Raw genomic sequence first — 72,089 nt, 5'->3', positions numbered from 1 at the left:
AAGAAAGGAGCAATGACCAGATTGGATTGAAAGCTTCTAACAGCACTGTCAATTGTAAACACCACTACCCCCTAACCATATCGAAGAATCGGAATGGTGAATGGTTCGATGCAGTAACAGAAAATCAATGTATTAGTGCGTGAATGCCTCCGCATAGACATGATCAACAGTCAAAGTGTATTAGTTAACAAATATGGGAGTTGGAGTGTTCCAATGAAAAATATATAAGTTTATGTACCAGATTAACAAATTTGTGCAAATTTAAGTGGCCAGGAGGCGATTTTAACAACAAAAAAAATTGAGCTTCTTAAGGAATAATTCAAGGATTAGTTACCTCCTATAGCAAAGGTTGATACCTTATTCATTTTAATAAATATCCTTTTAAAAAATTATATTCCATAGCAACATTTTAATTTTTATAGCCAAATATCTATTTATGGTCACATCCTACTCTTAAGCCATAAAATACGCCTTGTATTATTTTTCTCTTTCCACTCAAATTTCTCCCATCCCCTCAAATTTCTCCCATCCCCTCAAATTTCTCGTATCCCCTACCCCATATCTATTCTCTCTCTCTCTCTCATCTTCCACCTTCATCTTACTACCAGAACTCTCCGGCAAAGCATTAGAATTAGAGTTTTCCGGCAAAGACTCTGCTTCGACCTTACCACAGCCGAAGACTTTGCTTCAGAAGTAGAGTTTTCGGGCGAAGAATTACTGATGCTGCTTCAACCTCACCATCTCCGCTGAGCAACTTGAATTTTTTTGAAATCCGGCAAGCCTCTTAGGATCTCAAATTCAAGTTGCACAAACTTTGGACATCAACAGAAAATTCCGTCGCATGCTACAATTCCAAGAAAAACTACTTTATAAGCAAAGAAAGTTACAATCTTTATCTATTTAGAAGTTTCAAAACGAGTGAATTCTATTTTTTTTCAATAGAAGCTAAAAGTGCCAGAATATAATTTAATATAAATTGTAAAGAATAGGTTTTTTGAAGCGCACGTGAGGGTCCGTCCTGACCGGTAGCACGTGTCCTCACCATCTGTGACAGAATAGAATAACAAAAGTTTAGCTACTAGAATCAATAGATTCGCACGACAGGAATTCAAGAATGTGAAGTTTTTCCTAAAGGTTCTGTAGCCTCCCAAGGATAAGTACAGACGTCTCTGTACCTGCTTATGACCCGTGAGACCTATGTAACCTAGGCTCTGATACCAACTTGTCACGACCCCAAACCGACCCGATCGTGATGGCGCCTATCGTGAAATTAGGCCAGCCGACACATTTCCAATTTAATACACATTTCATTTAAAAACTTAAGTAAAACCATTTTTCAACTGAAATTCGATAAAGATATAATGTTAAAATCAACAAAGCAGAAAAAAAATACAAGCCCGACCTATGGTGTCACTAAGTCATGAGCCATGCTACAATAGTTCCGAAGTAAGACAAGACCAAATAGTCTGAAAATAGCAACAAAGTACTAATAAGAAGATAGAGAAGGAGAAAAGCGGAAATGCGAATCACCAGGCAGCTACCTCGCTATCTCCGTGAAGTCCGCGACTGGAATAGTCAACAGCCGCTACCGTGCCCTGAGATACCTGGATATTCACACAAGGTGTAGGGGGTAACGTGAGTACACCAACTCAGTAAGTAACAAGTCCAAACTATGGACTGGCAGGTAGTGACGAACAAAACCTCAACAGTAATACAATTAAATTGTATAGAAAAAGTAGACATGCTTGCAGTTCAAGTAAAAACTCAACAGTAAATAAATGCAGTCTGAACAGTACGGAGTATAAAGCTCAGAAAATCTATGTACCAATGCACAGATAGCATGATCAATGTTCCGTGTACCTCCACTCACAAGTGCTCAACCACTCGATACTATATATGGCCATCTGGCCCAGGGAAGATCAATCCCAAAATATATATACATCACTAACTGCAGTCATCCAATACCGAGGAATGCCATTCCAGCCCTATGGTCGGACAAGATCCATGTGCAGGGAAGATCCATCCCTCAATATCATCAACTAAGCTCACTGGGGGTGTAAAGACTCTGGAGTGGCTCCTTTCAGCCCAAGAGCTAACAAGCCAACGAAGGCATAATCAATATCTCGCTGCGGCGTGCAGCCCGATCCCATACTTTACTCAATATTAGGCTCTCGACCTCACTCTCCAGTCTCACACACACGGGCTGATCCAGGCCGCGATTCTCATGATGCATGCCCACACGCCCGTCACTTACCATTTGCGTCACCTCAATAATAATCATAGAACACATAGTTCGGGGTTTCGAACCCTGAGAACCAAGTTTGGAAGCGTTACTTACCTCAAATCAAGCCAAACTCTAGCCCGCGATGCCCTTGCCTATCGATTCGACCTCCAAATTCCCTGAATCTAACCAAAATCAGTTTATATCATTAATACATGCTAAAGGAACAAACCCAGGCAAAATTAATCAAATTAACTCAAAAATCCCGAAATTGGCCAAACCCGACCCTCGGTCCCATGTCTCGAAATTTGATAAAAATTACATCACAAGAATCCTTATCCTCCCACGAGTCTATACATACCAAGAGCATCAAAAGCAGACCTCAAATGGACCCTCAAATCACCACTCAAAACTCTCCAAAACCCAAGCCCTAACCTTCAATTTTAACCATTAAATTCCAGAAATTTCATGTCTAATCAGTTAGAAATCACCATAGAATCGATTATTGAGTTAAAAAAAAATTACCTCAAAGTGTTACCCCTTGAATCCCTCTTCAATTCCTCTCAAAAAGCTCCAAGTCCAAACTCAGATGGTGGGAAAATGACCAAATTTCATGAAGGCAAGAATTTTTATGTTCTGTCCAAGGGTTCCACATCTGAGGTCCAACATCGCACCTGCGACCCCCGCACCTGCGACAAGAAGTCTGCATCTGCGGAATTTCACTTAAAGTCTCCATCTGTACCTGCTATCAAACCACCACATTTGGGGGCTCGCAGGTACGACTAACCTTCCGCATCTGCGTTGTATCCCCAACCAACTGTCCTTGGCTCCTACAATCAAAATGTCGCTTCTACGGCTCGCACCTTCGGTCCCCAATCTGCAGGTGCAGTTATTATAGAAACACAATAGCTTCAGTTGCAAACTCCATTTCCAACTCTCCAATAACCCGTCGAAATCATCCTAAGGCCCTCGGAACCTCAACCAAACCTGTCAACAAGTCACATATCACAATTCAAACTCATACCAACCCTCGGAACACTCGAAGCAATGCCGAAATACCAAATCACCCTCGGATTCAAACCTAAGGATTCCAAAACTTTCGAATTTCATGATCGATCAAAAAGTCTATCAAACCTCATCCGAAAGACCTGAAATTTTGCACACACGTCCCAATTGACATAACACACCTACTCCAATTCCTAGAATTCCAATCCGACCCCGATATCAAAAATTTTACTACCAACCGGAAGACGCCAAAACTCCAATTTCGCCAATTCAAGCCTAAATCTACCACGGACCTCCAAATACATTCCGATCACGCTCCTAAGTCCCAAATCACCTCATGAAGCTATCTGAACCATAAAACCCAAGTTCTGAGATCATTTACTCACAAGTCAACTTTCGGTTGACTTTTCCAACTAAAGATTCCCAAAACGAGACTAAGTGTCTCATTCTCTACAAAACCACTCCGAACCCAAACCAACTAACGCAATACGATAAAATGTAGCTGAAGAACACATAAAGAAGAAGAAATAGGGGAAATAGAGCAGTAACTCATGAAACGATCGGCCGGATCGTTACATCTTCCCCCTCTTAAACTAATGTTCGTCCTCGAACAAGTCAAGAAACATACTTGAAGCCTCAAACAGGTGAGGATATCTGCTTTGCATCTCCCGCTCAGTCTCCCAGGTAGCCTCCTACATGGGCCAACCTCTCCACTGAACTTTCACTGAAGCTATATCCTTTGATCTCAACTTTCGAACTTGCCGCTCCAAAAATAGCCACTGGCTCCACATCATAAGTCAAATCACCGTCTAACTGAACCGTGATGAAATCTAAAATATGAGACGGATCGTCAATATACTTTTGGAGCATAGAAACATGAAATACATGACGCACACTCGACAGGCTAGGTGGCAAAGCTAGCGCATAAGCCACCTCCCCAATCTTCTGAAGCACCTCAAAAGGCCCAATGAACCGGGGACTCAATTTACCCTTCTTCCCAAATCTCATAACACCCTTCATGGGTGAAACCTTCAATAGAACCTTCTCCACAACCATGTAGGACACATCACGAACCTTCCTATTAGCATAACTCTTTTGTCTTGACTGTATTGTACGAAGCCGCTCCTGAATCACCTTAACCTTGTCCAAATCATCTTGCACCACGTCTGTACCCAAAAGCCTAGCCTTACCTGGCTCAAACCAACCAACTGGAGATCTACACCGTCTCTCATATAAAGCCTTATATGGAACCATCTGAATACTCGATTGATAACTGTTATTATAAGCAAACTCCGCGAGCAGTAGAAACTAATCCCATGAACCCCCAAAATCAATGACACAAGCGCGCAAAATGTCCTCTAATATCTGAATGGTGCGCTCGGACTGCCCATGCATTTGAGGGTGAAAAGATGTGCTCAACTCAAACTGAGTACCCTTCAACACGGCCCTCCAAAACTGCAAAGTGAACTGAGTACCTCTATCCGAAATGATGGAAACTGGTGTCACACCTCCTTTTTCTACTTACACCCCGAGGAGAGTGTATAAGTATAGGGAGTTTTTCCAATTAAAGGATAATCGAAACGGGATTTATTTATTTAAAGATTTAGAGTCGCCACTTGGGAGGTTTATGGTGTCCCAAGTCACCGGTTGAATCCCCAATCGAGGAAAGGGTTGACTCTATTTAACAGTCCGCGAACCAGAAATCCGAGTAAGGAATTCTGTTAACCCGGGAGAAGGTGTTAGGCATTCCCGAGTTCCGTGGTTCTAGCACGGTCGCTCAACTGTTATATTCGGCTTTATTATCTAATTTTAAAAACAATTATAAACCTATGTGCATTTTAACTTTTTAACCGCTTTATTTAATTATTAAGAAGATTGCAACGTTATTAAAACACGTCTCGAACCACGTCACATAAATGCACCCGTGGCTTTCGACATATTTTAACATTGTTGGATCATATAAATGCGCACCTGAGTTTAGGAAAGTAATATTATTTAACTAACGCGCCTAAAAGCCTTTCGCATTTGCAACTTTGCAAGGGCCGTGGAATTTAACTAAACGGCACGCCTCGAATTCTAAGGATCAATACAGGATTAACTAAAATGAGAGCCATGCAATTTGAGGTTTTATTCGGCACGACACACTTTGATTCCTTTCAATTCCAGGCCAGCGCAACTAAATGGATTCATGTCTACATAATCAATCCAATATCCCTTTTAATGTGATCCAACACTCACATTTCATGAATAATCCTAGCGCGAGTTAAATTGCAAGCAGTTGGTACGACCTTCACTTCTCTTTAACTTTCCAATTCATTGAGTTATAAATAAAGAAAAATCTAACAAAATGAAAATATCTTGCTGCCTTCGAGCTTGGGCCCAGAACGAGCCCACTTCTTTTAGAAGCTGAGATCAGCAGGTGCAGGACTTAAGATCGAGTCCCCACGGCACACAAGCAATGACTAAAAATTCCAGGGGTATCTACGTGAACCCAGCTGATTGCCTACGAAGGCATTACGCAACAGGCCTTAAATAAGTCTTTAAACATTCAATGGACAATCACATGAGATTGTAGTGACGACAAAAATCCAGTTTTTGGAAATTATACAACATGTGATTCTAACTGGTAAGTAAAACCTAACTAACCTAAGCAATAACATGAAGGTCTGATCCTTAACTAAAGCTCATATTAGCAGGACGTGGGGGGTCGACATTAAGAAACAATGACTTTAAGGCATCAAGTTTGATACCATATCATTCGAACGCCAACAAACAATTCAACACAGGCCAACAGGATACTGTAGAACATAACCAAGCATTTCTCTAACCTACAACCATTCTCAAACCAATCTGATAGCTAAGTAGAAGAGTCGGGTCATTTAAAGCTTCAGTCTCATATCATAATACCCCATTCATGAAAAATATACTAATCAAATATCTCTAGAGCTAAATATTACATCCATAGATGAGATTGAAAGGAGAAGAAATGAAATTCAGTAATAATAACATCAGTTTATCATATTTCCAAATTCAAACTCCATATTACACTTTAGGTGATGTCCATAGTGTCAAAGAAATACCTGGGAAAGCCAAAAGAAAACAAAGATAATGAGGAGTGTGCAACAGCAGCAAGCCAGGCAGCAATGGAACAGTAATAAGCTAATGAATCCGAGCAAAACACAGCTTCTTCACACCAGTAGTAAAGAACCAATGAAGACCATTCTTTGAAGACTCAAATGCTCAAATCAACTATGCAATTTGTGGCAGAATTGAACCAATTTTCGGCTAAGGGAAATGCAAGAAATTCAATTGTTTGTTCAAAAAATCTTTCAGACCCCGACATTTTCTGATTTCTCTATTTTTCAGTTCTTAATCCTTGCCTTCTAAGGCAAGTAAAAATGCCTTTATAGGCCAGCCAATAGGGCAGACCCAAAAGTTTTCCTTTGCACTTCTAGTCCCTCCCTGATTTTCATTTTTGCCAGTTAATCCTCTATTTTCTGACTTGTTACCCAAGCTAAAATCTGAAATTCCATAAAAGACCCCTACTAGAAGCTTCTAAGTCAGTTACCCAAAAGATTCTTTAGCTAGATTACCTACACTACCCTTTAAAAACTCTGAAACTACCTCAGCACCACCCGGGTCAACTGGTCAAGCTAATTAGGCCAAGCTAATTGGGTCGAGCTGACCCAATTCAATGGGTCTACTGAAACCTAGTTCAACTCCCTATTGAGATTTTTAATCTTGGACCCAGTCAATATGAAGAGAAAAAAACTCAGAAAACCAAATGTTCAAATTCAGAGGGCTAACGACTCGGAGCCAAATTAACCCCAAAACGAGCATGCAAAATTCAAACTACCCAGACTAGGGCACAACTGATAATCAAACACACCCTAAATCTAGCATACGGACACAGATGATAAAAATAAAATAAGAAAAGTAAAACAAAAAAAATAAAATAAAATGAAACCAAAACAGAAAACAAAAAATGAGAAGGAGTAGAAGAAGATAGGAAAAGGAACACAAAATAACAACGTAAAGAAAGAGTACCTAGGAATTTCGGATGAACAAGAAATATTAGGAATTTCGGATGAACAAGAAATATGGAAGAACGCCTTGAATTCTTCAATTTTCGAATTTTTCGGCCCAATATGATATTAATCGTGTGTTCTTTATATCGTGTGTTCTTATAAAGAACACACGACAAAAATCAAATTAGGCTTGAAATTCCCTCAGAACCCGATTTGGGGTTTCTAGGGTTCGTCTTTGGATCTACGATTCGAGGAGATTCAGGGGAATTTGAAGCAAACGGAGTGGGGATTTGAGATGAGGGGAGTGAGGTGGTTATAGGGTGTAATTTTGGGTGTGATTGGGGTAGGCGCCGCCACCACAAGGCGGTGGAAAAGAGGGGCGGCTGCTAGGGTTCTTCCGAAATGGTGAGAGACGAAGAGAAGGGGGGGTCTGAGAGATGAGTGACGAGGGGGGGTGAGGGTTCAGACATATATATATTAAGTCCACCTCGCTCCCCAACCGTTGGATTAAAGGAATCTCGACGGTTCAGATTAGAGGATAACCAAACGGTGTCGTTTTGGTTCACCGGGAGACGAATCGGGTTCTGGGCCTGGGTCGGCGGGTATTTGAGATTAAAAAACTTGGGCCTGGAAATTAAACTAAAACAAACAGCCCAAATCGAATTTCCTTCTCTTGTTTTTCTTTTTCTTTTCATTTCCTTATTCTAATTTCTTTTAAATTAAAAAAAACAAATTAATTTCTAATTAAATTATCCTATTGTATTAAATTAATTAACTCTAACTAACCATTACCACAAATAATTAAGGACCAACTTGAATAACAAATTACCAAAATTCGAAATTAAAATTAAAATTAAAATTAAAAAGTGCAAAAATAAACTATTTTTGTGATATTTTCCTATTTTTATAAAATAATTTGTTAATTAATCCTAAAAATGTAAAATTAAATCTTAAATGCAAATGCAACATATTTTTTTGTAATTTTCATTAATTAAATAAAATAAAATGCACAGACAAATGCAAACAATTACCAGAAAACGCCACGAAAATCCACAAAATTGCAAACACTGAAAGAAATTGTTTTGTTTTGGATTTATGAGAGTAATTCATGTAGGGCAAAAATCACGTGCTCACAGCTTCCCTCTTTGCTCGGAAACACAAAGAGTTTTCGTGCAAATATAAAGTGAGCGGATACGAGTGATTTTTGCCCTTCTGAATACTTCGTGGGAAGCATTTTGAAAGATTTGACCGCACCCTGCTTCCGAGGTTGCCTACATATCCTTGGCTAAAAAGGAATCAGGTCAGTGTAGTTCAGGAATGTTTGGTAGCTGGTACTACAAGGAAGCTGTGATTTCGCTGTTGTTGCTGCTGTTGCTACCGCTTACTGAACCCCCTTATTATACCATGTCAAAATAAAACAAGAATCTAGACTAAACTATGGTCTATGGATAACAAAAGTCATATCTATATCTTCAAACTTGCTCTTTGTGTTTCTTGTTGCCTTGTTGTCCTCCATTCTCCCGGAGACATCCATTTGTTGCCATCTTGAATTGTAAACTGAAATGTTTTCCCCTTCTTCAGGTGGGGCTTGACTGCTGAACTTGATATGTATTCCCATGCTATCCAGGCGGGCTCCTGACTGCTGACTTGAAATGCATTCTCTGCTTTTCAGGCGGGCTCCTGACTTCAACATAAACAAAGCAAAGAATTTGAAAGCTAAAACTTAAATGGTACTCCCTTGTTCTCCAGGCGAGATCCTGATTGATGATTTGAAAGTATTCCCTGCTCTCCAGGCGGGCTCCTGACTTCAACTTGAAAGTTCTCCCCACTCTCCAAGCGGGCTCCTGATTACTAAACTTGAATGTATTTCCTGCTCTCCAGGCGGGCTCCTGACTTCAACATTTGAAAGTATTCCCTACTCTCCAACCGGGCTCCTGATTGCTAAACTTGAAAAATATTCCCTACTTTCCAGGCGGGCTCCTAATTGCTAAACTTGAATGTATTCCCTGCTCTCTCGGCGGGCTCCTGACTTCAAGATAGACAAAACAAAGAATTTGAAAGCTAAAATTTAAATTGTACTCCCTTGTTCTCCAGGTGGGCTCCTGACTGATACGCTTGAAAGTATTCCCTGCTCTCCAGACGGGCTCCTGACTTCAACTTGAAATGTATTCCCTTGTTCTCCAGGCGGTCTCCTGACTTCAACTTGAAATGTATTCCCTTGTTCTCCAGGCGGGCTCCTGACTTCAAAACGAATAAAGCAAAGAATTTGAAAACTAAAACTTCAATTGTGCTCCCTTGTTCTCCAGGCGGGCTCCTGACTGCTGACTTGAAAGTATTCCCTGCTCTCCAGGCGGGATCCTGACTTCAACAAAACAGACAAAAACAAAGAAAGTTTTTTGCCCCAGTTTGGCGGCTGGGGACAGATATGATTGGAAAACTAAATCATGTTACCAAGTGTTACTAAGGATTTGAAAGCTAGGTCCCATTATTCAGGGTGGTCCTAGCAACTCTTAACTAAATGACAATTTAAAATCTAAGTTATATCTTCTGCAGGTGTGACTTTTGCTAAATCTTGCTATCTAAGAGGATCTTTAAACTACTCCCCATTATCCAGGAGGGTCCTGAAAATCAAAGTCCAATTTTATCTTAAGAGTGACAACTTTTATGGCTGAATTATACTACCCTACAACAGACTTTACGCTAAATGTTGTTATCTAATAGAAATCTTAAAGCTAAGTCTCATTATTCAGGAGGGTCCTGAAACTCCTAATTGAATCTTATCTCGAACATGCAAACTTCTAAGCTAACTTATATTCTTTTGCGATACATTTATGCTAGATTATGTTATTTCTGAACTTTAAACTAGGTCCCATTTTCCAGGAGGGTCCTGAAAATCAAAAATCAAACCTGTTTGGTGACTTCCTTTCTTTATGGAGGGTTCTTCCGAAACAACCAAAATTTTCTTCCCTTGTTTCAATCAAAGAAAATTTTGTCAGTTTAAAATGGTGGTTAGCTGATGGCATTCTTGTTAAAGATCTTTTCGCTGCATTGTTTTGTTCTGACTGGCTTCCCCGAACTGGTCCTGGACCGCTTTGACTTTCTGACTGACTTTCAAACCCCATGACCTTTGACAAACCGAGTGTTCTATACCCATGCTGTTTTTCTACCTTTGACCCCCTTTACTCAAACCTTTGCGTCTCCCATGACATTACCAAACCATTCCATCGATGAAACTTCCGGTGATTCCTTGTACTCCTCCTCTTACATCATGTTATCCTTAGTATGCTCTGACCACGATGTGCTTTGCAATTTTGGAAGTTGGTAGTGAGTTTTGGATTGCTTTGAACAAGACTAACATTGAAAAATCTTAGATAAATACCCACAAGAAAATGAAATGCAATGACTTTGCGGGTTGAGGATAAGAAGAATCCAAAACCAGATGACTGCTACAAAAGGAAAAAGAAACTTATCTGAGTGAAACAGCTGGTGCCAATGATCATGACATGCATTTTCGATTAATCGGCCCAATCTGTCCAACCAATCGACTTTCAGTTGCCATACTTCGTTGCCCCAGAATATCCATGACCTGATTACTTTACCCAAACCTTGACCTTGTTCATCCTGCGGCACCTTGAAAGGTTTTCACCAGCAGATCTCTTTCATTCGTTCATCTCTCAACTCACTTTCGCCTTACGGTGCCCGTGAGGGTCTTCACCAATAAGACTCTCTCATTTTAATTTCTCTCAACTCTCATCGCCTTACGGTGCCCGTGAGGGTTTTCACCAATAAGACTATCTCATTTTATTTCCCTCCTTGCTTGACCCAAAGTGTTTCCCCCGACATGAATTACCTTTACCTGCTTGACTTGGCATTTCTCAAAGACTGATCGGAAGGTCTTTCTTTGGACCGTAATGTGGGCTTTTGGACATGGTTAAAAAGAAAGGGTATAAAAGGCTCAAAACAATTCAAATGGGTTAGAATTACAACTTTCGGAATCAAGTTTCTTACAACAACCATAACTTCTGCCCCAGTTTCTTGCTTGGGGACTTTTGGATTTTTTTTTTTGATGAGACCGAACCGTGAGGCTGCCTACGTATCCTTAAAAGGAATCAGGTCGGACGTAGTTCATGTCATAGAAATTACTTTGTTGTTGTGATTTTTCTTTTCTCTCTTTCTTTTCTTTCTCACTCTTTTTTCTTCTATTATTCTTCTTTTCTTCTTTCTTTTTATCTCTTTTTCTTTTCTTGCTTTTCTCTTTTCTTTTATTTTCTTTCTCTTTCTTCTCTCTTTTCATTTTTATTCCCCTTTTCCTTTCTTGTTCATTCTTTCTTTTTCTTTTCACTTACTTATCCTCCGCACTTGCGTTTCTAAATTGTGTCGTTGATCCCGAAAGAGAGGTATGAAAGAAAATAAATAAGGCTCAAAAGGGGTGACAAGGGATAAAGTGTTTAGATAGTAGAACAAAACGCCTTCGTCATTTCAACCTTCAAAATATGCCAAATACAAGCAAGTACAATCAAAGAAAGAAATCATACATAGTATCTCTTGATTGCATCGGAATTGATAGCCATTTCTACACATTTGCCTTCTATATCTGTCAAATACAATGCGCCATTGGACAACACTCTAGTTACAACAAATGACCCCTGCCAGTTTGGGGCGAACTTTCCTTTTGCTTCAGCCTGATGAGGCAAGATACGTCTCAACACTAGTTGACCCACTTCAAACTTCCGTGGACGTACCTTCTTATTATATGCTCTCGCCATTCTCTATTGGAACAATTGGTCATGACATACTGCCGCCATTCTCTTTTCATCAATCAGAATTAATTGCTCCAAGTGGGTTTTGACCCATTCAACGTCATCAATTTCTGCCTCAGCAACAATCCGAAGGGATGGGATTTCAATTTCTGCGGGTATTACTGCCTCCGTGCCATACACCAAAAAATAAGGAGTAGCGCCTACTGAAGTGCGAACAGTAGTGCGATAACCAAGCAATGCAAACGACAGCTTTTCATGCCACTGCCTAGAACCTTCCACCATTTTTCGAAGTATCTTCTTTATATTCTTGTTGGCTGCTTCGACTGCTCCATTCGCCTTAGGGCGATATGGGGTGGAATTGCGATGTATAACCTTAAACTGCTGACATGTTTCCGTCATCAGATGACTGATGAGATTAGCACCATTGTCTGTGATGATCACATTCGGAATCCCAAACCGACAGATGATATTTGAATGCACAAAATCGACCACTGCTTTCTTGGTCACAGATTTGAAAGTTTTCGCTTCAACCCACTTGGTAAAATAATCAATGGCTACCAGAATAAACTTGTGTCCGTTTGATGCTGCTGGTTCGATTGGCCCAATGACATCCATGCCCCAAGCAACAAAAGGCCATGGTGCAGACATTGTATGTAATTCAGATGGTGGAGAATGAATCAAATCTCCGTGCACTTGGCACTGATGGCATTTATGCACAAAACTGATGCAATCCTGCTCCATAGTGAGCCAGTAGTAACCTGCTCGGAGAATCTTCTTTGCTAGAATGTACCCACTCATATGTGGTCTACAAACTCCGGAATGTACCTCAGTCATGATGACTGTGGCTTGTCTGGCATCTATGCATCTTAGCAATCCAAGATCTAGAGTTCTTTTGTATAACACCCCTCCACTGAAGAAAAATCCGCTTGCCAATTGTTGAATTGTTCTTTTCTGATCACCTGTGGCATGTACTGGATATACCCCCATCCGGAGGTATTCTTTGATATCATGGAACCATGTCCCCCCATCAAGTTCTTCTTCTACCATATTACAGTAAGTATGTTGATCACGGACCTGAATCTGCAAAGGGTCCACGTGAGCCTTATCTTGATGATGTAGCATTGACGCCAGAGTAGCCAAAGCGTCTGCAACTTCATTATGGATCCTCGGGATATGCTTGAATTCTATCGACTGAAACCGTTGGCAAAGGTCATGTAAACATTGTCTGTATGGTATGAGTTTCAAATCCCGTGTTTCTCATTCTTCCTGAATTTGGTGCACCAGGAGGTCCGAGTCGCCCAAGACCAAGACTTCCTGGACACCCATATCCACAGCTAACCTCAAACCCAAAATGCACGCCTCGTACTCATCCATGTTGTTGGTACAGTAAAAACGAAGGTGAGTCGTAACAGGGTAGTGTTGCCCTGTTTCTAAAATAAGTACCGCTCCTATTCCTACACCCTTCATGTTTGCAGCCCCATCAAAGAAAAGTTTCCATTCCAGCTTCTCAACTTGTTCCAACTCATCAACATGCATCACCTCTTCGTCAGGGAAATAAGTTTTCAAAGGTTCATAATTTTTATCAACCGGATTCTCGGCCAAATGGTCTACCAAGGCCTGTGCTTTCATTGCAGTCCGAGTCACATAGACAATGTCAAACACTGTGAGCAGGATCTACCACTTTGAAAGCCTCCCTGTGGGCATAGGTTTCTGAAAGATATACTTCAATGGATCCAAGCGAGATATGAGGTAAGTAGTATAAGATGACAAATAGTGTTTCAGCTTCTGTTCCACCCAAGTTAGGGCGCAACATGTCCTCTCAAGATGAGTGTACTTAACCTCATAGGATGTGAACTTCTTGCTGAGGTAATAGATGGCATGCTTCTTTCTGCCAGTGATATCATGTTGACCCAATACACAACCAAATGAATTGTCCAAAATCGTCAAATATAGAATCAAAGGTCGCCCTGGTTCTGGCGGGACCAACACAGGTGGGTTTGACAAATACCCCTTTATCTTATCAAACGCCTCCTGACATTTATCCGTCCACTTGACCGCAACGTCTTTCTTTAACAGTTTAAAGATAGGCTCACAAGTTGTCGTGAGCTGAGCGATGAACCTGCTAATATAATTCAATCTCCCCAACAAACCCATCACCTCGGTCTTGTTCCTTGGAGGTGGCAATTCCTGGATGGCCTTGACTTTCGATGGATCCAGTTTGATACCCCGGCGGCTGACTACGAACCCCAATAACTTTTCAGACGGAACCCCGAACGCGCATTTTGCAGGATTAAGCTTGAGATTGTACCTGCGAAGCCTTTGGAAGAACTTTCTCAGATCCCTGACATGGTTAGACTGCTTTCTAGACGTTATGATCACATCATCCACGTACACCTCGATTTCCCGGTGTATCATATCATGGAATATTGTCGTCGTTGCCCTCATGTAAGTTGCCCCCGCATTCTTCAAACCAAATGGCATGACCCGATAGTAGTACGTTCCCCATGGCGTGATGAATGCCATCTTTTCGGCATCTTCCTCGTCCATTAAGATCTAATGATAACCCGCGTAACAATCCACAAAAGAACCAATTTCATGTTTGGCACAATTATCAATCAAGATATGGATGTTAGGCAATGGGAAATTGTCTTTTGGACTTGCCTTGTTGAGATCCCGATAGTCAACACACACCCTGGTCTTGCCATCCTTCTTTGGCACAGGCACAACATTGGCTAACCAGGTGGGATACCGGGTGACCCGAATGACTTTCGCATCGAACTGCTTGGTGACCTCTTCTTTGATCATTACACTCATATCTGTTTTGAACTTTCTCAGCTTCTATTTGACAGGAGGGAATGCCGAGTCAGTGGGCAATTTGTGAACCACTAAGTCAGTGCTTAGACCCGGCATGTCGTCATAGGACCATGCAAAATATCTTTGAATTCGAACAATGCTTTAATTATCTCTTCCCTGAGTTGAGGTTCTAGATGAACGCTTATTTTAGTTTCACGGACATTATCTTGGTCCCCTAGATTAACTGATTCTGTATCGTTCAAGTTTGGTTTGGGCTTTTCCTCAAAATGACTTAGTTCCTTACTAATTTCTTCATAGGCCTCATCATCATCAAATTCTAACTCGTCATCACACTCAATTTCTTGTATTATTATTTCAGAGTTGGATTGGCTTTTAAAACTGGGTCGAAGATTCCTCATGCATATCATTTCATTGATATCAGCATAAAAAGAACTGTACAAAAGAAGAAAACAAAACAAAAATAAAATTAGAAGAAATGAAGGAAAAGTAACAATTGCATTTCATTGAATATAAAGATAACAGGGTTTTAACACATCCAACTGGACAGAATATAATATCTGAATTACAGACCCTGGAATAATCCAGATAACTAAAAGAAAATCAAAACCCACTACCAAGACTCCCTCCGGATAGGAAGAGGAGTAGTTTCCCAGTTGTTGACTTTTGCACGTGGTCCCACAAATTGCACATCTGCCTTGTTGGACCCTTCCCCAGCCTGAACCATATTAACCTCGGCGAATAACCTTTCAAACCCCTTCTCCAAGTCTCCATCGTCTCCAATCAGTGGTCCAGGGAACTTTGACAACAGTTGCTTTCTGGTACCCGGCCTGACGAAGGACCTAGACAAATGCGGGACTGGCTTTGGCAATGCCCATGCTTTCTTTTTAATTTTCCTAGCTCTTCTCACGTCTGCAACGGTACGGTTGAACCCCAAACAAAAGTATCTAGATTCCTTTGAAGGGAGACTGGCTGCACAATACCTTGCAGAGATGTACCCAGACCCTTGCCCGGTACGAAACCGTTTTTCAACATTTCGACAGCTACCATGACTGATGTCGCAGCCATCTTTGGAGTTGGCACACACTTTCCTTCTGGAATTTTCTCTATCGATACTGTATCGGAAACCTGATAAACCCATGGTCCCTTGCCATTATCAACCTCTATGAACGGAACAATGGCACCATTGGGCACACACAAATTATCTTCACCATGTACAACAATTTCCTATCGATCCCATTCAAACTTGACCATTTGATGCAGAGTAGACAAGACTGCTTTGGCAGCATGGATCCAGGGTCGTCCCAACAACAGATTGTACGAAACTGTGGAATTCCATAGTAAATTCAACTGGCCCTATTGTGAGCTCAAGCACTATGTCCCCGACTGAATCTTTCCCTCCACCGTCGAATCCCCGAATACAAATACTGTTCTTGTGAATTCTTTCATCCTCCACTTGCAGCTTGTTCAATGTGGAGAGAGGACAGATGTTCGCGCTAGACCCATTGTCAACTAGTACCCAAGTAACCATGGAATCTTTGCATTTCACCGTCAGATAGAGGGCTTTATTGTGCTCGGTACCCTCCACGGGTAACTCATCATCAGAAAAAGTGACTCGGTTTACCTCAAATATCTTGTTAGCTATCTTTTCCAAGTGGTTTACTGAGATTTTGTCAGGAACGTGGGCTTCGTTCACGATCTTCATCAAAGCTCGACGGTGCTCGTCGGAATGGATCAATAATGACAAGAGTGAGATCTGAGCTGGTGTCTTCCTTAACTGCTCCACAATGGAATAGTCTTGCACTTTCATCTTTCTCAGAAATTCTTCTGCTTCTTCCTCAGTCACCTCTTTCTTCACCGACACTGGATTATCTTTTGAGGTCTTAGCTTTTCTCAACTCTTCAGGGGCAAAGCATCTCCCCGATCGAGTCAAGCCATGGGTATCACACACTTCTTCTCTGACATCTTCCCCCTTGTAAGTTACTGTCACTCGTTCATAGTTCTACGGGACCACCTTGTTGTTGATCATTGGAAGCTGAGTTACTTGTTTTATAATAATAGGCTCTGCGCGAGCACCCTTCACGACCACAACAGGTTTACTGGTAACCCCTGGTACCACCACTTTAGCTTTCTCTGGTTTCACTGCAACAGTACTTGACGACCCTTTCTCGGCTACCACAGCTGGCTTGTTGTCTACCTCTTTCAACTGAACCACTGATTTCCCACTGGTTACCTTTTCCTTCGAACTGGTTTCACTGGAGCGGATCATTATTACTGTCTGCGAGGGCTTCTTAGCCTTCCCTCCCTTGTGTATCAACTCAATCATATGGGTCTCATGGTGAGCTGGTAGCGGATTCTGGTTGATATTTGGTGTTTCTGGGGCTTGAACCTCGATCCGATGAGTATCAATGAGCTTTTGTACAGCTGTTTTTAGTTTCCAGTATTTCTCTGTGTCATGGCCTGGGGACCCTGAACAATACTCACAATTCACCGAGCAATCAAGATTTCTAGGAAGGGGATACGACATTTTGGCCTCGATCGGATTCAGCATGCCCAACTGTCTCAGCCTGTGGAATAGACTAGTATAGGATTCTCCCAATGGAGTAAAAGTCTTCTGCTTCTGCAACCTCTCATTCTTAAAAGCTTGATTGGGCCGAAAACCTATTCTAGGAGGATTTTTGTAGGCTTTTGGGGGTGGATGGGTATTTTGTGGAGCTTGGTAGGGACTTTGTGGAGCTGGCGCACGCCATTGTGCATGAGCAGAGGGTTGGGTATAGGTTTGTGCGTGATGGACAGAAAAATGGGGATCTGGCGGTGGGTAATAGTGTTGTGGTGCGCTATATGGTGTGTGGAGGTAAGTTTGGTGATAGGGTTGAGGCTGGTTGTAGTAACGGGGAAGGTTCCTAGATCCGGCCCAGGCTGCCGACTCGATCATTGCAACATCCTCTTTCTTCTTCTTTTCGAGTACACCCCCAGTACCGTTTTGAATGTCCTGGGTGGTTGCTTTGATTGCTGAGTAACTCATGATCTTATTGGACTTGAGTCCCTCCTCAACCATGCCTCCCATTTTCACAACTTCATTAAAGGACTTGCCCACTGCTGACACCAAATGACCAAAATAAGTGGGCTCCAAAGCCTGCAAGAAATAATCAACCATCTCACTCTCTTTCATCGGGGGTCAACCCTCGCTGCTTGCTCTCTCCAATGGAACCCATATTCTCGGGAACTCTCACCGGGCTTCTTCTCAATCTTCGTCAATGACAGACGATCTGGGATGATTTCGAGATTATACTGAAAATGACAAGCGAAGGCTTGGGCCAAATCATCCCATGTGTACCACCTGCTATGATCTTGTCTGATGTACCATTCTAGTGCCGACCCACTCAAACTTTGGCTGAAATACGCCATCAGCAATTCATCTTTTCCACCTGCACCTCTCATTTTGCTACAGAATCCTCTCAAGTGTGCTACCGGGTCACCATGCCCATCGTATAGATCAAACTTGGGCATTTTGAACCCTGCTGGCAAATGAACATCTGGGAACAAACACAAGTCCTTATAGGCTACACTCACTTGACCTCCTAGCCCCCTCATATCTCGGAACGATTGCTCTAAGCTTTTAACCTTTCTGATCATTTCTTCATGCTCGGGATTTTTGGGCGGTTTCTCAGTCTCTACCAGGATATCAAGATGAGGAGTGTAAGGATATGGTTCTGGAACTTTGAAGGTGGGTTCAGGGGGATAGTACTGGTTGTCATTAGTTTGGAACAGGGGTTCACTGGAAGATCGGTGTAATGTAGCAGGTGGAGGTGCCACAAAAACAGGTGTAATCGGTGAAGGAGGGTATGAGACTTGTTTGGGTGGTGGAGCTTGAGAAGTATAAGAAGTGGCGCCATGACATTGTTAGTAGAGGGGAAAGGCTGGAGATGAGTTCACAGTGGGAGGCTCCGGAGGTTGGGCTGATGGTGGGATATAAGCAGGATTGGCGTGATAAACCGGTGGTGGATGCCCCTTCGCCCAAGCTTGGTACATTTCAGCAATCCGCTGTTTCAGCTTATACATTTCTTCCCTCATTGCATTAACGTCCATTTCTTCCACCTCTTTTGATGGGTCGACAATACTTTTTTCCGGTTCCTGGTCGACCATATTCAGCCTGTCTTTCGATCGGGTATTGTATAAGTGAGTTGCCAGAATGCCGACCAGCTAACCACCTGCCTGAACTCAATTCATCAGCAACAACATTGTTAGAGGTTAGGTTTTCAACAAGTTGGTAATCGCACATTTGAGGGATGAATGCACCTAAGCAGTTAACCGTTTCTATCATGCATTTGTTCGACCGCTTGCGTCATCCCGGCTTGATCATTTGCAACCTTCTTTCTTTTTCTTTCTTTGATTTCTTTGTTTCTCTTTCTTTCTTGTTTTTCCCCTCTTTCTTTTTCTTTCTTTTTCTTTCTTTTGGTTATAGTCGAATCCTATGGAGATTGCCTACGTATCATAACCCCGCATGAATCAGACCTAGAGTAGTTCTTGAAGATGAGTGGGAAAGTAAATAAAATGTTTTTGGGATTTTTAGTTTTTATAAAAATAGATGCTTCGATTACAGAAACTCAATACTAACAAATTCCAAAACACTAACATACTTTGATGCAAAGGAAAAACACAGACTCCGAAAATAAGCTATCATACTCCAAAGAAATAAAGACTCAAACAGAAAGAAAATACAAGCCCAACATGACTTACAGACTCCGACAGAAAAGGAAATACAGACTCAAACGAAAAATCACGAGTACATCAATGCTCCTGGTGCCCGCAGGACATCATTCGGTCTCGCCGCAGGCCTATGTGCAAGATCCCTTTGAAGTTGGTCCAAATCATTCATTATCTGTTTAACAAAGGTCATCACTACTGCAAAGAATGTAGTGCGAGTCATATCCTCACAGATGTGACACTTCATAATGATGTAGTCGGCGATGTTTCTAATTCTCTCTCTTATGACGCCCTTTTCTTATAACAAACGCCCAATCTGCTGGGCCCTGGCCTCCAAAGTTTGCTCAACAGTATAATTTTGTTCCTGAAGCTATTGCAAATCTATTTCTAACTGCGCCAGTGCCATATAACAATGTCCCCTTTCAACTTTGAAGTCTTTTGCCTGCTTGATCATTTTGTTTTCCGTGGCGATGACCTTTTTCTTTAACCCTGCGACCTTATCGTCGTACCTTTCTCTCAACTGCTTAACCAGGCATACCCGTTCGTCTGCATTTTTAGCCAATTGTTTTTGAGCCTTGGCTAGTTCACTTTCTGCTTTGTTCAAATCGAAACTATAGTCACTCACTTTCTGCCTTAGGTTAGCTATGAGTTTTTCATCCCTGTCGCTTCGGGCTGGATTTTCTGCCGCTACTTTCATCTTCTGAATTTGAGCTTGAAGGGCTTCAATTTCTTTGGCTAGACTTTTCTTTTCCCCCTTATCCACCGCAATCTGCAAGCTACCCTCGAATTGAAGCTCTCTGATTTGCTTTTCCAATTTTCCTATTGTGGCCCTGTACTCATTCTCTTTAGACACCCAAGACCATTGTTCTTGTGACGCTTCAACGAATTTCTGAACGTGAGGCTTTTTGGCTGGTCTTTCTGGTTCAGCCCTTGCAGTGTTCTTTTTTCTATACCAAGCAAGATAGGAGGGTGAGACTTCGCCTCTAGATAAATCATGTACTCGAGTGTTTACTGTCAAGTACTGGCATTCATTCCAAATTGAACGAATTGTCTCTTCATGAAATTGACCGTCAGAACTAACCTCGACTACATGCGTACTAAGATCTTCATCTGGATGCATCACCTGACACCTTCCCAACTGTCTCATCGCCCGGTAAGGAGCATAAGACTAAATACCTCGCAGACCCATCAGGAGGAAATAAAGACCAGTGGTGGGCATATATACAATTTCTTCAACAGGAAGCCAACCCAATGTCCACTCTATTTGCCCTGCAGTAATGGAGCGAAGGCAGAATACCCACTCTTCAAACCCCTCTGGAAGCTTAAACCCTACAATTCTTGTGTCAAACTCTTCAATACAACTTTTCTCTATGGATCCATAGCTCATATACTGAGGGCGATGGCACAGGTGCTCGATCATCCACATCTGTAATAGCAAATTGCACCCCTCGAAGAAATCTGCCCCACCTTTACAGGCTGTGAGAGCTCGATATATCTCAGACACTATCATAGGGGAGAGAATTCTCTTGGCATTGGTAATCAGGACCTTGACGACTCCGGTCACTCGCAAATCGATATTCCCATCTTTTCAGGGAAATACCACAAGGCCTAAAAAAGCTACCACGAAGGCGAAATACCTATGCTCATCCCATTTTGTTCGGTTTCCTTTGCTACAAACCCCGCTTGTCGGATCATTGAATCCTCCTACATGCTCGTACCTCTGGTATATAAAACGTAGAGTAGCAAAACCATCCTCCAACTCGGAATACGTTACTCCCTTGCTTATCTTTAGCAAATCCATGAACTTGTGAGAGTTAACGGCTCTTGGAGCGATCAGATACTTATGCCTCAGCCCTTCAATACTTCACATATAACCTGCTATCTCTTCCGAGGTTGGGGTGAGTTCAAAATCTGAAAAGTGAAACACGTTATGGGCCGGGTCCCAAAATGTAACCAAGGCTTTATGACATCTCCTCTGGGCCTGATTTTTAACAACCCGGTGAGACCTCCTAAATGTATATTGACCTTATCTTGCTCTAATTTTCCCAGATCTTCCCACCACATGTGCAACTCCAAAGGGATCTTGTTCATGACTGCTATCGGCAAACTTGGACTCGTGCTCATTCTGCACATTTATTAGGGTGATTAAACAAAAAGCAAGACTCATTTGACTCAAAGACAAAATTGACACACTTTTTCTTTTCCCTTTTTTTTCAAAAAAAATAAAATCCGATTTTGCAAATACGTCCTTTCAGCACCTCGAAGACGAAGATTTTAAGGCTGTGTTGGCTAAGCGGTGAAAACCTTGAAAAATGACCACATGCAACTATTCTTGCAAAAATAGCCTTTCGGTGCCCTTTTAAGGACATTCGGCTATTTCTGACAAGAATGGCATCACCCTGACTATTTTCAAATAAAAGTAAAAGTTTTGTTCTTTTGGATTATTTTTGCAAAAAGGAAGTTGGACCCGATGGGGGTTGCCTACGTATCTCACACTCTGTGAGAACCAAACTGGCGTAGTTCGGGCAAATAAAGCAAACTATATTTTATTGAAAACCAAAACTCTTTTTCATTCCATTGGCAAATAAAACAAACTAATTTCTCAAAAATTCGGCAGAGTTTCGACACTATTTGGACATTGGTTTTTTCTTTTCAAAACAGGCGATTAACTCTCTTTAGCCCTCGTACTGCCATTTCTTTCCAAATGCTCTCCTTTTTAAAAAAAAGCCGGTCAGCATGCAAATCCGAAGCAAATAAATGCACAAGTAGCAAGTAAGATGCATCAGGATGGTCTTTTGTTTCGGGTACACCTGTCCTAGACAGACCCAACCCCTGTGTTGAGTCTCCAAAGTCAAATATGCACATGATGCAAACAAACGTTCCTACTAGGGATCCGGCATGAGGTGTTGTTATACTAGGTTTAAAACCCTGGGTTTATTTGTTCTAGACCTGGCTTACCCGAGCGAACAACTCGAGCCGAGGAGGGGGCTGCGTACCGGTAACCAAAGGATCATCCAACTTTGAAACTTGTCCGAGCCTCGTTCTATTTGGGATTTGACACTAATAGAAAGAAGTCACGACCAGCGTGTACTCCTAAAGAGAGAGAAGTGAGGGGTTTCGTAGCAGTTTATATATACAGTTCAGATAATATCAAAGCGACAAAAAGCAACATTTAGCACATTAGGCCCAAACATGTGAATAAAATTAGATAAATAAAGCCAAATACGACAATTATTATAAGCTCGAATTCTTGAACCCTAAACTAGAGATTCTGGGTTCGGTCCCTAGCAGAGTTGCCAGAGCTATCACACCTCATTTTTCTACTTACACCCCCAAGAGAGTGTATAAGTATAGGGAGTTTTTCCAATTAAAGGACAATCGAAATGGGATTTATTTATTTAAAGATTCAGAGTCTCCACTTGGGAGGTTTATGGTGTCCCAAGTCACTGGTTGAATCCCGAATCGAGGAAAGGGTTGACTCTGTTTAACAGTCCGCGAACCAAAAATCCAAGTAAGGAATTCTGTTAACCCGGGAGAAGGTGTTAGGCATTCCCGAGTTCTGTGGTTCTAGCACGGTCGCTCAACTATTATATTCGGCTTTATTATCTAATTTTAAAAACAATTATAAACCTATGTGCATTTTAACTTTTTAACCGCTTTATTTAATTATTAAGAAGATTGCAACGTTATTAAAACACGTCTCGAACCACGTCACATAAATGCAACCGTGGCTTTTGACATAGTTTAACATTGTTGGGATTTGGATTTGGGTCATATAAATGTGCACCCGAGTTTAGGAAAGTAATATTATTAACTAACGCGCCTAAAAGCCTTTCACATTTGCAACTTTGCGAGGGCCGTGGAATTTAACTAAACGGCACGCCTCGAATTCAAAGGATCAATACAGGATTAACTAAAATGAGAGCCATGCAATTTGAGGTTTTATTCGGCACGACACACCTTGATTCCTTTCAATTCCAGGCCAGCGCAACTAAATGGATTCATGTCTACATAATCAATCCAATATCCCTTTTAATGTGATCCAACACTCACATTTCATGAATAATCCTAGCGCGAGTTAAATTGCAAGCAGTTGGTACGACCTTCACTTCTCTTTAACTTTCCAATTCATTGAGTTATAAATAAAGAAAAATCTAACAAAATGAAAATATCTTGCTGCCTTCGAGCTTGGGCCTAGAACGAGCCCACTTCTTTTAGAAGCTGAGATCAGCAGGTACAAGACTCAAGATCGAGTCCCCACGGCACACAAGCAATGACTGAAAATTCCAGGGGTATCTACGTGAACCCAGCTGATTGCCTACGACGGCATTACGCAACAGGCCTTAAATAAGTCTTTAAATATTCAATGGACAATCACAGGAGATTGTAGTGACGACAAAAATCTAGTTTTTGGAAATTATACAATATGTGATTCTAACTGGTAAGTAAAACCTAACTAACCTAAGCAATAACATGAAGGCCTGAGCCTTAACTAAAGCTCATATTAGCAGGACATAGGGGGTCGACATTAAGCAGCAATGACTTTAAGGCATCAAGTTTTATACCATATCATTCGAACGCCAACAAACAATTCAACACAGGGCAACATGATACTGTAGAACATAACCAAGCATTTCTCTAACCTACAACTATTCTCAAACCAATCTGATAGCTAAGCAGAAGAATCAGGTCATTTAAAGCTTCAGTCTCATATCATAATACTCCATTCATGACAAATATACTAATCAAATATCTCTAGAGCTAAATATTACATCCATAGATGAGATTAAAAGGAGAAGAAATGAAATTCAGTAATAATAACGTCAGTTTATCATATTTCCAAATTCAAACACCATATTACACTTTAGGTGATGTCCATAGTGCCAAAGAAATACCTGAGAAAGCCAAAAGAAAAAAAAGATAATGAGGAGTGTGCAACAGCAGCAAGCCAGGCAGCAATGGAACATTAATAAGCTAATGAATCCGAGCAAAACATTGCTTCTTCACAACAGTAGTAAAGAACCAATGAAGACCATTCTTTGAAGACTCAAATGCTCAAATCAACTATGCAATTTGTGGTAGAATTGAACCAATTTCCGGCTAAGAAAAATGCAAGAAATTCAATTGTTTGTTCAAAAAATCTTTCAGACCCCGCCGTTTTCTGATTTCTCTATTTTTCAGTTCTTAATCCTTGCCTTCTAAGGCAAGTAAAAATGCCTTTATAGGCCAACCAATAGGGCAGACCCAAAAGTTTTCCTTTGCACTTCTAGTCCCTCCCTGATTTTCATTTTTGCCAGTTAATCCTCCATTTTCTGACTTGTTACCCAAGCTAAAATCTGAAATTTCATAAAAGACCCTACTAGAAGCTTCTAAGGCAGTTACCCAAAAGATTCTTTAGCTAGATTACCTACAGTACCCTTTAAAAACTCTGAAACTACCTCAGCACCACCCGGGTCAACTGGTCAAGCTAATTGGGCCAAGCTAATTGGGTCGAGCTGACCCAATTCGATGGATCTACTGAAACCTATTTCAACTCCCTATTGGGCTTTTTAATCTTGGACCCAGTCAATATAAAGAAAAAAAACTCAGAAAACCAAATGTTCAAATTCAGAGGCGAGTAAGAGACCCTAATTCTGCAGTTCGCTTACCTTGCCATGAATAGTATTTTCGTCACCATTTTCCGGCCATAATTCTGGCATCCGGTGGTGGAATTAACCAAACTTGGTGTCAAAAGATACATATTGTCTTTACAATTAACATCCAATTGATTTCACCTTCAGATCTATAGTCATTCTTTATAGATCGTAATTTTTTGTTGCTAGTTACTGTAGCATATAATCGCTACTGCCCAGTTTGCAAGCTTGCATGCTTCTACTACTGGTAACGTGAAGCTGGAGTGTTGAAGACCAACTTGGATGCCTTACTTTTATTTGGATTTATAAGGTTTGAAGCCAAAATCATCAACAGATCTTAAGAATAATTTTGGGTGTACTGTAGCATCAAATTAGCATCTGCAGCTTCTTCGTACTTAGCTGCCCAGTTCCTTTTTTTTGAAAATTTTTAGCGCTACTGCCTCTTGCTAACGTGGATGTGATTTACTATATGGACTGTGGTTGAAATAATTTTTTGTATAAGGAGTGTGGAAGAACTCGATGTTCACTTTAGCGTAACAGATTCTGGAAACAAAAGTTGTTGCATTGACGTCGTCCATGGCCTTTAAGGCCGGCGACCAGTCACCTACAATGGCTGGTCTGCCCTCCCAAGCATCCCCCTTTATTATAAACAACCCCACAACAATTCACAAGCCTTTAGATTACTCAACTATTCTGAAACCAGCAACGATCAATGCACCAGTTCAAGGAAACACGTCAAAACAATGTACTGTTAAACCTATTCTGTTTCGTCGACCAGTCTTACTTCAAGGACAACCAATGGTTAAGTTCACTGAAGCAGAGGTGGATCGAATGAACAAGATCGAGGGTTTGCAATATGTTGTTGTGTGCAAATTTTTGTATGGATGGCCTGAGCTTAAGGAAATGCGTCGAATTGTCCCGTTTCAATGTGGAATTAAAGGCGAATGTACTATTGGTCACCTTCGTGATAGGCATGTGTTAATAAGATTGACGTTATGGCAATATTTTGTATATTTCTCATCGAAAAGTGTGTATTATGTGAAAGACAAGACTGGACAGGAATACCAATCGCGAACATTGATTTACGATGCTAAATTCAGGGCCGGGGAGGAAACACCCAAGGTAATGGCATGGATTTCGTTTCCAAATCTGCTACCCACATATTTTGTCAAAGAATGTATGTTTTCATTAGCATCTGCTATGGGAAAGCCACAACATCTGGACTTGGCTACTACTAACAAAACAAGTCCAAGCCGTGCACGTGTTAAGGTTTTAATTGACCTGCTCGATGATCATCCTACTAAAGTGCGCTTGGACATCGAGAATGAAGAAACATGTGGTGTTAGAACTGAATGGGTATCAATCAGGTATGATTATTTACCCAATTATTGCAAGGAGTGTAAATTACAAGGCCATGACATGATGGAATGTTGGAGAATTCATCCGGAATTGATGGCGAATATAACAGTAGACGAGCAGGTAAAACAAGGCACTAAGAAACAGGAAAATATCGAAAATGTGAAACAAGGCACTAAGAAACCTGCAAAACATGATGCTCCTTTGATGATCCTTACTAGTGGTAGGATAGTTGGTAATACAGTCCCTCAATGGTAGGAAGTTCGCGACAATAGGGGACTAAACAAAGGCAAATAAGCTGAAGGTACTACTGCACAAGGGAAAGAAATGGTTCTTGATAACAATACAGCTGTGACAAAACAAATACAAACAACCAACCAATTTGCAGTGCTACAAATTGAAAATGGTGAGAGTAATGAAGGCAACCAACTGACAGCTGTGGAGGAAACTCCAATTCAAGACAACAATGATATTCAACAAAATAATTCCATAACAGGTGTAGAGAATGAATCAGAGGAGCAGGAATTTGATTTTTCAACTAGACAAATGGTACAAAAGGTAACTTCTCCTAGCTCATCTAGGAGACAATCATCCAAGACACAACCCAACAAACTGAACCCTGCACCGCCTACTTTCAATCCTACAGCAATAAGAAATCATGCAGCAAATAGGGAATCAACAACTGACTATGTACAAAAAGATTTGGGGAATGAACAGCATTTTCACAATGAGTCAACTGCCCACTGGGTCCAAATGGCATTCAAAAATAATGTAGTTCAAGTCAATACTTCATGTCAAGATATTCCTTCACAGGACACCAAAGTTGAACAACAATTAAAATGAATTTGTTGAAGATACAGATTTTGAGAAATTCAGGACCAATGAAAAAGAAAAAGGGGCAGGAGGGAGATTATGGCTCAACCAAACAGAGGAAGACTTAGCAGATGGTCAGATTCCAGATACAATGCATAGTGATGAAGAATTTGGAGGAAATGAAGTGGAAGATGAGGATCAAAGTGTTAATGGTAATGCCAATGCAATCAATATTCAAAGCATCAGTGAATGCACAAATGCAGCAACAGAAAAGACAAAAGAGGGGAACATTAATATTATAGATCCAGGAGGGACTTCACATAAGGCTGTTAGTGATGTCCTGAAAGAAGCTGAAAATGCAGACAAGAAACAAGACAAAAATGCAGACAAGAAACAAGACAAGAATGCAGACAAGAACCAAGCTATGACAGTGCAGGTTTATGCAAGAAGTATTGTTCCATTGAGCACCGTGCAGGTTGTAGCAGGAAGTAACATTCCATTGAACAATACAATGTTTTTGACCAATGAACATGCTGAAAAAGATGCCGAACTTATCAACCAGGCAGAGGATATTGTTTCATCAAAAGAAGTAGTAGAAGCACATGATCAAGTTCACCATGCAGAACTTAAAGGTAGAGACATGGATGAGGAATCCACTGCACAAAATTTCCTTAAGGTTGCAAAGCACGGAGATCTGTCGCCAAGGCTTATTGAGCTAGTAAAATTTGCATCAAAGGGAAAAAAGAAACAGTCAAAAGAGACTTCTACTGTCCCAGTTAGTGAAGTACAAACAAGGAGAACACTGTCCAAATCCCAAAACATTTAATGGATGCTATTAAATGGAATGTCAGGTCAGTAAACACAATGCAAGCATTTGAAAGGCTGATTACAATGCATAGAAAACATCATTTTGAGTTCATAGGCATCCTTGAGCCTATGCAACAGTCTCACAAAATGGAGAGGTATAGAGCAAGAATTGGTTTGGCACAGGCTGTGGTGAATGTGTCAAACAAGATTTGGGCTTTTATTGATGAAATTTTTGAGGTTACTATTTTATATAACATGACTCAACAATTGACTTTGAGATTAATGCACTCTGAAACACATGTTGAGCTCATCTTTACACTAGTCTATGCCAAATGTGATCGCACTGAAAGAATAGAACTATGGGATACGTTGTATGCAATGGCATCAGATATGACAGTACCTTGGCTAGTTGGAGGCAACTTTAATATGATATGGGATAAGGAAGAGAAATATGGGGGCTTGCCAGTTTCTCTCATTGAAGTAGATGACTTCAGACACTGCATCAATACCTGCAATTTGACATACTTGGGTTTTAAAGGAAGCATATTTACATGGTGGAATGGAAGATCAGAGGAGGACTGCATTTTTAAAAGATTGGACAGATGTTTTGGCAATAATGAATTGCAACAGACATTTCCTGAATTGGAGATAACTCACCTATCCAAAATTGGGTCTGATCATTGCCCAATGATGCTGAAATGTGATATAGAAACTCCTCCAATTAAGAAGTCATTCAGATTTCTTAACTTCTGGACAAAACCTGAAACCTTCAAAGATGTAGTAAAGGAGAATTGGAATGCTGATTTTAGTGCTAACCCTTTCTGCATTTTTAACTACAAGTTAAAGAAGCTTAAACAAGTACTATCTACCTGGAGCAGAGCTACATATGGAGATTTTTTCCAGAAGATTGCAAGCCTTAAGGAGGTGGTCTTGGTTCATGAAAGACAATTTGAAGTCAATCCTACATAGATGAATAGACAAAGATTAAAACAGATCCAAGTTGAAATGATTAAATATCTTGCATTAGAAGAAGAATTCTGGAGACAAAAAGCAGGCATGTCATGGTTCAAATATGGCGATAGAAACACTAAATTCTTCCACGCTCAAGTTAATGGGAGAAGGAAGAGACTGAAATTATCAAGGATCCAGAATAGCCTTGGTAACTGGATCGAAGAAGATCACTTAATAGCAGAAGAAGCAATAAAGTTCTACAAGGATCAATTTACTGAGACTGCAGTTCCAAATGATTTTGACATTCTAAATCATGTACCTTCGATGGTAGATAGTGATCAACATGAAAGATTGATGGCCTTGCCTTCCAATGAAGAAGTGAAGAGAGTAGTTATGGGGTTAAATGGAGACTCAGCTGGTGAACCGGATGGATTCACTGGAGCCTTTTACCAAACATGCTGGGATATTATTGAAGAAGACGTAGTCCGCATGGTCAAGGATTTCTTTTGCGGTTAGCAGCTCCCAAAGAGTGTGACGCACACAAACCTGGTTTTATTACCAAAGAAAAAAGAAGTTACGACCTTTGCGAACATGAGACCAATCAGTCTTAGCAACTTTGTTAATAAGATTTTCTCTAGGGTTATTCATGAGAGATTGGTTGAATTGTTACCAAACATAATCTCGGAGGAACAGGCAGGTTTTGTGAAGGGAAGAAGCATAGTTGAGAACGTACTTTTAACTCAAGAAATCATTACAGATATCAGGTTGAGAAGAAAAGCAGGTCCAAACGTTGTAATTAAGCTTGATATGACAAAAGCTTACGACAGGTATCATGGCTATTCCTGACCAAAATACTAAGGAAAATAGGATTTCCTTAAGCTTTTATTGTCTTGATCTTTGATTTGATTGGGAACAATTGGTACTCTATTCTTATAAATGGTCAGCCTAATGGTTTCTTCAAATCATCGAGGGGAGTTAAACAGGGTGACCCTTTGTCACCAACTCTATTCATTCTAGCAGCAGAAGAACTTTCTCGGGGATTGAATTCATGACACACTAACCTGTATTTCTGTGGTTTTGGAATGCCAAAATGGAGCCCAAAAATAAATCATCTATCATACGCTGATGATACAATCATTTTCTGCTCATCTGATGAAACTTCGTTGAGACTTGTCATGGAGGTTTTGCAAGCTTATGAATCATCATCTGGTCAACTGGTGAACAAAGCCAAATCAGCCATATACATGCATCATTTAACGGATAATGAGGTGTTTAACAAGGTGGAAAGGATTACAGGTATATGAAGACAATGTTTCCCTATGACCTATCTTGGCTGTCCTATTTTTTATGCAAGAAGAAGGGGAGACTATTACCAGGGATTAATCACCAAGGGTATGGACAAACTTCAGTCATGGAAAGGCAAACTCCTATCTGTAGGAGGCAGAGCTGTTTTAATCGCAAATGTCCTGTAGAGTATCCCAATTCATATGTTGTCAGCAGTCAATCCTCCAAGTTATGTGATTAACAAATTACATAGCATTTTTGCCAAGTTTTTCTGGAGCAGCAATGTGGGAGGGAGCACTAGACATTGGGCATCTTGGACTAACCTTTGTATGCCTTTTGAAGAGGGAGGCATAGGCTTAAGGTCCCTACATGACGTATCAAAGGCATTGTTCTGCAAATTGTGGTGGAATTTCAGGACTAAGCCCACTATATGTGCATTTATTAGTCAAAAGTACTGCAAGAAACTAAATGCAGTAATTGTACCTTGAAAGCGTGGATCCCACGTGTGGAGAAAAATTCTAGAATGTAGGTACTTGATTGAGCATCAAATCTACTGGAAACTGAGAATGGGATCGGCTCAATTCTGGTTCGACAATTGGACAGAGATGGGAGCCTTATATTTTCAAGTGCCTGCAGAGTTTGGTATCGATGAGGATATTCATAGTGTCAATGATTTGGTTGAAAATGGTATGTGGAATGTGGATAAAATGTTTGAGATCCTACCTGAAGATTTGGCACACCACATTGTGCAGAATATTATACCACCAACTGAAAGTTCACAGTTAGATACTCCTTTCTGGATGCTTGAAACAAAGGGACATTTTACAGTAAAGTCTGCATGGGATTACCTGCGGAGAAGAGCCAACCCAAGATTAGCTTACAAGATGATATGGGTAAAAGGTTTACCTTTCAAGATATCCTTCTTCCTGTGGAAGGTGTGGAAAGCCAAACTGCCATTTGATGATTTCTTGCGTAAGTTAGGATACTTCATGCCATCTAAATGTTGGTGTTGTGCTGATCCTAAGGAGGAGTCATTACTACATTTGTTCTTCAGATCCAATGCAGCTACAAGTGTTTGGATTTACTTCCTGAGAAGAGCAGGAATTGCATTAGAAGGGTTGTCATTACATCAAGCAATTACAAAGTGTTGGACAGCAGCAGTTGTACCTGGATTGAAGCCAGTATTACAGGCTTTACCTGCATGCATCGTATGGGAACTGTGGAAGAGAAGAGACAGTTTGAAATATGGAGAAGCAGTATCAGTGAGCAGAGTTATTTTCCAGGTGTCATCTACTTTGCAATCTCTGGTCCAACTGAAAAAGCCTGGACTACATGTGCCTCACAAGTGGCTGGACTTACTGACAATGATGGAGCACTACACACCATGACTGAAATATGATAAAGTTTTATGGGAATTTCCTTCAAGAGTATGGATCAAAGTGAATACGGATGGAGCATGTAGAGGGAACCCAGAGAGGAGTTCAATTGGTTTCTACATAAGGGATGAGGCAGGTGATTTGATATATGCAGAAGGAAGGGAGATTTCTGAAGGAACCAACAATGAATCAGAAGCGGTAGCTATTGTGGAGGCATTGAAGATGTGCAAAAATCTTAATTATTACCAGATATGGCTGCAGATAGACTCTATGCTATTAAAGAACATAACAGAAGAATCATGGAAGCCTCCTTGGTATATTACTGAACATGTAGAGGATATTTTAGGGATGAAGGAACAAAGTACCATCAAGGTCACACACATATTCAGAGAAGGGAATACATTAGCATACCATCTTGCCAATTATGCTCTAGATGAAGGAAATACTGAATCCCATGGTTTCTGGGATCTGGACTCAAAAGGAAGGAGGATTATTAACAAAGATAAGATGCAATGTCCTTACATAAGAGTGAAAGTTGCAAGTAACTAGGAGGAAAAGAGGATTCAGTTTGTTATCATACTCGAATCATTATTGAGGAGAGTTTGGATAGCAATTTTTACGCTAACTTTGTTTATTTTTTTGAAGTGGAAGTGGAAGAGATAAAGGAGCTGATGCACAGGACCAATGCAATGGTGTCGCATACCATCAAAGAAAGAGTTATCTATGTACTACATTATCCTACAGTCCCTACGAAATGGCATGGCACTAATTTGAATCGAGGACCAGGCATGCTCGCAAGAAAAGGTGGACAACTACTTGTAATTTCGAAATACAACATGCTATCACAGGACACAAAGATGGTGATCGATTGGTCAAGGAACTACAATGGAGGGGTTAAAGGATTCCAAAAGCTTTCCAATGAATGAGCAAAACAAGATTGGTTAAAGGTTTTGGAATTCCAATCAGTGTGTTGTAGGAACAACGAAATCGAGGCAAAGCTGGAAATAAAAAATGGTCCATCACAGTTTTGTCTTTCTTTAATCCACGCCTGTAAAGTGGAACCTTATGAATGCATGCTACATAGTACTACAGAGAGCCTCGAAGTAACGAGAGATCTGGAGCAAAACAACATTTCAAATGCACTAATAGGGAATCGAAAAAGGCTACACAAGGACCAACATAGGACAGCACTCAAATGCTTAAACAATGAGCACATTGAGAGAACATCGAGGAGGAGCACAAGGATAGACAACACCACTTTATCTTGGGACTTTGAATCAATGGACTCTATGTCACGCATGCATAGACGAAATGGACAATATTGGAAATGCAAAGGCAGACGTGGGGGCAACTGGGTGAACTTGCTGGGCAAAATGCATACACGCATGGGGGACATAACCTTTGGGAATTTAAAAAGAGGAGCCTTTGAGATTTCAAAAGAATGGGGAAAATCATTACAATTGCATTACGCAGCTCAAGGAGGTTCTTTGGACTGGGTACGGGAGTTGCTTAATTAGGGTGCAGACCGACTTCAGAGAGATTATGCTGGGCGACTACCTTCTTTAGTCGTTGTGACGTACAAGCATGAAGCATGTCATGCTCTCTTAAAGACATGGCCAGTGCCCTGGAAGATCACAACTTTGAGGGCAGTAATTTTTGAGCTACGTCGCATATGCTTCGTGCAGTCATGCACAATGGAGATTCAAAAGTGTGGCCATCAGATGTTTGGGATTATGGTGACATGGGAATGCATACTCGTAGGCACAACATGTTGCAGCATGATATGTCTGGCGCAAGCAGGAAAAGGTACAAATGGTGGACAACATAATCATGTGGAGGTTAACACCTCATATACACATAGAGTTCGTCAACCAAATGTAGGCATTGAGGCACAGCAACAATCACAAGCAGTTGAATACAAAAGGTGCAGGTACACTTTAGATAGCAGGAAGAGTGGATACAATAAAATACTTATTCTCTTCTTACAGCCCAACCTTCAAGTGGTGGTATTAGTATTCTCTACTCATTCCACTAGAGGGCAAGCTGGGGACGGCATAGGGTTTACATCGATAGCAATGGGCAAAACTCCTGTCCAGTTTCGACCAACGTATCACGTAACAGGCTGGTTTTAGATACGATTTCTGGGTAATGTAACTGTCGTTTGGAAAAAATGCCAAATACAATTACACACTACTATAACTCAGGGATCAAATCATGCAAAAGGTTCAAGCAAATACACTGACTTCAGTCGTGAAACGGGGCTTAAATATACCATTATAGAGAAGGTTTGGGATTTGCAAGTCACAACTGGCTACACTTAGCAGAAAATCTTGAAAGAAGATGGGGCTACATACAGGCACAACAACTAAGCAGGGCATCCAAGGAAGGAACTCACAAAAGGAATTCAATGGTGATCAGGAAGAAAGCAAGCAAAAGGGAGAACAAAAATGAAGCAAGAGAGCAGTTGTTGACAAGAATGGAGCACTAGTTCATATGTTGGCATGACATGGAACAAGCTAGAGTTTTTGTGGATAGATTGATTCATATTCAGAAACTACCACATCATTGGAAGGACATTTTCCTTCATATCATGGAGACAGTACTGCTAATGCATGAAGACAAGGGATTTCGTAGGCATCTTTTGCTTAGTATAGTTAGTATTCATATTGTGATATCATTGTTGAGCTCATTACTCAATATTGATAGTAGGTCGTATTTAGATTTCAAAATTGATGCCTTTCATTTTGTTAGACCTCCGAACATAATAATTTGTTTCTTTTTTTTTAGTTTTTCATATATATAAAACCTAGCCCTAGGCGCTTGCCTAGCGGATTTCCAAAAAACAATTCAGAGGCCTAACGACTCGGAGCCAAATAAACCCCAAAACGAGCATGCAAAATTCAAACTACCCAGACTAGGGCACAACTGATAATCAAACACACCCTAAATCTAGCATGCGGACACAGATGAAAAAAATAAAATAAGAAAAGTAAAATAAAAATAAAATAAAAAAATGAAACCAAAACAGAAAAACAAAAAATGAGAAGGAGTAGAAGAAGATGGGGAAAAGGAACACAAAATAACAGGGTAAAGAAAGAGTACCTAGGAATTTCGGATGAACAAGAAATATGGAAGAACGCCTTGAATTCTTCAATTTCTGGATTTTTCGGCCCAATATGATATTAATCGTGTGTTCTTATAAAGAACACACGACAAAAATCAAACTAGGCTTGAAATTCCCTCAGAACCCGATTTGGGGTTTCTAGGGTTCGTCTTTAGATCTAAGATTCGAGGAGATTCAGGGGGATTTGAAACAAACGGAGTGGGGATTTGAGATGAGGGGAGTGAGGTGGTTATAGGTGTGAGCACGTGATTTTTGCTTCACGGAAAACTACTCCAAAAGAAATCAGAAAAGAAATAAAACAAGTTGCCTTCGGGTACAATTTTGAGGATTTATGTGACATTTTTGATAATTGGCTTGTCCGTAAATGCTCACCTTGCTATAGTTAAAAAATACAAAAAATACATGTTGCATACATTTAGGAATTAATTAACCATTATTTGGTTTTTAAAAGCGAAAATCACAAAAAATATGCATTTCTATTCTATCTATTGTCATAGTAATTTTATTAAATGTTTTAATTCGTGGATAATTATTGTTAGGTGTTAATTAATATTTGTGTAGTTTAATTTTGGGTTTTTAGGAATTTTTGGTTTAATTATAAGAAGGAAAGACCGGATTTGGGCAAAAATTTAACTAAAAATCAGGCCCAAACCAATTACCACGATCCAGTCCAAAGCCAGGCCTTCCAGGCACGCCCCCAAACGACGCTGCATAGGGCGTTCGATCTGAGCCATTCATCCATACTCATCCAACGGTCCCCGCTCACGCCCGTAACCCGACCTGCTTACCCGGGTTGACCCAACCTCTCATTAAAACCAAACGACCTCATTTCTACACCAAACGACCCCGTCTTGTCCCTCACCAGTTAATCCAAGCCGTTGAGATCATTTGATCTAACAGCTCAAGTCAATTGCCCCATCCCGTATATAAGGCCTCCCCCTTTACCCACGCCCCCAAACCAAACCCCCCCCCCTCCTTCGCCCACTGTACACCATCGTCCCAAACACAAACCTAACACCCCGTTCCAAACCCTAGCCGCCACCATACACTCTCACCATAAACCCGGTGGCAACGATGCCGGTGACCACAAAAGTAACACCCCTAATGCACCCAACCACCCTAAACACGGATCCGTTACCCCCTTGCCTCGAATCATTCCCCATCGTCTCGAATCTTCGTTTGAAGGTTCGAGCAAAACCCCGATCTACACCAACCCACCCCGGATTCATACCAGCCATTACCCTGCCCTCACTCATGACCAAACCAAGCTTGGTTTGGTCCGAATCTGCCCACAAATCCTCAAGCCCCAAATCGGACTATTCGAACCCTAGAACACAAGAACTTTGGGAATCCGGCCGGTTTAAATGGAGGGTTGGGGTCTAATAGACCTTAATCGAAGTGTTCTCGGTTGAGAACACCTCGATTAAAGTCTGTTCGACCTCAAATGGTCAAATCTAGTTCAGGCATGGGTCGTTCATTGTTGAGCTTCCACAGTAAGTTTTCCTTTTCTTTTCTAGTTTTGTTTGAATGTTGATTGAGTTTGTTAACATGTTTAGTTAGTTTGTTTGGTATTTCTGATGTGTTCTTTCAATTTCCTCCATCTTCGTAAGACCTTTTTATTTGGTCGATTATTCTTCTGTTTATTGTTAAATACGTATGGTGAGATACATATTCGATTTGATTAATATCGTCGAATAGATAATTCATATAGATTTCCTGTGTCGTGCAAAGTTGTTGAAGGCAGTTGATGCCCTGTTCGTGTTGTTTGTCTAATCGACTGATTGTTCCATGTTATAATTAGTATAGTCGATGAGATAAACATCGTCGATTAGTTTTATAGGACTGAATGTTCAAATATTCTGATTCGTATAACTTTATATGATTGATTGAACCATTGTCGTTTAGCCGATTGTTTGACATTATCTGTGAATGGTTTGTAGCTGCAGTATAATAGCAAGAATTCAGTTTAGGGCAGCTTGAATTTGAACTTTCAGAAGTTCAAAATTTCAGTTTGTTGAAGCAAGGTAAAACAATAATAACCAGGGGCTAGCAGGGGTAGTTTGGGGGTTTGAAAGGATCAGAAATGGTTAGTTTAAGTGGGCTGATAGTAGGGTACTGAAGTGTGATTAAACTAATACAATAGTGGGGAACAAAACTTGATAGCATGGGTTGTTAATTGAGTATTATAATAGGCCCATAATATTTGGTAATAATAAAATGAATTGATGGGGGATTAGTGGGGGATTGTCAGCTGCCCATACCATTTTGGGGCACGAAACACATGTTAATGGGAAATAAAGGGGTATGGGTAGAGTTGAGGGCTGGGGGAAACGAGGCAGCCTGGGGCTTGCCTGTATTTTGCCTATAAATAGGCTCATTTAGGGTAGAGTAAGTAGGAGATCAGAAAATAAGGCTGGACAGTTGAGTTTGAGGGCTAGAAAGTTAAGTTTAGAGTTTGGACATTAGAAATTAAGAGAAAGAGAGTGCTAAAGCTTGAAACTCCACATCAAGGAGTGTGGGGCTGTTTTTCTTTCTGGGGTGTTTGACAAAAGTCAGAAATTACTGCTTCCATGCACCAGTCTGCTGTGGTGGGACACTGTGGGATTTCAGTTTAGCTTTCCTGGTTTCTTCACTTGTTAAATACTGTTTCATTTGAGTGTCTTGGTTTTCTGTTTGGACTGAAAGTTCACTGGTCCTCTGTTTGGTTTTCTGAAATTTCTGTTGGGCTTTCTCTTAAGTTGCTGCTGAGTTTTGGTCTGTTATTGGGTTGTCTCTTTTGTTGTTACTGGTTTGGGGTCGTTCGACTGATTGTGTTGTTGTTTTCTGTTGCTGCTGTGTGTGTATGCTACTGCTGCACTGATCATTCCTCTTCTTCTTTTTTCTTTCTCAAATACCAGGTACACCACTGATACACTTATCAATGTAGGCTGAAATTCGAAGCATGAATACAAAGAAATGAAGAGTTGAAGTTATTTTGGATTCACTTTAGAAATATACTGAGCATTAGTTGAATGTATGATAGTTCGCTTTCTCTAATAGAACTATGTAGTCAGTTGTGATGTAACTGAACCTTTACATATATCATTTAGTTGAAAAACTCTACGAGTTGCTTATAATTAAAAGGGACTAATGTTGTAGTAGCTATGTTCTATTAGTGCATTATTATTTGTCAAGAAGCATGTTAGGTACTCAATAGTTACTTCCTTAAACAAATGGTCTGTTTTTTTTAGTTGGTAGGAATATGGCTTGATTAAGACAAGCAGCACATTATATTTCAGTTCCCCCCCCCCCCATTTTAATGTAAAACATATACCAAGTAAGTTAAACAGGCCCAATTGGAATAAGGAAGGCCCAGGTCGAGTTTTACGTTATGCACATTGGGCCTGGGCCCGTAATATCTAAGCAACGGCCCATATACGCGTTCATGTTTCGAATTTTGCAAATCATATTCGGAATCCGACTATAATAATTCGAAAGTATGTAAATCAAGTAGGACCTTTTCTTCATTTATTTTAGAAAATAAAAAATAGAAAAATGTAGTCATGCTAAGATTATCCTTTTAAAAATAATGAGACGAGCCTCGCCAAATAAAAATGTAAATTGCGGGACCCTCAATAATTGGTCATAATAAATACTTAGAATTTGGGATGGACTATTTAGTGAATTTTACTGCCCTCCCAAAAGATAATAACGCGTTAGCCTCTTTAGACGCGATTTAATTAAATTACTTTCTTAAACACGGGTGCACATTTATGTGACCTAAATCCAAATCTCAGCGGAGTCGAAAGGTGTCTCTAATCACGGGTACATTGATTGTGACGTGGTTCGAGATGCGTGTCCACGACGTTGCAAATTCCTTTTAAAAAATAAGAATGAGATGAGCCTCGCCGAATAAAAATACAAAATTGCGGGGCCCTCAGTAAATATTTGCTTTAAAATTGCTTAGACTTCGGGATGGACCGTTTAGCAAAATTTCACGGCCCTACCCAAAGTAAATGATACGCTAGTCGCTTTAGGCGCGCCTTTAATAATTTAATTTTCTTAAACTCGGGTGCACATTTATGTGACCCAAATTCAAATCTCAACGGAGTCAAAGTGTGTCGACGACCACGTGTACATTGATTGTGACGCGGTTCGAGATACATTTTCACAACGTTGCAATTCCCTGTAAAATAATAATAATAATAATGAAAGCGGTAAAGAGTTAAAATCTGCACATAAGTTCATATTTGTATAAATCAGATAAACAAGTCGAATATGACAGTTGAGCGATCGTGCTAGAACCACGGAACTCGGGAATGCCTAACACCTTCTCCCGGGTTAACAGAATTCCTTATCCGGATTTTTGGTGCGCAAACTGTTAAACAGAGTCATTCTTTTCCTCGATTCGGGATTCAACCAGTGACTTGGGACACCATAAATCTCCCAAGTGGCGACTCTGAAATAAATAAATAAATCCCGTTTCGATTGTACTTTAATTGGAAAAACTCCTTCACCCCTCGCGGGGGCGGAAAAAGGAGGTGTGGCAGCTCTGGCGACTCTGCTGGGGACACAAACCCAGAACCACTGGTTCAGGGTTAAGAATTCGAGCTTAGAATAATTATTATTATTTGGCTTTATTTATTATCTGATTTTATTACATGTTTTAGCATAAATGTGCAAAATGTTGCTCTTACCACTTTGATATTACTTGGACTGTATATATAAACTGTGTCGAAACCCCTCTCTTCTCTCTCTTGAGAAGTGCACGCTTGTCGTGACTTCTTTCTGTTAGTGTCATATACCAAAAATAGAACGAGGATTCGGAGGAGTTGCAAAACCGGATGGCCCTTTGGTTACCGGTACACAGCTCCCATCCTCGGCTCGAGTTGTCCGCTCGGGTAAGCCAGGTCTAGAACAAACACCCAGGTTTTAAAACTTAGTATAACGAAGCCTCATGCCAGATCCCTAGTAGGAACGCTTATTTGCATCATATGCATTTGACTTAGGGGACTCAACACAGGGGTTGAGTCCGTCTAGGACTAGCAACCTGAAATGAAAAGACCATCCTGCTACATCCTGTTTGCGTTATGCATTTATTTGCTTCAGCCTTGCATGCTGACCGGTTTCGAAAGATCTTGAGTGTTGGAAAATTGTGAGAAAAAAGAGAGTAAGGTAATAGTATAGAGAGTTAATTGCCTATTTTAGAAAAACCATGCCCAAATATTGTCGAAGTTTTGCCGAAATTTTGGGAAAATGAAAAAAAAAAGAAAAATGTTTATATATATATATATATATATATATAGTTTGTTTCACTCAAAAAAGCAAAACAAAATAGTCTTTTATTTTGGTTTGGAAAATAGGATGGTCATTGTTTGTTAAAAAAAAGGAAAAAAAATAGTTTGTCATGTTTCCAAAATTTGGTTTATAGTCTCTGCCCGAACTACGCCAGTTTGATTCTCGCAGGGTGTGAGATACGTAGGCAACCCCCATCGGGTCCAACTTTCTTTTTGCAAAAATAATCCAAAAGAACAAAATTTTACTTTTATTTGAAAATAGTTAAGGTGATGCCATTCTTTTCAGAAATAGCCGAATGTCCCTAAAAGGGCGCGTGAAGGCTGTTTTCTCAAGAAAAACTGCATATGGTCATTTTTCAAGGTTTTCACCAGTTAGCCAACACAGCCTTAAAATCTTCGTCTTCGAGGCGTTGAAAGGCCGTATTCGCAAAATCGGATTTTATTTTTTTTGAAAAAAAAGGGAAAAGAAAAAGTGTGTCAATTTTGTCTTTGAGTCAAATGAGTCTGGATTTTTGCTTAATCACCCTAATAAACATGCAGAATGAGCACAGGTCCAAGTTTGCCGGTAATAGTTAGGAGCAAGATCCCTTTGGAGTTGCGCTTGTGGTGGGAGGATTTGGAAAAGTCAGAGCAAGACAAGATCAAACTGCATCTGGGGGGTCTGACCAATTTGTTGAATGTCAGGCCCAGATGCGACATCATAAAGGCTTTGGTTACATTTTGGGACCCGACCTACAATGTATTCCACTTCTCGGATTTTGAACTCACCCCAACCTTAGAAGAGGTAGCAGGCTACATGGACGTTACTGAGGGGTTAAGGCACAAATATCTGATCGCTCCGAGAGCCGTAAATTTGCACAAGTTCATGGATCTACTGAAGATAAGCAAGGGAGTCCCGTACTCTGAATTGGATAGGGGTTTTTCTACTTTGCAATTCACATACCAGAGGTATGGGCATATAGAAGGGTTCGATGATCCGGAAAGCGGTGTTTGCAGCAGAGGGAATCGGACAAAGTGAGATGAACATAGGCGGTTCGCCTTCATGGTAGCATTCTTGGGCATTGTGGTGTTTCCCCGGAAAGATAGAAATATCGATTTGAAGGTGGCTGGAATCGTCAAGGTCCTGATTACCAACGACAAAAGCACGCTTGCTCCTATGATAGTGTCCGAGATATACCGAGCTCTAACAGCCTGTAAAGCCGGGGCAGATTTCTTCGAAGGATGCATTTTTTTACTGCAGATGTGGATGATCGAGCACTTATGTCATCATCCTCAGTGTATGCGCTATATGTCTACAAACGAAGGCTGCATCGAAGGATATAACCTGAGGGTTTCAGGGCTCAGATTACCAGAAGGGTTTGAAGACTGGGTATCCTATCTCCGTGCCATCACCGCAGTACAAATAGATTGGACATTGGGTTGGCTTCCTGTTGAAGAAATTGTGTATATGCCCGCCACTGGTCCTTACTTCCTCTTAATGGGACTCAGAGGTATTCAACCTTATGCACCTTACCGGGTGATGAGACAATTGGGAAGATGTTAGGTGGTACACCCAGATGAAGATCTCAGTATTTATGCAGTCAAGGTCAGCAACGACGGCCAATTTCATGAAAAGACAGTTCGTTATATATGGAGCGAATGCCAATACTTGCCGGTAAATACTCGAGTGGGTGACCTGTCCAGAGGAGAAGTCTCACCTGCTTATCTCGCTTGGCATAGAAAGAAGAGCACTGCGAGAGATGAACCAGAACGACCAACCAAAAGACCTCACCTCCAAGATTTTGTTGAGTCGTCGCAAGAACAATGGGGCTGGCTTGCAAAAGAAGAAAACTACAGGGCAGAAATAGGCAAGCTAAAGCAACAGATTAGGGACCTGGAATTTGAAAACAATGTGCAAGTTGCTGCCGACAAAGGGGAAAATAATAAGTTAGCCCAAGAAAACAAGGCCCTGAGAGCCCGAATCCGCCAAGACAGAAAGAATGCCGGTGACCAACAGAAAAATCGGTCCAATGAGAGGTTGATAGCAGAGCTAAGGAGTCAGGTCATCAAAAGCCGAGAGGACTTGGAGAGATCTGAAGCTTGCATAACAAGAATGAGGGTCAGATGGGCAGAAGGTACAATGGCCCGGAGGAAGCATCTGCAACAAGTCATAAGGGATTCTGAAATGAGCATCGGGCTATTAAGGGAAAAACTCCACTCTACAGGAGTGGATCTTCAAACAAGCCCGAGATGCCCAAGCTGACAGAAGGCGCTGTTATTATGTGATGACCAGAATGGAAAAACAAATGGAAAGGTTCCAGGATCGACTCGCCGACAATGCTCAAGCACTGGGACTGAAAAAGCGGCGAATAGAGCACTTATTTATGGAAAGGGACAACATCCGAGATAGGATTGACGAGATTGGGCGCTACATTTACAGGAGATGCTTGGCATGTGAGCAGATGCCTCGTGATACCCTACTCGCCTCTGTCATGGGCTATGTTCACCAGATCATGAATGAGTTGAAAAGCTTACAAAGAGGTCTCACACCAAAGCCCGCGGAAAGGCCGAACGATGCCTCGTGAGCACCTAAGTTGAAATCATTAATATATCCCTAGTTCGAGTTTTGTTTGTTGACTTTATGGGTCCGTTATGTTGTTTTTCTTTCCATCGAGTCAGGTTAAGAATTTTGGAATCTGTACTATTGTTGTTCTTTGTTTAAAATAAGTAGGTTGTAATAGCAAATTTTGGGTGATGAATTGAATGATTCCAAAAGAGTTTTGTGTCTTTACTTTGTGGCAGAACTACGCCCGGTCTGATTCACGTGGGGACGTGATACGTAGGCAATCCATATAAGATTCGACCGCCACTAAAAGAAGAGAAAGAAAAAAAGAAAAAAGAAGAAAGAAAGAAAAAGAAAAAGAGAGAAGGTAGAAAGAAAAGGATAAAGAGAAAATGGGGGGTTCCCGAAACACTTTAAAAGCACAAATAAAGCAAGTCGGGATGACGCATGCGGTTGAAGCAAAACATGTTAGAAATGGTTAATTGTTTAGGAAGCATTGCATCCCCAATGTGCTATTACCAAATCTGTTAAACTCTAACGCTAACAAGTTTGTTGTTTTCCACAAATATCGGACAGTTAGTCGTTAAAGCGTTCTGGCAACACACCCTTATCAGACCAGATCCAAGGGACTTGTACCAATAAGCATGACTACTTCAGAAAACAGTACCGAGGAAGAAAGGCCAGTAAGCCAGTTGTTAAAAGAAGCGATGGAGAAGATAGAGAGGATGGGATTGGAGATGAATGCGATGCAGTTAGCCTTAGCTAAAGTACAAAAGAGCCCTGAACCACCCACTGCTCTTACACCAGGGCATATGCCGGAATACCCTCACTCTGGCCCTTCAACAAGCCTTCCGAATCACCGCTATTATCAGGAGAGAAGCCCCTATGATTCCCAAGCTCCACCACCCCATCAACATTTCCCACCACCAAATGTTCCCACCTTTATGGGACCCACACCAGCCACACTGCAAAGATCAACTAGTGAGCCGTTGTTTCAGGCTCACGATGCACAATACTACCCCCCTGAACCCATATTCAATGCACCAGAACCCCATACCTATAATCCACACTTGGAGGTACCGGCGGAGATTGAAAAGCCGGTTAAGGTCCCAGAGCAAGATGAGGTAATGAGGAAGTTCAAAAGCCTGGAGCAATCCTTCAGGAGCATGCATGGATTGGGTAACCAGGTCAACGTGACCTACAAGGATCTATGCCCTTTTCCGGACGTCCAACTCCCGGCAGGATTCAAGATGCCTAAGTTTGACTTATATGAAGGGCACGGTGATCCTATGGCACATTTGCGGGGCTTTTGTAGCAAAATGAGAGGAGCAGGCGGCAAAGATGAGCTACTGATAGCTTATTTTGGTCAAAGCTTGAGTGGATCGGCATTGGAATGGTACACCAGGCAAGATCCCAGCAGATGGTACACTTGGGATGATCTAGCGCAGGCTTTCGCGGGTCACTTTCAATACAACCTCGAGATAGTCCCTGACCGTCTCACATTACTGAGGACCGGAAAGAAGCTTGGGGAAAGCTTTTGCGAGTTTGGTTTCCGCTGGAGAGAACAGGCAGTCAGGGTTGATCCTCCCATGAGAGAGGGAGAAATAGTGGACTACTTCCTGCAAACGCTGGATCCAACTTACTTTGGTCACTTGGTGACGACTGTTGGAAAATCCTTCAATGAGGTAGTAAATATAGGGGTCATGATAGAGGAGGGACTGAGGTCCGATAAAATCCTGAATTACTCAGCGCTCAAGGCAACGACCCAGGCTATTCAGAGCGGCACGGGAGGTGCGCTGGGAAGGAAGAAGAAAGAAGAAGTCACCACGGTTGAGACAGGCGGTTGGTCCAGGTCCGGGAAACCATACTACAACCAACCCAAAGCCCACAGGCCAAATTATCCATACAGCTCGCCACAATACTACTATCCACCTCAAGAACCACACTTCTCCGTGCACCAAGCCCAAACATACACTCAGCCTCCGGTTCGCCTGCAATGGCGCGCGCCGACTCCCCAAAACACATATGCACCTCCACAGAACACATACCCTACACCACAAAATGCCTATCCTCAACCAAGGGCATACAGGAACCCCCAGGGGCGGGCTTTCGAGGAAATCAAGCGGCTAGAAATGACAGGCTACAGAGACAGAGAGCTTTTACTGAGTTGGGAGAGACCTACACCGCCTTGTTCCACAAATTGAGGCAACTAGGTTTGGTGAGTCCTATCGAACCTAGAGGGCCAAACCCCCCACCCCAAAACTTGGACCGATCGATAAGCTGTGAGTACTGCTCGGGAATGCTTGAGCATGATACCGAAAAGTGTTGGAGGTTGAGGCATGCAATAAAAGATCTTATTGATGCCAACAAGATCGAGGTCCAGACGCCAGAGACACCCAACATCAACCAGAACCCATTGCCAGTACACTACGAAGCTCACATGATCGAGTTAGTATATAAGGGAGGAGAGCTGAGGAAACCCTCACAGACAGTGATGATAATCCAGGCCGCTCCGAAAGAAGAATCGACCGGTGGGGAAGAAGGGGTGCAGTTGAAGAGGGAAGATGTCAAGCCAGTGGTGATACTAGGGAAAAATCCGTCCACCGCAACAAAGAAACCAGAGCCAGCCAAATTGGTGGTATCAGGAACATCATCCATACCCATAGTCGTTGTGAAAGGAGTCTGCAGGGAACTGGTCACCATAAAGCCGATAGTCCAATTGCCAGTGATTGATAGCAAGGTCGTGCCTTGGAAGTATGAAAAGGCAGTGGTAATATACAAGGGAAAGCAAGTGGAGGAGGATAGTTGTGAGGTGCAGGGACTGACTCGATCGGGATGGTGTTTTGCTCCAGTGGAGTTGAGAAGATCAAACCCAGCCGTAACAAAGAAACCCGTGTCAGAAGAAGAAGCGGAGGAATTCTTGAAAATGATGAAAGTGCAGGATTATTCTGTTGTCGAACAGTTGAAGAAAACACCGGCCCAGATCTCGTTGTTATCACTATTGATCCATTTGGATGAGCATCGCCGGGCCCTGATGAAGATACTGAATGAAGCTCATGTGCCCAATGAAATTTCAGTAAACCACCTTGAAACAATTGCCAACAAAATTTTTGAGGTAAATAGGGTAACGTTCTCTGATGATGATCTGCCAATGGAAGGCACGGAACATAATAAAGCTCTCTACTTGACTGTCAAATGTGAAGATTCGGAAGTTACTCGAGCGTTGGTGGATAACGGCTCAAGTGCCAATATTTGTCCATTATCCACCCTGAACCAGTTGAAGATCGACCATGGTAGAATCCACAAAAACAGCATTTGCGTCCGAGGATTTGACGGAAGTGGAACGGCCACCGTGGGGGATATTGTACTCGAGTTAACCATCGGCCCGGTTAAGTTTACTATGGAGTTTCAGGTATTGGATGCCGCGTAATCTTACAACTTTTTGTTGGGACGACCGTGGATCCATGTGGCCAAAGCGGTGCCATCCACCTTGCATCAGATGGTCAAGTTTGAATGGGACAGACAAGATGTCGTGCTGCATGGGGAGGACACTGCGTGCACCATGGGAGGCGCCATTGTGCCCTTCATAGAAACCAATGATGACAAAGGTCCCTGGGTTTACCAGATTTTCGATGCAGTGTCAGCAAACAAGATTCCTAAGGGTGAAATCATTCCACACCCCAGGGTAGCTTCCGCAACGGTCATGATGGTTTCAGAGATGCTGGGTAATGGGTTTGTGCCAGGAAAAGGCCTAGGGGCAGAGCTTCAGGGGATTGTTCAACCTGTCTCCTTGCCCAAGAATTTGGAGACCTTTGGATTGGGGTTCAAACCGACTGCGACAGATGTAAAGCGAGCGCGGAAAATGAAGAAGAGAGTTTGGTTTCTTCCCAAACCCGTTCCGCGTCTCTCAAGGTCCTTTATTAAAGCAAGTGCCAAGGGGCCGCTGGTCCTGAAAATTCTCGGACCATTGATTGGGATGGACGGGGATTTGAATCAGAGCTTCGAAAGGCTGTTCGCTGATGTCCATGTAATAGAAGTTGGAGAGGGTTCCAGCAGAGCAGGCATACAGTTTGTGGGGCCTAAGGCCAATACCAACAATTGGACGGTGACTCCTCTTCCTACCCGGGGGAGTCCTGGTAGTAGGCTTTGATTTTTCTTTCTTGTTTTTCGGATTATTCCAGGGTGTAATCCAAATCCCATTTTATTTTGTAAAATGTGAACCCTGTTATCCTGCATTTTTAATAAAATTCTCTTTTCCTGTCTCATTTTAATTTTGTTTTATTCTTTTTTCTTTCCAAACAGTTCTCTTTTTACTGGTTCTAATGACACGGCATACACAACGGATCTTCGACCTAGTCTAATAAATCAATCTAACTCCGACTTAATTATACAAGAGATCAGTTATGACGATGAGTCTGAATATGACGGAGATGAAGCCTTCGAAGAAATAAACCGAGAACTGTGCCAATTTGAAGAGAAACTCAAGCCTAATCTGAATGACACCGAGGCTATGAATCTAGGGAATGCATATAACATCAGAGAAACCAAATTCAGCATCCACATTGAGCCAAACGCCAGGGAGGAATTAATCAAAACCCTCATTGAGTTCAAAGATGTTTTTGCATGATCATATGATGATATGCCGGGATTAAGCACCAATCTAGTGGTTCACAAATTGCCCACTGACCCGGCATACCCTCCGGTCAAGCAAAAACTGAGGAAGTTTAAAACGGATATGAGTGTGAAGATCAAAGAGGAAGTGACCAAGCAGCTACAGGCGAAAGTTATTCGGGTCACTCGATATCCCGATTGGTTGGCCAATGTGGTACCAGTGCCAAAGAAGGATGGGAAAATCAGGGTATGTGTCGACTACCGCAATCTTAACAAGGCAAGTCCTAAGGATAATTTTCCATTACCCAACATCCATATCTTGATCGATAATTGCGCTGGGCGCGAGATCGGATCCTTTGTGGGCTGCTATGCATGATATCATCAGATCTTAATGGACGAAGAAGATGCGGAAAAGACGGCCTTCATTACACCATGGGGAACTTACTGCTACCGGGTAATGCCTTTCGGATTGAAGAATGCCGGGGCAACGTACATGCGAGCAATGACTGTTGTGTTTCACGACATGATACACAAAGAAATTGAAGTGTACGTAGATTATGTGATCATAAAGTCTTGGCGTCAGGAAGACCATGTAGCAGACTTAAGAAAGTTCTTTCAAAGACTTCGAAAGTATGATATTAAGCTCAACCCGGCCAAATGCGCCTTCGGGGTTCCATCAGGAAAGCTGTTAGGAATCATCGTCAGTCGACGGAGTATTGAGTTGGACCCATCCAAGATCAAATCCATCCAAGATTTGCCACCGCCAAAGAACAAAACGGAGGTAATGAGTCTATTGGGAAGACTAAATTATATCAGCAGGTTCATCGCCCAACTCACGGCGACTTGTGAACCCATATTTCGGCTGCAAAAGAAAGATGCTGCGGTAGACTGGACGGCGGAGTGTCAAGAGGCTTTCGACCAAATCAAAGGGTATCGGTCCAATCCACCTATGTTGGTTCCACCTGAGCCGGGGAGACCATTAATTCTTTATCTGACGGTCCTGGAGAATTCGTTTGGCTGCGTGTTGGGACAACACGACATTACAGGAAGAAAGGAGCAGTCCATTTATTATCTTAGCAAGAAGTTTACAGTATATGAGGTCAAGTACACTCAACTCAAGAGGACATGTTGCGCCCTAACTTGGGTGGCTCAGAAGTTGAAGCACTATTTGTCCTCGTATACTACTTATCTCATCTCCCGTTTGGATCCATTAAAGTACATTTTCCAGAAACCTATGCCTACAGGGAGGTTAGCAAAATGGCAAATTTTGCTCACAGAGTTTGATATCGTCTATGTGACGAGGACAGCCATGAAAGCCCAAGCGCTGGCCGACCATTTGGCTGAGAATCCCGTTGATGAAGAATACGAGCCTTTGAGGACGTATTTTCCAGACGAGGAAGTAATGCATACAGGTGAGCTGGAATTACCCGAGGAACCAAGCTGGAAGCTTTTCTTTGATGGAGCCGCAAATGCGAAGGGGGTTGGAATAGGAGCGGTACTCATTTCGGAAGCAGGACGTCACTATCCTGTTACAGCTCAGCTACGTTTCTATTATACCAACAACATGGCCGAGTATGAAGCATGTATTTTGGGTTTGTGACTAGCTGCAGACATGGATGTCCAGGACGTTTTGGTCTTGGGAGACTCGGACCTCCTGGTGCATCAGATTCAGGGTGAGTGGGAAACACGGGATTTGAAACTCATACCATATCGACAATGTTTGCACGATCTGAGCAAGTGATTTCGATCAGTGGAATTCAGACATATCCCGAGAGTTCATAATGAGGTTGCCGATGCATTGGCCACCTTAGAATTAATGTTACACCACCCCGACAGAATGTATGTTGACCCGTTGCACATTCAGGTTCGTGATCAGCATGCTTATTGTAGCATGGTAGAAGAGGAAGCAGATGGCGAGCCATGGTTTTATGACATAAAGGAGTACCTCAAGATGGGGGTATATCCGGAGCAGGCCACCGGAGACCAAAAAAGAGCCATTCGGCATTTGGAAAATGGTTTCTTCCTCAGTGGAGGAGTGTTGTACAGAAGAACCCCAGACTTGGGATTGCTAAGATGTATAGACGCCGGTCAAGCCACGACGGTTATGGAAAAGGTGCATGCTGGAGTCTGTAGGCCACATATGAGCGGATATGTATTGGCAAAGAAGATCCTTCGAGCAGGGTACTATTGGCTCACTATGGAGCATGATTGTATCAGTTTCGTGAGGAAATGCCATCAATGTCAGATACACGGAGATCTGATTCATTCACCACCGACAGAATTGCATACAATGTCAGCGCCATGGCCATTTGTTGCATGGGGCATGGATGTCATTGGGCCTATTGAGCCGACAGCGACCAACGGTCATAGGTTCATTCTGGTGACCATCGACTACTTCAACAAGTGGGTTGAAGCTAAAACTTTCAAGTCGGTAACCAAGAAGGCAGTGGTGGATTTTGTTCACTCCCATATCATCTGCAGATTTGGGGTCCCAAAAGTGATCATCACGGATAATGGTGCAAATCTTAACAGCAATTTGATGAGGGAGGTATGCCAACAGTTTAAGATTACACACCGCAATTCCACCCCATATCGTCCCAAGGTGAATGGAGCAGTTGAAGCAGCCAATAAGAACATCAAGAAGATATTAAGGAAGATGGTAGAAGGATCTAGACAATGGCATGAGAAATTACCCTTTGCCTTGTTGGGTTATCGCACTACAGTCCGAACTTTCGTAGGTGCAACTCCTTATTTATTGGTATACGAAACTGAAGCAGTAATACCGGCAGAGGTCGAAATTCCGTCCCTCCGAATTGTCGTTGAAGCCGGGATTGACGACGATGAATGGGCCAAAACTCGACTGGAGTAGTTGAACTTAATAGATGAAAAAAGGTTGGCAGCAGTGTGTCATGGCCAGTTGTATTAGAAGAGAATGGCAAGAGCATACAATAAGAAGGTGCGCCCTAGAAAATTTGAAGTAGGGCAGCAAGTATTGAAATGGATCCTCCCACATCAGATAGAAGCAAAAGGCAAGTTCGCCCAAATTGGCAAGGGCCTTATGTCGTGACCAGAGTGTTATCCAACGGCGCTTTATGTCTAACAGATATCGAAGGAAGATGCGTCGACATGGCTATCAATTCTGATGCAATCAAGAGATATTATGCGTAATTTCTTTGATCAGGATAGTTATTGGTTCGTTTGTTTGTACTTGGTATTTATTGGATAATGAAATGACGGAGGCAATTCTTTCTTCTATCCGAACACTTTTAACCTTCGCTTCCCCCTTTGAGCCTTATTTATTCCTTCATACCCCTCTTTTGGAATCACTAATGGGAAAAATATATGAAAAAAAAAAAAGAAAAGAAAAGAAAAGAAAAATAAAAACAAGATAAAGGTCATAAGAAAAACAGAGGAACCGTGGGAACTACGTTTGACCTTATTCCTCAAAGAGGATACGTAGGTGCCTCACGGCTCGGTCATAGTGAACCATAGTGTGCATAGTGTGCATAACTCCACATAGTGTAAATATAAAAAAATCCTCAAGCAAGAAAACTGGGGCAGGAGTTATGTTTTGAAGTTTCAAAAAGGGGTTGATTCCAAGAGTTGTAGTGTTTCACCCGTCAAAGTTATTTTTGAATTTTGATAGCCTTTCTTTAAACCCACACAAAACCAACATTGATGTCCCAAATAGACCTCCCAATCAATATCCGAGAGGTGTCAAGTGAAGCAAATGAAAACCGAGAATAATACACTGATCCCCAGCAAAGAAGAGGATCATAAACTGGAAATGAATTGATAGCCGAAAAGAATCCCCGGAAGAGAGAGTCATATCGGCAGCACTCCAATTCCCCAATGGAAAATAAAATGAGAGAGTCTTATCGGTGAAAACCTTCACAGGCACCGTAAGGCGACGAAAGATGAGAGAAATAAAACGAGAGAGTCTTATTGGTGAAAACCTTCACAGGCACCATAAGGCGATGGGAGCTGAGAGAAAGGAGAGAGTCTTATTAGTGAAAACCCCTCGAAGGGCACTATAAGGCGACAAGATAGATTGGCAAAAAGGATTTGCATTTGCGAAGAGGTGGGCACCTATTTATCCCCAGCAAGGGAGGCTATCAGGAAGATTGATTGGTACAAATAGACTGGGTCGATTAATTCGTAATGCACGACATGATCGTTGGGACCAGTCGTACCGTCCAGATAAGTTCTTTCTTTTTCTTCTCTCCCAACACTTGTTCAGAAAGATTTTTCTCTTTTTCTATCTTTTTCATTTCTTTGTCTAAAAGACTTTTTCCAGAAATTTGTTTTGAGAAGGATGTTTCAAAGTTCCCTACCAGGGGCCAAAATGGTACAAAGCAAAAGGCGAAGGGGACAGGCCAAAGCCAAGGCAATAAGACAAAAGGTGGTTGTTGCAAAACCAAATGACAAACTGGCCTAGAAAGTTAAGGGGAATGTGAAGAAAAGCGGAAAACGATGGTTGAAGGACTTGTCGACCAAGTCCCAAGAATATCCCCAACAAGAACTTCGATAGATCACGGACCAAGGTCCAAAGGGGTCAGACAACAAAGACCGGGGAAATGGTAAATGGAAAACCATCCCCAGCAGAAATACCATCTCCAACAGACATATCATCCCCAGCAAGCAACTTTATCCCCAACCAGTTTTGGGAGCACAGAGCAAGGGAAAGGGAAAGGAAAATCATCCCCCAGCAGGAGTGACACGATCACTCACCATGTTAAAACTAACAAAACTCTCTTTGGTTTCTCCAGGAAAATAAAGGTTGATGATGGCAGAAAGACACGCCACAAGGAAGGTCACCAAAACTGGGGCAGAAAAGTTTCTGCCGTTGTCAAAAAAAATTCTCGGAGGAACGAGGAAACAAATTCAAAAATTTTTATGTCTTAGTTGAACAGGCGCCCACCTGTATAACGAAAGGAATACTTTTCAGTCTTTACATTTCATGTTCTAAGTCGCCCGCCAGTATAATGCGGGCATACATTTCTGTTTTTCATTTCATGTCCTAGGTCGCCCACCAGTATAATGAGGGTATACATTTCTGTTTTCATTTCATGTCCTAGATCGCCCACCAGTATAATGAGGGTATACATTTCTGTTTTCATTTCATGTCCTAGGTCGCCCACCAGTATAATGAGGGTATGCATTTCTATTTTCATTTCATGTTCTAGGTCGCCCACCAGTATAATGAGGGTAATTTCATTTCATGTCCTAGGTCGCCCACCAGTATAATGAGGGTAATTTCATTTCATGTCCTAGGTCGCCCACCAGTATAATGAGGGTATACATTTCTGTTTTCATTTCATGTCCTAGGTCGCCCACCAGTATAATGAGGGTATACATTTCTATTTTCATTTCATATCCTAGGTCGCCCACCAGTATAATGCGGGCATACATTTCTGTTTTCATTTCATGTCCTAGGCGCCCACCAGTATAATGCGGGAATACATTTCTGTTTTTCATTTCATGTCCTAGGTCGCCCACCAGTATAATGCGGGTATACATTTCTGTTTTTCATTTCATGTCCTAGGCGCCCACCAGTATAACGAGGGAATACATTTCATATTTTTTTGCATTCAGGCGCCCACCTGTATAACAAGAGGAATACTTTTCAGTCTTATACTTCAGGTCTTGAAATCAGTGACCCACCGGAAGGCAGAAGGTTACAACAAAAATCCCCGGCATAACAGATTTTGATGAGGAAAGCCATATCCCCAGTGGAATTGCCAAAAAGTTTAATGAAGGAAGCCGTATCCCTAGCGGACAGAACAAGATGATGAAAACTGGTATTCAGAAAAGCAAAAGGCCAGTGTCATCCCCAAGTTCTAGAAGAAAAGCACCGGAAGAAGCACAAGCCGACAAGAAAGCAAGGCAACAAGAACAAGTTGAAGATAGATGAGATCTTATGATCCGTAGTCTAGCCTAGCTTCTTGATTTTTCTTTTAAGCACGGTGTAACAAGGAGATCGGTAAAGCAATGGTAACAGCATACAGCAGCAGTAACAGCAAAGTCACAGTTCCATGGTAGTCCCAGCTACCAAAACTTCCTGAACTACATTAACCTGATTCCCTTCTAGCCAGGGATATGTAGGAAACCTTTGAAGCAAAGGTTCGGTTAAATCTTTTTCAAAACAAAATGCTTCACACGGAGTCTTCCAACGAGCAAAGTCGCTCGTGTCTGCTCACTTTATCTTTGCACGAAAGCTCTTTGTGCTTTCGAACAAAGAGGGGCAGCTGTGAGCACGTGATTTTTGCTTCACGGAAAACTACTCCAAAAGAAATCAGAAAAGAAACAAAACAAGTTGCCTTCGGGTACAATTTTGAGGATTTATGTGACATTTTTGATAATTGGCTTGTCCGTAAATGCTCACCTTGCTATAGTTAAAAAATACAAAAAATACATATTGCATGCATTTAGGAATTAATTAACCATTATTTGGTTTTTAAAAGCGAAAATCACAAAAAATATGCATTTTTATTCTATCTATTGTCATGGTAATTTTATTAAATATTTTAATTCATGGATAATTGTTGTTAGGTGTTAATTAATATTTGTGTAGTTTAATTTTGGGTTTTTAGGAATTTTTGGTTTAATTATAAGAAGGAAAGACCGGATTTGGGCCAAAATTTAACTAAAAAATCAGGCTCAAACCAATTACCACGATCCAGGCCTTCCAGGCACGCCCCCAAACGACGCCGCATAGGGCGTTCAATCTGAGCCATTCATCCTTACTCATCCAACGGTCCCCGCTCACGCCCGTAACCCGACCTGCTTACCCGGGTCGACCCAGCCCCGTTTCTACACCAAACGACCCCGTCCTGTCCCTCACCAGTTAATCCATGCCGTTGAGATCATTTGATCTAACGGCTCAAGTCAATTGCCCCGTCCCGTATATAAGGCCTCCCCATTTACCCACGCCCCCAAACCAACCCCCCCCCTTTCCCCACTGTACACCATCGTCCCAAACATAAACCTAACACCCCGTTCCAAACCCTAGCCGCCACCATACACTCTCACCATAAACCCGGCGGCAACGATGCCGGTGACCACCAAAGTAACACCCCTAATGCACCCAACCACCCTGAACACGGATTTGTTACCCCCTTGCCTCGAATCATTCCCCATCGTCTCGAATATTTGTTTGAAGGTTCGAGCAAAACCCCGATCTACACCAACCTACCCCGGATTCATACCAGCCATTACCCTGCCTCACTCATGACCAAACCAAGCTTGGTTTGGTCCAAATCTACCCACAAATCCTCAAGCCCCAAATCGGACTATTCGAACCCTAGAACACAAGAACTTTGGGAATTAGACCGGTTTAAATGGAGGGTTGGGGTCTAATAGACCTTAATAGAAGTGTTCTCGGTTGAGAACACCTCGATTAAAGTCTGTTCGACCTCAAATGGTCAAATCTAGTTCAGGCCTGGGTCGTTCGTTGTTGAGCTTCCACAGTAAGTTTTCCTTTTCTTTTCTAGTTTTGTTTGAATGTTGATTGAGTTTGTTAACATGTTTAGTTAGTTTGTTTGGTATTTCTGATGTGTTCTTTCAATTTCCTCCATCTTCGTAAGACCTTTTTATTTGGTCGATTATTCTTCTATTTATTGTTAAATACGTATGGTGAGATACATATTCGATTTGACTAATATCTTCGAATAGATAATTCATATAGATTCCCTATGTCATGTAAAGTTGTTGAAGGCAGTTGATGCCCTGTTCGTGTTGTTTGTTTAATCGACTGATTGTTCCATGTTATAATTAGTATAGTCGATTAGATAAACGTCGTCGATTAGTTTTATAGGACTGAATGTTCAAATATTCTTATTCGTATAACTTCATATGATTGATCGAACCATTGTCGTTTAACTGATTGTTTGACATTATTTGTGAATGGTTTGTAGCTGCAGTATAATAGCTAGAATTCAGTTTAGGGCAGCTTGAATTTGAACTTTCAGAAGTTCAAAATTTCAGTTTGTTGAAGCAAGGTAAAACAGTAATAACCAGGGGCTAGCAGGGGTAGTTTGGGGGTTTGAAAGGATCAGAAATGATTAGTTTAAGTGGGCTGACAGTAGGGTACTAAAGTGTGATTAAACTAATACAATAGTGGAGAACAAAATTTGATAGCATGGGTTGTTAATTGAGTATTATAATAGGCCCATAACATTTGGTAATAATAAAATGAATTGATGGGGGATTAGTGGGGGATTGTCAGCTGCCCATACCATTTTGGGGCACGAAACACATGTTAATGGGAAATAAAGGGGTATGGGCAGAGTTCAGGGCTGGAGGAAACGAGGAAGCCTGGGGCTTGCCTGTATTTTGCCTATAAATAGGCTCATTTAGGGTAGAGTAAGCATGAGATCAGAAATTAAGGCTGGACAGTTAAGTTTGAGGGCTAGAAAGTTAAGTTTAGAGTTTGGACATTAGAAATTAAGAGAAAGAGAGTGCTAAAGCTTGAAACTCCACATCGAGATACATTTTCACAACGTTGCAATTCCCTGTAAAATAATAATAATAATAATAATAATAATAATGAAAGCGGTAAAGAGTTAAAATCTGCACATAAGTTCATATTTGTATAAAATCAGATAAACAAGCCGAATATGATAGTTGAGCAACCGTGCTAGAACCACGGAACTCGGGAATGCCTAACACCTTCTCCCGGGTTAACAGAATTCCTTATCCGGATTTCTGGTGCGCAGACTGTTAAACAGAGTCATTCTTTTCCTCGATTCGGGATTCAACCGGTGACTTGGGACACTATAAATCTCCCAAGTGGCGACTCTGAAATAAATAAATAAATTCCGTTTCGGTTGTCCTTTAATTGGAAAAACTCATTCACCCCTCGCGGGGGCGGAAAAAGGAGGTGTGACAATAGGGTGTAATTTTGGGTGTGATTGGGGTTGGCGCCGCCATCACAAGGCGGTGTAAAAGAGGGGTGGATGCTAGGGTTCTTCCGAAATGGTGAGAGACGAAGAGAAGGGGGGGTCTAAGAGATGAGTGACGAGGGTGGGTGGGTGAGGGTTCGGACATATATATATATATTAAGTCCACCCCGCTTCCCAATCGTTAGATTAAAAGAATCTCGACAGTTCAGATCAGAGGATAACCAAACGGTGTCGTTTTGGTTCACTGGGAGACGGATCGAGTTCTGGGCTTGGGTCGGCGGGTATTTGAGATTAAAAAACTTGGGCCTGGAAATTAAACTAAAACAAACAGCCTAAATCGAATTTCCTTCTCTTGTTTTTTCTTTTGTTTTCATTTCCTTATTCTAATTTCTTTTAAATTAAAAAAAACAAAATTAATTTCTAATTAAATTATCCTAATGTATTAAATTAATTAACTCTAACTAACCATTACCACAAATAATTAAGGACCAACTTGAAGAACAAATTACCAAAATTCAAAATTAAAATTAAAAAATTCAAAAATAAACTATTTTTGTGATTTTTTCCTATTTTTATAAAATAATTTGTTATCCTAAATGCAAATGCAACATATTTTTTTGTAATTTTCATTAATTAAATAAAATAAAATGCATAGACAAATGCAAACAATTACCAGAAAATGCCACGAAAATCCCCAAAATTGCAAACACTGAAAGAAATTGTTTTGTTTTGGATTTATGGGAGTAATTCATGTAGGGCAAAAATCACATGCTCACAACTGGAACCCCATGCAAGCGAACAATCTCTCAGATATAAATCTCTGCTAACCGCTCCAAAGAATAGGTAGTACACACAGGAATGAAGTGCGCGGACTTGGTCAGCCGATCCACAATCATCCAAATAGCATCGAACTTCTTCAAAAGTCCGTGGAAATCCAACTACAAAATCCATGGTGATCCGCTCCCACTTCCAATTTGGAATATCTAACTGCTGAAGCAAGCCACCCGGTCTCTGATGCTCATATTTCACCTGCTAACAGTTGAGACACCGAGCTACAAATCCCACAATATCCTTCTTCATTCTTCTCCACCAATAATGCTACCTCAAATCCTGATACATCTTTGCGGCACCCGGATGGATGGAATACCGCGAGATTGGCCTCCTCCAAAATCAACTCCCGAACCCCATCTGCATTGGGCACACATATTCGGCCATGCATCTTAATACCCCATCATCACCAATAGTCACATCTCTGGCATCGTCGTGCTGAACTTTGTCCTTAAGAACAAACAAATGAGGATCATCATACTGACGCTCTATGATGCGATCAAACAAGGAAGACCGAGAAACCACACAAGCTAGGACCCGACTAGGCTCCGAAATATCCAACCTCACAAACCGATTGGCCAAGGCCTGAACATCAACTGCAAGAGGTCTTTCCCCAACAAGAATATACGACAAACTGCCCATACTCACCTCCTTCCTACTCGAGGCATCAGCCACTACATTGGCCTTCCCGGATGGTACAAGATAGCGATATCATAATCCTTGTCACACCTCCTTTTTTACCTCCACCCCGCAGGAAGGGAGACACATAAAGAGTTTTTCCAATTAAAGGACAATCAAAACGGGATCATATTATTAAAAGATTCAAAATTTCCACTTGGGAGATTTATGGTTCCCAAGTCACCGGTTTAAATCCCAAATCGAGGAAAAGGTTGACTCTGTATTACAATTCGCGAATCAGAAATTCCGGGTAAGGAATTCTGTTAATCCGGGAGAAGGTGTTAGGCATTCCCGGATTCCGTGGTTCTAGCACGATCACTCAACTGTTATAATTGACCCATCATCTGATTTTAATACATGTTTTAACCTGTATGCAATTTTAACTTTTTAACCACTTTTATTTATTTTTTAAAGAAAATTGCAATGTTATTAAAACACGTCTCGAACCACGTCACATAAATGCACCTGCGGTTCTAACATATTTTAACATCGTTGAGATTTGAATTTGGGTCACATAAATGTGCCCCCGAATTTTAGCAATTACCAATCACAACTACATCACGGGAATCGTACCCGTAGCCATGATAATCATTATTAATCGCGCCTAAAGCAACTAGCGCAATGGAAACTAACTGAATTTGCTCAGATTATATTGATAAAGGAAACAAATTTTACAATACCAAGTCTTTAAGACCCAAATGCATTACTGTTACCATTAATTATCATACAAATGATCAAATTGGAATTCCAAGTTTCAAAGTCAACCAAGAAACTAAAGTATACACACGCATGCAGAAAGTCACCAATTAATGTAACAAAAGGCATCAAATTCGAATGATAAAATTCTCACCTGTAACGTGGTTAACGTGACATCGTTTTCATTAAAATTCAACCAGTAATTCTCACAACAAACCAGAAATTCGACCGGCAACCTGAGCTTGAGCAGAGAACGCTACGGAACCTCGTCGGCAACTCCAACTAAATGGAAATCTGGAATGCAAAGAAGCTTGAACGCCAGAACAGAGGCTGAAAAGCGAACGTAACGTTGGAAACTCAGCTTTACAATATTGTTTCGAAGCTCAGACAATCAGACACAAACTCGAACAGAAAACGTTGCAACGCCGGAACCTCGCCGGAATCTCGAACGGAACTGAACGGACCTAACGAACAGAGCCGACGACCTACGAATGTGCTGTAACAGGACTCGATCTCAACAGTAACGTTACACCAAATGGAACGATAAACTTAAAAGTCAGTCGACAAACTCAAACGAACTCCAAGAGGGATTCAACCTCGACAAGGAACCAGCAGAATAGTCATAGAAACTCAGTCATCGAAGCTCAACCAGAAACTCGAACCTCGCCGGAAAAGGGTGTTAAACGAGTTTTGCGACTCCTCACTATTTTCAGCGCCTTTGTTCATTAGCTCTATAGCTCGAAAGTTGTCATCGGACTCCCGGCCAGCTCTAGTGATGAAGAAGCTGGTTTGGTCGCTTGAAGAAAGGGTCGCGTCTGGAACTCGTTAATCCGACGAGCTGGTGGAGCTCGTTTTTCTGGCGAGTTTCAGGTAGAGATGGGGTCGTTTGATGGTTAACGTTTAGGGGTCATTGGCATTTTTCCGATGTGCATGGGTTGTTCCAGGTTTAGAGCTGTTGGTATATGGGGTTGATGAAGAGAGCAGGGGTGTTGCTTGGTTTGTCTCGCAAAGAAGATGAAGTTATGGAAGGGGTCATTGGAGAAGATGGAGTCGGGGGGTAAGGGTGCTTGAAGAAGACAACGCCGGGGGTGGGGGTCGTTCCCTACTGGAAAAAAGCTGCGCAGCTTTTTGATCTGATCCTCTTTAGCGTCCTCCTCCTTTTTTATTAGTCTTAGGCCTCTTTTTATATTGTAGAGTCTAGGTCTAGATAGTTGTAGGGTTTTTAGGTTAAGGGGTATGGGCCTAGGGATTATAGGCTTGGAAATTATGGGCTAGGTCTAAAATTAGGCCTAAAAATGGGTTGCTTGAGCCCAAGTTTTATTCTTTCCCTGCGAATGAGATTAAAAATCCGGTCCTATTTATTAATTAATCTTACTATTCAAATAATTGTTAAAATAAAACTAACTATTAAAACAAATCTATTTTTGGTATTTCCAAATATCATATTAAAATAAAAATACGATACTATTTTATATATATATTTTTTTAAAGATTAAAAATGACTACAAAACATTAATGAACCTATTTTGTAATTTTTGTTTTCTTGTAATAATATAAAGTAAAAGAGTCAAAATTACTTAAAATATCTATATTATGTCTAAATTAAATATTTACGCGCTAAAATATGAAAAATCTTGGGGAGGGTCAAAAATCACATGTCTAAAGCTGCTCCTCTTTGACTGGAAAGACGTAGTATTTTCAGATAAAGAATGACTAGACAGGTTTTTGACCCGACCCTTATTTGGAGAGACTAAAACTAAGAGAAAAAGGGAATGTGACTGAGCCTTGGTATCTGAGATGTCTACATATCCTTGTCTATAAAGGAATCAGGTCACGTGTAGTTCAGAGATGAGTGAGATGATAGAGTATGTCGAGGTGGAGAGCCGGTCGAGGTGTCGTTCTGCCGAGGTTCCAGTCCGCGATTCCTGTTATTACATTAAAAATCAAATGAAAAATACTAACTAAACCTGTAAACTACGAGTTACTAGATTCCTATCTATAAGTCTTCTGAAGCTTGATCTTGAGTCTTGAATGGTTCTTCATGCAGACTTTAGATTTGAACCTTGGCGCTTGTTAGCTTCAGGTGCTAGCTCGTTCTTCTACAGCTTTTGGGTCAAGACCGGACATGTAGTGCTTGTGACTTCCACCATGTCTTAAGCAGTTCACGTCTTCCATCAACTTCTATATTTGGATTCACTTCTTGCCTTTCTTTTTTTCTTTATTGTGACTAACTTCTGTTGATCACCTCGACCTGTTGACTCGCATTCTTGCCGCAAAATTCTTGGTTGCTGACTTGAATTGCAATCTGAGATGCTTTCCTTTCCTTCAGGTGGACGCCTGATTGTAGAACTCGAACTGTATTCCCTTGCTCTCTAGGTGGGCGCCTGACTGCTGAACTTGAATTATATTCCCATGCTTTCCAAGCGGGCTCCTGATTGCTAAACTTGAATGTATTCCCTGCTCTCCAGGCGGACTCCTGACTGCTAACTTGAAGTGTATTCCCTGCTCTCTAGGCGGGCTCCTGACTTCAACAAAATAGACAAAAACCAAGAAAATTTTCTGCCCCCGTTTGGGTATCTGGGCACATATGTAAGTGTAAAACGAATCACATTACCAAATATCAATAAAAACTTGAAAGTTGAAACTTGAATTGTACTCCCTTGTTCTCCAGGTGGGCTCCTGATTGTTGACTTGAAATGTATTCCCTGCTTTTCAGGTGGACTCCTGACTGCTGAACTTGAATGTATTCCCACCTCTGCAGGCAGGCTCCTGACTGCTGACTTGAAATGTATTCCCTGCTCTCCAGGCGGTCTCCTGATTGCTGACTTGAAATGTATTCCCAGCTCTCCAGGCGAGCTCCTGACTGCTGAACTTGAAATGTATTCCCTACTCTCCAGGCGGGCTCCTGAATGCTAACTTGAAATGTATTCCCTGCTCTCCAGGCGGGCTCCTGACTGCTAACTTGAAATGTATTCCCTGCTCTCTAGGCGGACTCCTGACTGCTAACTTGAAATGTATTCCCTGCTAGGGCTCCTGACTGCTAACTTAAAATGTATTCCCTGCTCTCCAGGCGGTCTCCTAACTACTGACTTGAAATGTATTCCCTGCTCTCCAGACAGGCTCCTGATTGCTGACTTAAAATGTATTCCCTGCTCTTCAGGCAGGCTCCTGACTGCTGAACTTGAATGTATTCCCTGCTCTCCAGGCGGGCTCCTGACTTCAACAAAATAGACAAAATAAAGAAAAATTTCCTGCACCAGTTTGGGTTTCTGGGCGCATATGTAAGTGTAAAATGAACCACATTGCCAAATATAAAAAAGAACTTTGAAAGCTAAAACTTGAATTATACTCCCTTATTCTCCAGGTGGGCTACTGATTGCTGACTTGAAATGTATTCCATGCTCTCCAGGCGGGCTCCTGACTGCTGAACTTGAATGTATTCCCTGCTCTCCAGGCGGGCTCCTAATTGCTGAACTTGAAATGTATTTCCTGCTCTCCAGGCGGGCTCCTGACTGCTACTTGAAATGTATTCCCTGCTATCCAGGCGGGCTCCTGACTGCTGACTTGAATGTATTCCCTGCTCTCCAGGCGGGCTCCTGACTGCTACTTGAAATGTATTCTCTGCTCTCCAGGCGGGCTCCTGACTACTGAACTTGAAATGTATTCCCTGCTATCCAGGCGGGCTCCTCACTGCTGACTTGAATGTATTCCCTACTCTCCAGGCGGGCTCCTGACTGCTAACCTGAAATGTATTCCCTGCTCTCCAGGCGGGCTCCTGACTGCTGAACTTGAAATGTATTCCCTGCTATTCAGGCGGGCTCTTAACTGCTAACTTGAAGTGTATTCCCTGCTCTCTAGGCGGACTCCTGACTACTGACTTGAAATGTATTCCCTGCTCTCTAGGCGGACTCCTAATTGCTGACTTGAAATGTATTCCCTGCTCTCTAGGCGGGCTCCTGACTTCATCAAAATAGACAAAAAACAAAGAAAATTTTTCTGCCCCAATTTGGTAGCTGGGCACATATGTGAGTGTTTAAACTGAATCATATTATCAAATATTACTAAGAATTTGAAAGCTAGGTCCCATTATCCAGGGGGTCCTGACAACTCTTAACTAAACGACAATTTTGAATCTAAGCTATATCTTTTAAAGGCATGACTTCCGCTACATCTTGTTATCTAAGAAGGTCTTAAACTACTCCTCATTATCCAAGAGGATCCTGAAAATCATAAGTCAAATTTTATCTTAAGAGTGACAACTTTTATAGTTGAATTATATTACCCTACAGTAGAACTTACGCTAAATGTTGTTATCTAATCGAAATCTTAAAGCTAAGTCCCATTATTCAGGAGGGTCCTAGAAACTCCTAATTGAATCATATCTCGAACATGCAAACTTCTAAGCTAACTTATATTCCTTTGGGATACATTTATGCTAGATTATGCTATTTCTGAACTTTAAACTAGGTCACATTTTCCAGGAGGGTCCTGAGAATCAAAAATCAAACCTATTTGGTGACTGCCTTTCTTTACGGAGGGTTTCTCCAAAACAAACAAAATTTTCTGCCCCTGTTTCAAATCAAAGAAAAATCATGTCAGTTTAAAAATATGGTGGTTGGTTTGTGGCCTTGACTTTGAGGATGGTTGCTCTTTCACTTCCCATGATAACTTTGATTTCCACTCGAAGACCTTGCTTGTTTAATGATTAACCACTTTCTCTATCACCCTTATCACGGAAAATACTTCTGATCCGTTCCAACCCAATACCCTTCATCTTATTACATTGTGCTCCTGCATGTACTAAACCTTTGTGTTTCTCATGAATCTCAAAGCACGACAATTGCCACCCACTCATCGCGCATGTTGTTGTTTTCTTGACTTAAACCACTGGCCCTGGCCTTTAGGTCTGTTGCTCCTTCACTTGCCATGATAACTTTGATTTCTGCTCGGAGGACCTCGCTTGTCACTGATTAAACACCTTTTGTCAATCTTACCACAGAAAATACCTTTGATCCATTCACCAAACCCCTCCATCTTGTTGCATTGTTCATGAATTGATATGCACCAAACCCTCTTGTTTCACCAGAAATACCTTTGATCCGTTTACCTAGCACCCTCATTTGTTGCATTGTTCCTGAATTGATGTGTACCAAACCTTTGTATTTCACAAGGGTCCCAAAGCATGTTGATTGTTACCGGCTCAGTGCGCTTGTTGTTTTTTCCTGACTTATGACACTTTGATGTACTGGCCAGATCCCGTTTTGTGCAATTGGAAAGCTGGAAGCAAATTTTGAAGTCATTTCTCACTTATTTTGACCAAACAAACTCAGGAAGAGGAAGTAAATAAGACAAAAGGATCAGAGTAAAGGACAAAGGAAAAAGATGATTCCTAACAAGAAAACTACAAAGTAGAAACCTATCAGATGTGGATACCAACTCTAATGACCATGACATGCCCCTGTGGCCTATTCTATCAAACAAGCCTGACGTTTAACTCTTGTTGTACCTTTAAACCGTGAAACTGGGCTTCAATGCTCTGATTATCCAATCTGATTCACAATCCTTATTCGACTTGTAGTACCCAGAGAGTTTTCACCATCAAGCCTCTCTCATTTGTTCTTTCTCTCAACTTACTTTTGCCTTACGGTGCCCACGAGGGTTTTCACTAATAAGACTCTCATTTTTGGATTTCTCCCAGCTCCTGTCGCCCTACGGTGCCTGTGAGGGTTTTCACCAATAAGACTCTCTCATTTTAATTATTTTTCTGCTTGGACCAGAGTGTTGCCCCTGATATGAATTACCTCTCCTTGCTTGACTTGGCATCTCTCGAAGACTGATCGGAAGGTCTTTCTTTGGACCATAACCTGGGATTTTGGATAGGGTTAAAAAGAAAGGATATCAAAGGCTCAAAACAATTCATATGGGTTCAAAATTACAACTTTCGGAATCAGATTTCTTACAACAACCACAACTTATGCCCCAGTTTCTTGCTTGGGGACTTCTGAATTTTTATTTTGATGAGACCGAACCATGAGGCTGCCTACGTATCCTTAAAAGGAATCAGGTCGAACGTAGTTCATGTCATAGGAATTACTTTGTTTGTTGTGATTTTTTCTTTTCTCTTTCTTTCTTTCTCTTTTTTGCTTTTTTTTTCTCTTTTTGTTGTTTTTCTTCTTCTTTTTTTCTTTTCATTCTTTTCTTTCTTTTTTTTCCTTTTTTCTTTTTGATTTTCATTTTTCTTCTCTCCTTTTTCGTTCTTTTCTTTTTCCTTTTCCTTTACTTATCTTTCACGCTTGTGTTTCTGATCTTCGCTACTGATTCCGAAAGAGGGGTATGAAAGAAAATAAACATGGCTCAAAGGGGTGACGAAGGATAAGGTGTTTAGATAGCAGAACAAAATGCATTCGTCATTCCAATCTTCAAAGCATGCCAAGTACAAACAATACAATTAAACAAACTAAGGAAAACATTCGTAACATCTTTTGATTGCGCCAGACTTGATGACCATATCCACACATTCGCCTTCTACATTTGTTACATACAAAGCACAATTGGACAACACTCTCACTCTCACTACCACGAACGTCCCCCTACAAATTTGGGGAAAACTTGTCGTTATCTTCACCCGATGCAGCATGATGCATTTCAATAGTGTATTTTTATGTTCTATCTGCCCCAGTTTCACACAATTCGGGCTTGAAGTGATCTCAAAATGCCTTCACTTATTTCTCTCAAATGTCCCTACATCTTCAACATTGTTTCGTTGCTTCATGACTAAACTGACTTTTAAAACCAGGCTGAGAATTACGCGTGCATGTCATGTCACTAGAGTCAACAGGAAAAGGACTATAAAAGGAAAAGAGAACTAAACAAAAATAACAGAAAACAGAAAATTGCATTAGACAGATGGTGAAAGGGTTTGGACAACAAAATAGACAAACTAGACTGGGGTTACAAACCTAGAACAAACCTAGAAAACACTAAGTGAGATGATACGACTAAAGGAACTAGACAAAATAAAGGATAGAAGGATTTGAGTCACAAGACGATATCCAAATTACAACCATGCAATAACCCGGACAACAGAAATGACAACAAACTAAACCACCAAGCTCTTCTCCGACTGACCAAGAAATGGAGCGTCTTCCCAATTACCAAGCGCGGTATCTTAGCCACTGAATTCCGCATCAGCAATACTAGGACCTCCACAAGTCTTCATCACATTTTTCTTAACAAATTGCTTTTTAGGTTCCTTTTGTCGGCTCGTTCTTAAGATCAACCCCTGATAGCACTGAAAGCTTTGTAGCACGTGGACCTCCGAGGCTTCCAGATGAATTCTCACATTCCTTTCCAAAATAAACCATACCCACCATATGCGCCTCATTATGCACAGGCGATGGACTTTGGCTAGTGTCTGCTGCATCTGGATTTTGCACTACAATGTCGCCTACATAAATAAGCTTATGAATTGCTTTCTTCAGATTCAAACACTTCTCTATGTTATGCCCCGGGGCATCTGAGAAATATGCGCACCTTTGAGAAAAATCAAACTTCTTAGATAGAGGGTTTGGCATTTTTATATGAATCGGCTTCAACATGTCCAATTGCTTCAACTTTTGGAACAAACTGGCATATGATTCTCCAATAGGGGTGAAAGCCTTTTCTTTTTTCAGCAACCTCTCATTCTTAAATGCTTGATTGGGCCGGAAACCTGATCTAGGGAGATTTCGGCAGGCTCGTGGGGGCGGGTAAGACATTTGGGGAAGTGGTGTGGGCCATCGCGGGCCTTGTGGGTGTGGAGCATATGGTGGTGCATTGTAGACAGGGTACTGGGAAAGTGATGTACGACTTTGGGAGTTCTGTGGGGAGAAGTAGCATTGGGGAGAATTACAAGCATATCCACGAGGTCGATTGAGGCTGAAAGCGTTTAGCAAGAACGACCACTGGACCCTATCGTCGGCGGGGCTCACCAACATCTTTTCTATCAATGGGAGGACTATCCCAAGCAATTTGTTCGTTCCATCTGAGCCAAAAATCCCTAAAACTTTTCTTGGATTTCTTTTCCATTTGAGATGGGGAGGAGCGGTCTGGGGCAACACCTGATCTGTATTGAAAGTATCGAACAAAATCTTGAGCCATGTCACCCAATGTAGGCCATTTACCAACATCTTGACGATTACGCCATTCCAAAGCTGCCCCAGTCAGGCTCTCACTGAAGTACGCCATCAACAAATCATCTTTCTCGCCAACACTTCTCATTTTACTACAATAATCCCTCAAATGGGCTACCAGATCCCTACACCCATCATACAAGTTAAAATTTGGCACTTTAAATCCCGCAGGTAGACGAACGTCGGGGGACATAGACAATTCTTTGTAAGACATGCTATCCTGGTCTCCCATTCCTTGCTTGTTCTTTAAGGACTGTTCTATGCCTTTCGGCCTCCTAGGTATCCCATCTCGCCCTTTTCTTCCTGTGAACTTTTCATTTTCAACATGAGGTTCATCCCGCGGGCTCCGCTTGTATGAGTTAGGAACCTTATGGGCAATCTTTGAGGGGTAATATTGGGCATCGTGAGCTTTGAGTGGGTGTTCATTGTTGGGGATGGTGGATAAGATAGGAGGGCAATTTTTGGGAAAGGTAATTGGAATATGAGTGATGGAGCTACTAGGCTGGTTGGGAAAGCCGTGATAAGCGGGTGGATTTGGAGAGTATGGGGGATCACCTGGCACTGTGACCGGTGTTTGGGTAAGGGTAGCATTTAGGAAGCTAGGTGGTGGCGGGGGTGGTGCCTTCCCAGTTATCCAGGCCTGATACATGTCCGCCATGTGTTGTCTTAACATCTTCACCTCTTCAACCAACCCATTGTCCTGTTCAACTAATTGTTTTTGGGCACCTGTATCAACCAACTCAGTTTTGTTGTTGTCTGCCATTGCCTTTTGACTTTATGCTGTGGAGAGGAGTTACTACTTTGAGAACCACAAACCAACCACCTTTCTGCTATGAAGATAACAAAAAATGAAGCCATCACGTTAGCGTTAGGGCATTTAACATAAGATAATCTCACATTATGTGCAATGCACCTAGCCACAGTTATCGGTTCTAAAATGACTTCGAAAGTAAAAAGGTCAGTTGGCATCATCCCAATTTGTTCATTTCAACCTCTCCTTTCTTTGCTTTTCTAGCACTTGCTTGCTTGCCCATTTTCCTTCATTTCTTTTTTTTTAATCATCACCCTTTCTTTCTCTCATATCTCACATCCCACAATTCCACCTCTTTTTTCTTTTCTTTTTTTTTTTCTCTTATTTCTTTCTTTTCCACAAATAGATTTGTTTCTTTCCCTTTAATATTCTCTGTTTCTACCTTAATGACTCTGACGAAAAAAGGGAAATAAAAGAAACAAATCTCTTTTTTGTTTTAAAATTTTCTAGACTTAATGTTCTATAACCTATTGCAAACTCAAGCTTAACGAGCATATATTTTGCTTTTTTTACTTTTTTTTGAAACAAACACTCCATGGAAAATTATTAAGGAAAACTCTAGAAGAGAGAACAAAAATATTTTTTGATTTTTTTTAGGAAGAAGATCAAAAGAATAAACTACGAAAAAATATTTTGAATTTTCATTTGATATCCTAACGCAAGATTTCGAAGCAAGCAATGAAAAAGATAAAACAAAATATTTTTGGATTTCAATTTTGATTGCCTAAAGGAAAAATTCTAATGATAAACAAAAGATAAAGCATGCTTTTTTTTATGTACAATATCCTAAAGTTCTAATGAAGATAAAAAGAAATTTTTTTTCATCTTTTATTAACTTCCCAAAGAAACACCTCAAAAGAAAATCTTTTTGGATTTTGGAATTAACACCTTAAAGAAAGCTTTTAAAGAAGTACTAAAATAAAATTCTCTCTTTTTTGTTTTGAATTTTGGTCCTAATATACTAAAGGAAACATAAAAATAATTCATTTTAAGTCCTAGTTATTAATTGCCTAAAGGAGAAACAACCTCAAATTTTTTCATTTCTAGAATTAGTATTCTAAAGAAAACTTATAACGGAAATATAAAAATGCAACATCTCTTTTTTTGGATTTTTGAGTTACAACACATTTTTTCAAATATAAAATAGAAAATAACAATAATAAAAAGACTTGACATTATTGTACAAAAGTAGAAAGTAAAAGACGACATAAAATGAAGAACAGACTCAAAACATAAAAATAAAACAAATCTCCTTAAGCAACTCCTGAATGCGGTGGTCCTAGGGTATCTGTCATGCTCAAACTCCGGTAAGTGGATCCACACCTGTATGAGAAAACTTAAACCAACACTATGTGAGACAATAACATTCCCTACTAGACACATGCAAGACATGATTGAGGCTATTTTTGCAAAATGACTTATTTGGCCAAAAAGTGGTTAGAAGTGCAAATTTGGCTAAGACCCCGCAAAGCCAAGAACCTAAGATTTACTAGGAAGACCGGACCCTATGTGGGTTGCCTACGTATCACGTCCCGAAAGACAAGAATCAGGTATGCATAGTTCGGGCCGATAGGATACGGGCGAGGAATAAAAATAACAACTAATTTAGAGAAAATATGTTTTTTTGTCTTTTTTTTTTCTTTTTTTTTTTGAAAAATGATGAAACATGTAAACTTTTTTTTTATTTTCTTTTTCCCTCTTTTTTTGATTTTTGATTTTTGAAAAATGATAAAAAAAAGTACAAAAATCTTTTTGAATTTTTCAAGCTCTTTTTTTTTCTTAACAAAATGTAACAGAAAACATACTTAGACCCCACTTGCTTTATCTTCACAATTCACCCTCTCTTTTTCTTTTTCTTTTTTTTATTTTTATTTTTTTCATTTGCCCTCAACTATCATTAGTCTGCCAAATGACCCTTTTACCCTCGAAGAAATACAACATGTAGCACATAGGATGCATCAAGATGGTCTGTTATTTTGGGTACACCTGTCCTAGACGGACCCAACCCCTGTGTTGAGTCCCCAAAGTCAAAATGCATATGATGCAAACAAGCGTTCCTACTAGGGATCCGGCATGAGGTCTTGTCATACTAGGTTTAAAACCTGGGTTTATTTGTTCTAGACCCGGCTTACCCGAGCGGACAACTCGAGCCGAGGGGGGCTGCGTACTGGTAACCAAAAGATCATCCGGCTTTGCAACTTGTACGAACCTCGTCCTATTTGGGATATGACACTAACAGAAAGAAGTCACGACCAGTGTGCACTTCTCAGGAGAGCAAAGAGAGGGGTTTCGTAGCAGTTTATATATACAGTTCAGATAATATCCAGGCGGTAAAAAAGCAAATTTAGCACATTAGGCCCAAACATGTAATAAAATCAAATAAAGCCAAATATAACAATTCATCCAAGCTCGAATTCTGAACCCTAAACCAGAGATTCTGGGTCTAGTCCCCAACAGAGTTGCCAGAGCTGCCACACCTCCTTTTTTACCTCTACCCCGCAGGAAGGGAGACACATAAAGAGTTTTTCCAATTAAAGGACAATCAAAACGGGATCATATTATTAAAAGATTCAAAATTTCCACTTGGGAGATTTATGGTTCCCAAGTCACCGGTTTAAATCCCAAATCGAGGAAAAGGTTGACTCTGTATTATAATTCGCGAATCAGAAATTCCGGGTAAGGAATTCTGTTAATCCGGGAGAAGGTGTTAGGCATTCCCGGATTCCGTGGTTCTAGCACGATCACTCAACTGTTATAATTGACCCATCATCTGATTTTAATACATGTTTTAACCTATATGCAATTTTAACTTTTTAACCACTTTTATTTATTTTTTAAAGAAAATTGCAATGTTATTAAAACACGTCTCGAACCACGTCACATAAATGCACCTGCGGTTCTGACATATTTTAACATCGTTGAGATTTGAATTTGGGTCACATAAATGTGCACCCGAATTTTAGCAATTACCAATCACAACTACATCACGGGAATCGTACCCGTAGCCATGATAATCATTATTAATCGCGCCTAAAGCAACTAGCGCAATGGAAACTAACTGAATTTGCTCAGATTATATTGATAAAGGAAACAAATTTTACAATACCAAGTCTTTAAGACCCAAATGCATTACTGTTACCATTAATTATCATACAAATGATCAAATTGGAATTCCAAGTTTCAAAGTCAACCAAGAAACTAAAGTATACACACGCATGCAGAAAGTCACCAATTAATGTAACAAAAGGCATCAAATTCGAATGATAAAATTCTCACCTGTAACGTGGTTAACGTGACATCGTTTTCATTAAAATTCAACCAGTAATTCTCACAACAAACCAGAAATTCGACCGGCAACCTGAGCTTGAGCAGAGAACGCTACGGAACCTCGTCGGCAACTCCAACTAAATGGAAATCTGGAATGCAAAGAAGCTTGAACGCCAGAACAGAGGCTGAAAAGTGAACATAACGTTGGAAACTCAGCTTTACAATATTGTTTCGAAGCTCAGACAATCAGACACAAACTCGAACAGAAAACGTTGCAACGCCGGAACCTCGCCGGAATCTCGAACGGAACTGAACGGACCTAACGAACAGAGCCGACAACCTACGAATGTGCTGTAACAGGACTCGATCTCAACAGTAACGTTACACCAAATGGAACGATAAACTTAAAAGTCAGTCGACAAACTCAACGAACTCCAAGAGGGATTCAACCTCGACAAGGAACCAGCAGAATAGTCATAGAAACTCAGTCATCGAAGCTCAACCAGAAACTCGAACCTCGCCGGAAAAGGGTGTTAAACGAGTTTTGCGACTCCTCACTATTTTCAGCGCCTTTGTTCATTAGCTCTATAGCTCGAAAGTTGTCATCGGACTCCCGGCCAGCTCTAGTGATGAAGAAGCTGGTTTGGTCGCTTGAAGAAGGGGTCGCGTCTGGAACTTGTTAATCCGACGAGCTGGTGGAGCTCGTTTTTCCGGCGAGTTTCAGGTAGAGATGGGGTCGTTTGATGGTTAACGTTCAGGGGTCATTGGCATTTTTCCGACGTGTATGGGTTGTTCCAGGTTTAGGGCTGTTGGTATATGGGGTTGATGAAGAGAGCAGGGGTGTTGCTTGGTTTGTCTCGCAAAGAAGATGAAGTTATGGAAGGGGTCATTGGAGAAGATGGAGTCGGGGGGTAAGGGTGCTTGAAGAAGACAACGCCGGGGGGGGGGGTCATTCCCTATTGAAAAGCTGCACAGCTTTTTGATCCGATCCTCTTTAGTGTCCTCCTCCTTTTTTATTAGTCTTAAGCCTCTTTTTATATTGTAGAGTCTAGGCTAGATAGTTGTAGGGTTTTTAGGTTAAGGGGTATGGGCCTAGGGATTATGGGCTTGGAAATTATGGGCTAGGTCCAAAATTAGGCCTAAAAATGGGTTGCTTGAGCCCAAGTTCTATTCTTTCCCTGCGAACGAGATTAAAAATACGGTCCCATTTATTAATTAATCCTACTATTCAAATAATTGTTAAAATAAAACTAACCATTAAAACAAATCTATTTTTGGTATTTTCAAATATCATATTAAAATAAAAATACGATACTATTTTATATATATATTTAGATTAAAAATATATATATATATATATTAAGATTAAAAATGACTACAAAACATTAATGAACTTATTTTGTAATTTTTGTTTTCTTGTAATAAAATAA

The 72,089-nt window shown here is 41.1% G+C and overlaps 2 protein-coding genes across 2 annotated transcripts; both read left to right on the top strand.

The window, feature by feature from the left end:
* Positions 1-28,159: 28,159 nt before the first annotated feature.
* Positions 28,160-29,110, top strand: LOC138869107 (uncharacterized). The gene has a single exon (XM_070146697.1). The coding sequence runs from the start codon at positions 28,160-28,162 to the stop codon at positions 29,108-29,110; it is 951 nt and encodes a 316-aa protein (XP_070002798.1).
* LOC138869106 (uncharacterized) lies at positions 29,111-29,608 on the top strand. Its single transcript, XM_070146695.1, has one exon. It carries the CDS (start codon positions 29,111-29,113, stop codon positions 29,606-29,608), a length of 498 nt encoding a protein of 165 aa, XP_070002796.1.
* The last annotated feature ends 42,481 nt before the right edge of the window (positions 29,609-72,089 follow it).

Source organism: Nicotiana sylvestris, chromosome 5 (assembly GCF_000393655.2).
Source record: "Nicotiana sylvestris chromosome 5, ASM39365v2, whole genome shotgun sequence".
Lineage (NCBI taxonomy): Eukaryota > Viridiplantae > Streptophyta > Magnoliopsida > Solanales > Solanaceae > Nicotiana > Nicotiana sylvestris.
The sequence above is the reverse complement of the archived record's forward strand: the minus strand, read 5'-3'. Positions and strand labels throughout refer to the sequence as shown.

Coding starts and splice junctions, on each gene's coding strand:
- LOC138869106 (XM_070146695.1), top strand. CDS start 29,111: ATGAATAGACAAAGATTAAAACAGATCCAAGTTGAAATGATTAAATAT.
- LOC138869107 (XM_070146697.1), top strand. CDS start 28,160: ATGGATGCTATTAAATGGAATGTCAGGTCAGTAAACACAATGCAAGCA.